Source organism: Narcine bancroftii, chromosome 11 (assembly GCF_036971445.1).
Source record: "Narcine bancroftii isolate sNarBan1 chromosome 11, sNarBan1.hap1, whole genome shotgun sequence".
Lineage (NCBI taxonomy): Eukaryota > Metazoa > Chordata > Chondrichthyes > Torpediniformes > Narcinidae > Narcine > Narcine bancroftii.
The window spans coordinates 58,494,069-58,566,157 of NC_091479.1; the positions used below are offsets into that span (position 1 = coordinate 58,494,069).

The following is a 72,089-nucleotide window of genomic DNA, read 5'->3' on the forward strand; positions in this document are numbered from 1 at the left end:
GAAACTGGGTCAAATACTGGACTTACAAACAGGTACAAAGAGACAGAGGGGGTGTTGGGGGGGGGAAGGGTCAATCACAATTTTTTAAGGTGGGGTGAATGTGCTGGTATGTCATGCATGATGTCATTACACCACTAGGTCACCAGCTGGCTCATGTGGTGACCTTGTATATAAGCCGGGGGGGGGGGGGGTATCCCTACCCCCTCATTCTGGCCTCGGCTTGTACAAAGACAAGACCAAAGCCTCAAACCCTAGCTGTATACCAGTCTATTAAAACTAGTGTTTTACCTGCACTCTGCCTTGTGTGGTTTGATACTCTTTGGCTTGGCTTCGCGGACAAAGATTTATGGAGGGGTAATGTCCACGACAGCTGCAGGCTCATTTGTGGCTGACAAGTCCGGAAAAATTGGTTGGTTGGGGTTGGGTGTTGGGTTTTTCCTCCTTTGTCTTTTGTCAGTGAGGTGGGCTCTGCGGTCTTCTTCAAAGGAGGTTGCTGCCCGCCGAACTGTGAGGAGCCAAGATGCACGGTTTGAGGTGATATCAGCCCACTGGCGGTGGTCAATGTGGCAGGCACCAAGAGATTTCTTTAGGCCTACTTATCCTACAGTGTACTCACCTACTTATCCCCACTCCCCACCAATGCTCAACTTCAGCAACCTGGCACTCTCTTAGACCTGCCGGAAATGCTGCAGGAACTCAGCAGGTCTCGCAGCTTCCACAGGAGGTAACGATATATTACCCATGTTTCACGTCTGAGCCCTTCCTCAAAGAGTGTCAAAAGCAGGGAAAGCCAGAATTAAAAGGCTGGGGTGAAGGGAAGAAAAGACATGGAGTGGGGGAGGAGTGTTATAAGGTGAGCAGTTGTTAAAGTGAAGCTGGGAGAGGTAACGGCCATACTGCAATCCACTGAAGAGGCACTGGGATTCTCTTCCAGGAAAAACAAGGACTGGTTTGACGAAAACAACCAGAAAATACAGGAGCTGCTGGCAAAGAAGCGATCTACCCACCAGGCTCACCTTGCAAAGCCTTCCTGGCCAGAGAAAAAAACAAGCCTTCCGTCTCGCATGCAGCCACCTTCAGCACAAACTCCGGGAGATCCAAAATGAGTGGTGGACTAGCCTCGCCAAACGAACCCAGCTTAGCGCCGACATTGGCGACTTCAGGGGTTTTATGAGACACTAAAGGCGGTGTACGGCCCCTCACCCCAAGTCCAAAGCCCTCTGCGCAGCTCAGATGGCGAAGTCCTCCTCCGCGACAAGATCTCCATCCTCAATCAATGGTCAGAACACTTCCAATCCCTTTTCAGTGCCAACCGCTCAGTCCAAGAATCCGCCATGCTCCAGCTCCCTCAACAACCCTTGAAGCTAGAGCTGGATGAGGTCCTTACCCGGGAAGAGACAATAAGGCAATTGAACAACTGAAAAGTGGCAAAGCAGCAGGTATGGATGGAATCCCCCCAGAGGTCTGGAAGGCTGGCGGCAAAACTCTGCATACCAAACTGCATGAGTTTTTCATGCTCTGCTGGGACCAAGGAAAGCTGCCTCAGGACCTTCGTGATGCCATCATCATCACCCTGCACAAAAACAAAGGCGAGAAATCAGACTGCTCAAACTACAGGGGAATCACGCTGCTCTCCATTGCAGGCAAAATCTTTGCTAGGATTCTCCTTAATAGACTAATACCTACTGTCGCCGAAAATGTCCTCCCAGAATCACAGTGTGGCTTTTGCGCAAACAGAGGAACTACTGACATGTTCTTTGCCCTCATACAGCTCCAAGAAAAGTGCAGAGAAAAAACAAAGGACTCTACATCACCTTTGTTGACCTCACCAAAGCCTTTGACACCGTGAGCAGGAAATGGCTTTGGCAAATACTAGAGCGCCTCGGATGCCCCCCCAAGTTCCTCAACATGGTTATCCAACTGCACGAAAACCAACAAGGTTGGGTCAGGTACAGCAATGAGCTCTCCGAACCCTTCTCCATTGACAAGGGCGTGAAGCAAGGCTGCGTTCTCGCACCAACCCTCTTTACACTCTTCTTCAGCATGATGCTGAAACAAGCCATGAAAGACCTCAACAATAAAGACGCTGTTTACATCCGGTACCGCATGGATGGCAGTCTCTTCAATCTGAGGCACCTACAAGCTCACACCAAGACACAAGAGCAACTTGTCCGTGAACTACTCTTTGCAGACGATGCCGCTTTAGTTGCCCATTCAGAGCCAGCTCTCCAGCGCATGTCGTCCTGTTTTGTGGAAACTGCCAAAATGTTTGGCCTGGAAGTCAGCCTGAAGAAAACTGAGGTCCTCCATCAGCCAGCGGGCACACTGAACTCAAAACTGTCAACCAGTTTACCTACCTCGCCTGCACCATTTCATCTGATGCAAGGATCGACAAAGAGATAGACAACAGACTCGCCAAGGCAAATAGCACCTTTGGAAGACTACACAAAAGAGTCTGGAAAAACAACCACTTGAAGAAACACACAAAGATCAGCATGTACAGAGCCGTTGTCATACCCATGCTCCTGTTCGTCTCTGAATCATGGGTCCTCTACCGGCATCACTTACAGCTCCTAGAACGCTTCCATCAGCGCTGTCTCCGCTCCATCCTCAACATTCATTGGAATGACTTCATCACCAACATCGAAGTACTCGAGCTGGCAGAGTCCGCAAGCATCGAATCCATGCTGCTGAAGACCCAACTGCGCTGGGTGGGTCACGTCTCCAGAATGGAGGACCATCGCCTTCCCAAGATCGTGTTATATGGCGAGCTCTCCACTGGCCACCATGACAGAGGTGCACCAAAGAAAAGGTACAAGGACTGTCTAAAGAAATCTCTTGGTGCCTGCCACATTGACCACCGCCAGTGGGCTGATATCGCCTCAAACCGTGCATCTTGGCGCCTCACAGTTTGGCGGGCAGCAACCTCCTTTGAAGAAGACCGCAGAGCCCACCTCACTGACAAAAGGCAAAGGAGAAAAAACCCAACACCCAACCCCAACCAACCATTTTTCCCCTGCAGCCGCTGCAACCGTGTCTGCCTGTCCCGCATCGGACTTGTCAGCCACAAACGAGCCTGCAGCTGACGTGGACATTTACCCCCTCCATAAATCTTCGTCGCGAAGCCAAGCCAAAGAAAGAAGAAAGTGTTTCCTACGTCTTCTTACGAAGCCATCACGCCAAGCCCCCCCCCCCTCTGATTGACAGCTCCCGCCGCCCCTCCTCCCGGACTGCGACTCCACTCAGATGACGACGTGCCCCAGTCAGGCGTGTGCTCTCGGAAACGGGCTGGTTGACGAGGAGGCCGCGGCCTGCGCCCTGTGGTGGAGGTGAAATTTGGTCCGGGTGGGCGGGCGGGTGGAGCGTCCTTCGTGCTCGCCCTTGTTGGAGCCGCGCTTCCCTGAGGTGTAGCCGGTGTTGCTACGGGAGCGGAGGTGATGGCGGCACCAGGTCCGGCCGGAGCATCGTCCCCCCACACTCGGGCTGCTGGAGGAAGGGAAGGGGTGAGGACAGGGACCGCGTCTCCTGTCACATGGGGAAGGAGAAGGGTCCCTGACTGCGCCGTAGGCAGCGAGTGTGTCCGGCCATAGCCCCTGCCAACCCCACCGGCCGCAGCCCCTGCTCTTCCCCCCCCCCCCCCGGACGCAGCCCCTTCTCCCCTCCCCCTGGCCGCACGGATGGGTGGGGGCAGCAGTCGGACTGACGGGGTGAGGGGTGGAAACAGGGGGCAGGGACGGGGGTCCCCCACCACAGGGCGGGACAGCTCGCTGGTGTCCTCGAGACACTCACGGATACCCTGGGCATCCTTTTGGGGCGAATATCCCTTCTCGGGGAAACAGCCCTACCCCTGGGGCTGCCATGAAGCCGGTGGTGCTCAGCCCCTGTGATCAGTGACTGGGGACTCTGGGGTCCAGGGCACAGACACGCATTTAGGTGGGGGTGGGGGATCCAGGACGGGGAGTTGCCTCCTTGGTGTCAGGGCCACGGATGTTTCACAGCAGGCTCAGGGTCCAGTATCCTGGACAGAGAGAAGGAACAGCTCGAGTTGGTGGTGCATAGTGGTACTGATGATATTGGCAGGAAGAGAGAATTTACAGCATCCAAAATTAGAAATGCAGTGTTGTCATTTCAGAATGCCATGAACCAGATTGAGATGGATAAATTATTTCCATTGGTGGGGGAAACATGGATAAAAGTCCATACCCTGTCCAGAGGGGTGTATCAATATTCAGCGTGGAAGTAATAAATGAGAACGTTTCAAACAGTCCTAACCCCACATTTGATGAGAACTCAGAATAATGACTGATCGTCACTCACGTTGTTTTAATTCTTTGCAATGAGGATGCTCATGTTAATTAAGTCCAGGCAGATGACAGTGCTCTGCGTCTTTAAGGAACGTGGGACAGGAATGTTGCACGGGGTCGACGTCAAGTTTGCCAGCCCAGTGACGTGGCGCTGCAGTCCATGAAGTGATTCCCAGGCATGCACAGTGCGCACCTCCCGATAAACAGCAGGTCTTCTGGGTCAGGCGCTTGTTGACAACTGAAAGCAATTCAGTGTCAGGTGCTGGGAGCAGAGCACAGCGCCCTGTCCCAGAATAGAGGGCTCTCATGGTTCTGGGGCTTGCAATGCCCAGCTAGAGGATGCTTCTCCCCCGGTCCCGGCCCTACTTCTAGCCTCGGAGTTGATTTAACCTGCTGCCTAGTTTTCCGGGACCCTCCATCGGGCTGAGCCTGCACTATGCACCCTGGGACGGGACTGCTTTAATTTATTCCTTGGTCACACCTTTTTGTCCCCACAGCGATGAACCCATTTCAGTGCTCCGACTGTGGGAAGAACTTTAAATGGTCAAGTGAGTTAACGAGACACAGGCGGGTCCACACTGGGGAGAGACCCTTCACCTGCCCCGAGTGCGAGAAGGGGTTCACCAGGTTGTCCAGCCTTGAGTTACACCAGCGGGTCCACTCCGGGGAGAGGCCTTTCACCTGCCCCAAGTGTGAGAAGGCCTTCATCAAGTTGTCCAGCCTTGAGAAACACTGGCGGGTCCACACTGGGGAGAGGCCCTTCACCTGCCATGAGTGCGGCAAGGGGTTCACCCAGATCACCAACCTGCTGACCCACCAGCGGGTCCACACTGGGGAGAGGCCATTCACCTGCCCCGAGTGCAAAAAGGCCTTCACCAGGTTGTCCACCCTTGAGACACATCGGCGAGTCCACACCGGGGAGAGGCCCTTCATCTGCCCTGTGTGCGGCAAGGGATTCACTCAGATCCCCAACCTGTTGACCCATCAGCGGGTACACACTGGGGAAAAGCCATTCGTTTGCCCTGAGTGTGAGAAGGCCTTCACCACATTGTCCAGCCTTGAAATACACAGGCGGATCCACACTGGGGAGAGGCCCTTCATCTGCCCCGAGTGCGGCAAGGGCTTCACCCAGATCTCCAGGCTGCGGATACACCAGCGGGTCCACACCGGGGAAAAACCATTCTCCTGCCCTGAGTGCGAGAAGACCTTCACCAACAGTTCCAACCTTGCGGTACATCGACAAATCCACACTGGCGAGAGGCCCTTCACCTGCCCTAAGTGTGGCAAAGGCTTCACTCTCCTCTCCGTCCTGCAGCAGCACCAGCGGGTCCACACTGGGGAAAAGTCATTCATCTGCCCTAAATGTGGCAAGGGGTTCGCCAGGCCCTACAACGTGCAGATTCACCAGCGGGTCCACACCGGGGAGAGGCCATTTGTCTGCCCCGAGTGCGGGGAGGGCTTCACCCAGATCTCACATTTGCAGAGGCACGAACGGGGCCACACTGGGGAAAAGCCGTTTGCCTGCCCTGAGTGCAAAAAGGCCTTCACCAGGTTGTCCACCCTTGAGACACACCGGCAGATGCATAAGGGGGAGATGCCCTTCGCCTGCTTTGAATGTGACGAGAAGTTCAGTGAGTCCAGGAAGTTGAGGAGACACCAGCTGGTCCATACCAGCAAGAAGCCTTTTGTCAGCCCCAAGTATGAGAAGGGCTTTATCCAGTCACACAAGCTCTTGGTCCACTCCGGGAGAGGCTATTTGTCTACCCCAAGTGTGGAAAGGGCTTCATCCAGTCCTCTCAGCGACTCACCCACCAGCGAATACACTCTGGGGAGCGACTGCTCGTTTGCCCTGAGTGTGGGAAGGGCTTCACCCATTCCTCTCAGTTGCTGACCCACCTGTGGGTACACTCCAGGGAGAAGCCATTCATTTGCCCCGAGTACAGAACGAGATTCGCTCATTCCTCCAACCCGCTGACCCACCGGTGGCTCCACTCCGTGGAGAGGCCATTCACCTCCTTCGAGTGAGGGAAGGCCTTCTCCCAGTCGGAAAAACCTGCTGAAACACCAACAAGTTCACCATAAAGCTTGCAGTGTGTGGACTATTGAAACATTACTCAGATTTCCAACTGGCAACTGCATGAGGTAGGTGCTCCTGCCAACTTTCAAACATTTCTTACTCAATCATCTTTAATCTTTAACCAAAGTAGCTTCAAACTTATCCCCTTCAATATTTAATATCATTGCTTTTGGAGGTGATGACTACCAGAGGAGCTAAAGCAGCAAAAACTGGTAAAGAAGATATAGGCTGCAGATAAATAAATAAAGACTACGGACTCTGTCTCAGACATGTTGAAAAAGCAATCAAAGAGGATAATGAAAAATAACTGCAAAGGTGAAAGAAAGTCAACGAGAGATTCATTCTGGGCGATTTCAACAATTGAAGAGTGTTTGGAAACTGTGGAGGGTGGTTTGAAGTCTTAATAACTGTATAGATAAACTAGAAACACGATGTGAAGTAATTTCTGCCACCAACTCCAGGTTCTTGGAGAGCAGGAGCAAACACCAAAACATTTGGATCCTGGGCTGAATAGAAGACATTGAAAAAGACCAGTTAACTGACTTTTCAAATTTATTCATGGAGGTGTTTGAAAGGGAGACTTTTGCTACTAAGTCCGAGCTTGACAGAGTTCATCGATCACTGGTTCCCAAGCCAACTTTGGAACATCGTTCACATTTGGTAATTCTTTCTTTTTATTATTACCCAGAAAAGTATTATTCATGAAGCTCGTTGGATCAGAAATTTGAAAAATTAGGGTCAACAAATTTGTGGAAGATTTTTGCCCTGAAGTTATGGAGATGCAGAAAGAATACAAAGAGGTTATGACTGAGCTGTACAAGAAAGGATTTAGACCCACTTTGTTGCTACCAGTTCATCTGCGGATCACCTGGAAAATGGTCATAAGAAATTTTTAAATTTGGAGGATGAAGCTTGTAAAGTTTTGGTTAATTCTGTTCCAACTGCAAGTTTAATAAGAACTAATAGTCTGTTTCTGAAGTTTTTTTTATCCTGAAGGGGGGGTCATTTTTTTAGTGGGGGAAGTCTGGCCACTCGAGTCAATTAAAAGGTTAATTAATTTAATAATTATGTGTTTATTTAATTTTAACTTGTTTAGTTTATTTTATCATTGATATTAAAGATTTAATAGATTGTATTAATCTTATTTTATTATTGTTGACAGTATTTGCCTATTTTGCTTGTTCACCGTAAGTGATATAATGTGTAGTTTATTATTTGACGGTGGGAAAGTAAGTTTGAGTAGTTAGTTTATTCTATGACTGTGGGAAAAATGCAATCAACATTGAAATAATGTTTGGCGCTTAATCGAGTTTTGGTCTGAAAACATTTTATAATAAGAAAATATAAGTTCTAGTGTTCATGTTAGTGAGTTTGGAAAGTTAAATGTAGATTTTTATAGTTTAAGGAGCCTTTTTAATTACTCATGATTTGATATTATTTTGAAGGTTCAAGTCGCTGCATAAGATTTTGTTCATTTTAGCTGATGGTGGGAATGAAATATTCTACTGTGCATGTGCATCCCCCTCCCCAAAAGAAAAAGAAAGGGAAAAAAAAACACCTGAATTTATTTATCATTCACTATTTCACCTGATGCATCAGTCGTTGAAAGTGGGTGTGCAGGTGCAGCAGGCGGTGAGGAGGGCGAATGATATGTTGGTGTTCATAGTGAGAGGATTTTGAGTATAGGAGTAGGGAGATCTTGCTGCAGCTGTACAGGGCCTTGGTGAGACCACACCTGGAGTATTGCGTGCAGTTTTGGTCGCCTTATCTGAGGAAAGATCCTTGCTTTGGAGGGGGTGCAGAGAAGATTCACTAGGCTGATACCGGGGATGGAGGGACTCGCATATGAAGATAGGTTGGATAGCCTAGCCTTGTATTCTCTTGAATTTAGAAGATTGAGGGGGGGATCTTATAGAAACATAAAATTCTTAAGGGTTTAGACAGACTAGATGCAGGAAGGTTGTTTTCAATGCTGGGAAAAACCAGGACCAGGGGCCATAGTTTAAGGATAAGAGATTTTTTTTTAGGACTGAGATGAGGAAAAATTTCTTCTCTCAGAGAGTAGTAAATGTGTGAAATTCTTTGCCACAGGAAGTAGTTGAGGCCGGTTCCCTGTCAATATTTAAGTGTAGGTTAGATTTGGCCCTTGTGGCCAAGGGGATTAGGGGGTATGGGAAGAAGGCAGGAACCGGGTACTGATCAGCCATGATCATGATGAATGGCGGTGTAGGCTTGAAGGGCCAAATGGCCTACTCCTATACCTTTTTTCTGCTTCTATGTTTCATTTATTCCTAACATTATTCTATCCTGTATATATTATTTGAGAGGAGTAGGTGTTGTGGACGATGTGGATAATCTCTTATTGACGAAATCCATATATGGTTTTTAAATCATATAAAAATTCTCAGGTTGATTCCTTAAATTATGTAATATTTTCCTTTTTTTTTAAATTATTTAACCTTTCAAATTACACACAAAGAAAAAAAATGAAATTACTATAATCCCTCCCCATAACATATAAAAACACACTAAATAAAAAATCTCCCAATCCCCCCTCCCCCCAAAAGCATAACAAAAATCAATATTCGATTGGTGTGCCAAACTTATTACAGTTAATTAATTTCTATAGCCATATGTTTCAAATATAATCCCCACATATCAATAAAAAATGAAGAATTATTTTTTGCATTATATATTAATTTTTCTAAATACAAACAAGACTGTAATTCATTATGCCATCTTTGCAAATTTAATTGTACATCATTCTTCCATGAAACAGCTATGCATTTTTTTGCTACTGCTAAAGCTAACTTTAAAAAAGCTAAATATGGTTTAGGCATTCTTAAATCGACAAGTGGAACCTTATCATAGCCCAATAAACATAACTTTGAATCTAATCGAATATCAATTTTAAACAAATCTCTCAAATTTTATAATTTCCTCCCAAAAATATTTAATTTTCTTACATGACCAAACTGAATGTACAAAAGTACCTTCTGTTCTCTACATCTAAAACATAAATCTGTTATACTAAATCCATATCTTTTCAATTTCTCAGGAGTTAAATATAATTAATGCAAAAAATTATAATTAACCACATTATATCTCACATTAATTAATTTTGTAACACTATCAACACACATTTGTGACCAATACAATATTTACATTTTTTTTCCCATTTCTCTTTAATTTTATACATATTTACTTTTTCCATTTCTTCCTGCAACAATCTATACATATCAGAAATAAAACCTTTTTCACTTTTATCTTCAATCAATAATTCAAATTTCATTTGACTTGGCAAATTTATACCATAACTCTTCTTTAAAAAGATCTCGAAATTGATAGTAAGCAAACGAAGAATTTGACACAATATCATATTTCTCTTGTAATCTATTAAATGAACAAAACTTCCCTGCTTCAAAACAATCTATAACATTAACTATTCCTTTATTTTTTCAATCCTTTAAATAAGGACTATTCAATGAAAAAGGAATTAATTTATTCTGACAGATTGGTGATTTTATTGAAATCATCCCTTTAAGCCCTATAATTACATTACGATTATACCAAATATTAATTATATGTTGTAAAACTGGCAAATCAAATTCTTGTAACAATAAAGGATTCCATTTATAAATAAAATGCTTAATATTACCTTCCAAAATCTGATCCATCACTATCTTTGCCCACCTAGTAGATTGTTCAGTGTCAAATAATCTATTAATAAATTTCAACTGTGCCACTTCATAATAATTATAAAAACAAGCAAGCCACCTAATTCATAACTCCGTCAATTTTTGAAAGGAAACTCTTGATAATTTACCCTTCCATAAAAATCACCTAATTGCCTTATTTATTTCCTTTAAGAACTTTTTCAGTACTATACATGGAATAGATTCGAAAAAATACTGTACTCGAGAATAAATATTCATCTTTATACAATTCACTCTCCCAATTAGCGTCAATTGTAAATCTTTCCATTTATCTAGATCAATTTTAATTTTATTTAATAAAGGTACATAATTTAAATTTTTAAAAAATGATAATTTTTATTTACAACTACTCCAAAATATTTAATTTTATTTGACCATCTTAAATTAGTAATATGTCTACAGTCTTTATAATCATCCTTCGTTAATGGTAAGATCTCACTCTTTTCCCAATTAACCTTCTATCCCGATAATTTACCATATTTATTCAATAAATCCTGTAATGACTTTAATGAAACCTTTGGATCAGTTAAGTATATCAAAACATCATCTGCAAATAAACTAAATTTATATTCATTTTCCTTCACTCTAATTCCTCTAATACCTAAATCTTGTCGAACCACCTGAGCCAAAGGTTCAATCACTAACGCAAATAAAGCAGGTGAAAGAGGGCAACCTTGTCTTGTAGAACAAGATAAAGGATTTTGAAATCTGACCATTCATTAACACGCTTGCTGTAGGTCCCATATATAAAGCCTTAACCCAACCTCTAAAAAAAATGGGCTAAAATTTCCATTCAACACGATCAAATGCCTTCTCAACATCAAAGAATACAACCATTGGTTGATTATTTTGTTGTTTTGCCACATTAATTAAGGAAATCAACTTAACTATATTGTCTGCTAAATACCTACCTTTAACAAAATCTACCTGATCAATATGAACCAGTTTTGATGAATAATTCACTAACCTATTTGCCAAGACTTTCACCGCCAATTTATAGTGAACATTTAATAATGATATCGATCTATATGATGATACTTTTAAAAGATCTCTATCCTTTTTTGGTATAACTGTAATCAATGCTCTTGAGAAATATTCTGGAAATACACCTGTTTCAGTTGATTGTTTCAAAACATCTTTATATAATGAAGTAATAAATCATTAAACTCTTTATAGAATTTCACCGTAAAACCATCTTCTCCAGGAGATTTGCCATTAAGCATCGAATGTAAAGCTTCCTTCAATTTTAATTCAGTAAATTCTTTACTTCTGCTTCATTCAACATTGGTAAATATAAATTATCTAAAAATAAATCAATTTGATCAATATCTTGACTGCCTTCTGATATATATAAATTTTCATAAAATGTAAAAAATTCATCAAGATCTTTTTGTTTATGTAATTTCTCCATTCTTCCTAATAGCATTAATTGTCATTGATACTTGCTGTTTTAAGTGCCATGCCAAAATCCTGTGTACTCCTTCTCCCAATTCATAATAACATTGCTTAGACCTCAGTATCATTTTCTCATATTTGTATGTTTGTAAATTATTATAACCTAATTTTAATTTCTTATCATCCTCTGTACATTTTTTCTGTAACTTTTTCTCCAAACCTTCAATTTCTTTCTAATTGATATGGTTTTTTTAAAAATTTGTTGTATAACTAATAATTAATCCTCTCACATATGCTTTTAAAGCATCACACAAAACAAACTTACTTTGAACTGAATTTTGATTCATTTGTAAATAAAAATTAATTTGATCTTGTATATTTAACAAAATCTGGTCTCTTGAATAACATTTCATTAAACCTCCATCAAAAAGCTGTCTCAACCAATTCAGTACCTAAACATCTAATTAACAATAATGAATGATCTGACAATAATCTACTTTTATATTCTGCAAAGTTAAATGTACCTTGTAAATAATCTTTTTCCGTTGGATTTAATTTTCTCCAAATTTCCACTAAATTCAAATCCTTCATCATTTCAAATAATTTTTTCATCATCTTCGACCTTTTAATGATTTTTGGAGATTTGTCCCAACAGTGGATCCAAACAACAGTTAAAATCCCCTCCTACCAATATGTTCCCATTTGAATGATTCAGATTATGTAATCTTTTTCAATGGTATACAGTTTTGAATTTCTGTATGCCATCTATCCAACGTTATAAAATTACCTGACTTCAATGTTACTGCCATACATTTCCGCGCCACCACTATTGCTACATTCAAAAATTTTCATTGATATTTGTCTAACTTCAATTTAGTCTCAGTGACATATAAATCACCAAGGAAAAATATTCTGGGATCTTTTGATATCTGTTTCTTCATAATTTGCCCCAATAATATATTTCCAAAATTATCCCACTTTTTCACAAGACTAAACTGCATACAATAAGGTTTCTTTGTAACATCTGAAATATTTGTCAGAACAATTTGAATTAAGTCCATATAATTTATACAGAGTAGTATAATTAGTGTAAACATATGTACCATTTGATACCTAACATTAATTGTATTGGTTTCACTCTCCTGGCACAATCTTGACCAGACTTCATCATGAATTTGTATATTTAAATCTTTTTCCCATCTTTATTTTTTGACTTGTATAGTTCCTTGTTCTGCAATGTGTCTTGTAATTGTAAATACATATTAGTAATACATTTCTCAATAAATGTATAGATATTAAATACTCAAATGGGCTCTGTTCCGAAAGTCTAAAATTCATGCCTAATTTCTTTTTAAAATATGATTTAAGCTGATGGTATGAAAATGTAATATTTATTTTGCATATTTTGTATTTCTCTTTCATTTGTTCAAAAGTCAAGAAAAAGATCCTGAGGAACAATCTTTTATCTTCTTTATCCCGTTATTGTCCCAGATATCAAAGAAAGGATTATTTTAAGGTTCAAGAAATAAGTGGATTCTACTTTAACATATTAGCTTTTTGGTGGTTCTTGATTCCTTTTTCTAAATGAATTCTATTCTGTATCTTGAATGAATGTTTCAAAATTGGTCCTCCTTTCAAAAGTTCCATGTTCCATTTACACAAAAAATGTTCTGAATTAATTTATCCTATGTTATTTATTTCAATGCTGCTTCTCCCCAATTTGATAACAGGAAGATAGAAATCTTAATTGAGCTGCTTTATAATAATTTTTAACATTCAGCAACTGTTATCCTCCCTGATCAAGTTTCCAAGTTAGTTTTTCAAAAGCTATCCTTAGCCTTTTATCACGCCAAATACATTTTCATACACTTTTATTTAATTCTTTAAAAATCTTAATTTGCTAGGGGAATGGGTAACGACTGAAATAAATATTGCAACTTTGAAAAATATTCATCTTTATACAATTTACCTTTCCTATTAAGATTATTTGTAAATCTTCTCATCTCTTTAAATCTTCATTAATTTTTTTGTAATGTTAGATAATTCAATTTAAGTAAATTATTTAAATTTCTATAAATATTAATTCCTAAATAGTTAATTGCTTTCTTTTGCCACTTAAACTTCATCACCTGCTTATAGTCCCCATCATTCATAGGCATCACTTCACTCTTTCCTACATTGACTTTATAACCTGATATTAAACCATATTCTGCCAATTGTACATTTATTTTCAATGATATATCTGGTTCTGTCAGATATAATATGACGTCATCTGCAAACAAGCTAATTTCATGTTCTCTATCTTCTATCGTAAAGCCCTTAATCTCATTATCTCTTCTTATCACTGCTGCCAATGGTTCTATAACGAATGCAAATAAAAAAGGTGATAATGGGCATCCTCGTCTAGATGACCTTTCTAATGGAAAAGGTTTATTTGTGACCACCTTAGCTTTTAGATGATTATACATCCAAAACATTCAATAAAAAGTCCAATTCTAGTTTATCAAATGTTTTTTTTTTCCCGCATCTAAAGCCACTGCTAATACTGGTATCTTTTCTTTCTGGGCTACATTTAATACACATATATTTAACTATTATTGTCCACTGATCGTCAATAAAGCCAATCTGATCCATATTTATTAATTTAGGTAAATATTTAGTTAATCTGTTAGCTAATAATTTGGATACAATTTTATAATTTATGTTTAATAATGATATTGGTCTATAAGAGGATGGTAATAAAGGATCTTTCCCTTTTTTGCAATAACTTGTTAATGCTGTTTTAAAAGATTTCTTCTGGAACCTTATTATTTGGCAAAGACATCAAAATATCATCTACTTCAACATCCATAAAGGAATTGGATAATTCCATTTTTTTCATTGACATTTAATTCAAGCAATATATCATCCTTTAAAGATTTGGACTGATATAATTGTTTATAAAAAATTCCTAAAAGCATCATTAATTTCTTGCCTTTTATATATAATTTGACCAGTTTCTCTTTTGTTGTTATTATTGTTCTTGATCATTGCTCCACTTTGAGTTGCCGTGCTAAAACTTTATGGGCTCTATCATCAAATTCATAATATTTCTGTTGTGTTTGCAGTACATCTTTTTCTACTTTATATGATTGTATTGTATTAAGTCTCAATTTTTTTGATTCCAATGATTTTCATTTCTCTTCATTTTTATGAACATGCAATTCCTTTTCTAAATACAATATATCTTTGTCTAATTGATCAACTTCTTTCATATACTCCTTTATTTTAGATGTGTAAATTATTATTTGTCCTCTCAAATAGGATTTCATAGAGTCCTATATAATAAATTTATTTGCTACTGAGTGTTCATTAATTTCTATTCACAAAAATCCTTCCTCTTTAAAAGTACTGTATTAAATCTCCATCTATAACCTACATTTTCTTCTTCCAATGCAATTGACATCACTAAAGGTGAATGATCCGATGATGTCTAAAAGAGTAAAAAGAATAGCTCCTATCATTAGGATGAATTTTCCTCCAACTATCAACAAGCCACATCTCATTCATTAAATCTGTCACAATTTTAACTACTTTATTTTTAACAATAGTTCCACCTGATCGATCTAGTTTTGAATCAAAAGTAAAATTAAAATTTCCATCCTTTATTATTTTCCCATGTGCACTTGATAATTGCATAAAAATATCTTGTATAAATTTCCCATCTTCTACATTTAGTGCCCATATATTCATTAATGTCCAAAAGTCTGATGAATAAATTTGAGAATTAATCATTACATATTTCCCTTCTTTATTTATAGTTGTATACAAAATATTAATTGGTAATTTTTTATTTATTAAAATAACTACTCCTCTGGCCTTGGAAGAAGCCAATGCTGATCCAACCCAGTCTCTTTTCAACTTCCCATGTTCTATTTCAGTCAAATGGGTTTCCTGCACAAAAAAGCTATATGTACTTCAATCTTTTTCATATAATTTAACAAATATTTTGCTTTATTGCATTATGAATTCTATTAATATTAATACTAATAAAATTCAATTTTCCTGCCATTAAGTACCAATATTAAATCTTCTGAACTTCATAACCCTTTATCAGATATTCTTACAGGCAAATTACATAATAAAATGGTTGTTTTTGCCAATGTGTACTGTCCTAACACCGATGATCTGGAATGATTCGAAATATTTTTATCAGCCATAACTGATTTAAGTCAATACTCACTGGTGGTGGGGAGTGGGGTGGGAAAGTACTTTAATTGTTGGTTAAATACTGTGCTAGATCGCTCTTCTAATCATGCTGTCTGATGTAAATCTGCAGCTGTAATTCATTTTTTAACAATTTTTTGTATTTCAGATGATTGGCATTTTTTGTATCCTAACAACAGAGAATATTCTTTTTTTAAAATGTACATTGTACCTGTACCTGGATTGATCATTTTTTAATAGATAATCAACTGATTTCATTGACTAAATCGTGAATATCAAGGAATAGTGATATCTGATCATGCTCTTGTTATTTTGTCTTTGAATTTTCCTGACATTCCTTTTACAAAGAGGCATTGTCATTGGAGCCATGCAGTACTCTAAAGAACAACACTCAAGTGTTTATTAGGGCTCAACCCTCACTTTTATAATCATTAAAGTTCCCACTTTCACCCTGATTACTAACATCACAGGCTGCATAACAAAGGCAGATTTCCTGCAAGCATGTACACCTTTGGGTGTCAATACCTTCTTCCCCGCGCGCTACCCCAGTCTGTTGGCTGTACAGTGGAACCAGTGCCATTTTAGGGTCGCTGGGCCTTTAGGCTGCTTTATCCATTCATTTGCAGATTCACTTTCTGGGGCCAGTGCCACTGGGCGGTCTGCTGGTTTTAAATTGCACTTGCTGCCCAGAGTAGTTCTGGCTGCCACATGAACCTTCCGCGCCCCCGCCCCCAGAACCAGTACAATTGTCTGTGGTGGCCGGATGCAGTGTCTTTGCAGGTTTCGGTGGTCTGCCTCTTATGTGTGGTGCTCGGGTGCAGGTGTGCCAGCTTCAACCTGTCCGTGAAGATCTCTGTCTTGCCTCTGATATCCAACTTGGTGGCCCCATTGTTGCGTATGACCCAGAAAGGACCTTCAAATGGTCTTTGTAGACAGACTCACAGTCCTGCAGGTCCTTTGGTATGTTGGTCCTCGTGGTGCAATGCTGAGTCGGGGCCAGGTTGCCGACTCTTTTCCTCAGTCTATGGAGAAGGGCTGGTGCATTGTCTTGTTGTCTGCCAGGGGATGGTGTGAATTCTCCTGAGATTACCAGTGGAGCTCTGTAAATGAGTTCGGCTGATGAGGCCCTTCTTGGTTGTGCATATCCACAGTAGTACACATGGCAGCTCGTCTGGCCATGAGCGCAGCCTTGAGGTGCTCGTGGAAGCTCTCTACCAGCCCATTTGACTGTGGGTGATAGGGCATTGTATGATGCAGCTGTGCACCCCACAGGCTGGCGAGATTGAACCACAGACTGGAGGTGAATTGGGTTCCCCGTGTGACAGATTATGATATGATTTTGGGAGATAAATTTGGGGCAGCTTCTTTTTAGTATACTAAAACAGATCTCATTTAATATACTAGAGCTCTGCTCAAGCCAGACAGGGCAGCTCCTGGGGACCTTTGCAAACACTTTGGGGAGTGCCCAAGAGACTTCACTAATGGATTGTTGTTTTGAAAAGCAACAGATGAAAGAACTTGGAGGAGCCACAGTCTGTCTGAGTGCTGCTTGCTGTTCTAAGAGGGTCATGTGGTTTTGCAAGCGGAGGGAGTCAAACAGGTTTTTCTCAGAGAGAGACACATCAGTTTTGCAGTGCTACAGTCAGCAGCAGCAGCTGGGACTGGAACAGGACAAGCTGGCAAGCTTGTGGAAAACTCCAGTTTGAAGACAGGTTGTGAGTTCAGCCTGGTCAAAGCCCTTGTGGTTCATACAAAAGGAGAGAATGTTTCACTTGAAATAAGAGAAACAAAAAGGAACTCTGTAGTGACCTGAAAGAAAGAAAACCCTGATGGGGCAAGTTTCTTTGGCAAGACACTGAAGTGGCTGATTAAAAGGAATCAATTGTGGGTGTCCAGCGAACAACAAATATCTTTCTGAAAACTGACAAGAACCTTCCTGAGGTTTATTTATCTTTTTTATTTTATTTTATTTACTATTTACCTTTCAAGCACCAAAACCTGGTGAACTTCATAAATGTTAAATTCTGTCCATAGTATAAGAATTGCCTGCAACCAGTAAACGTGGAGGAATGAGAAGAGAGATTGGGCTGTGAATCAAAGAACATTACATACACGTGCGCTTAGAATTAGAAGGGATTTAAGTTAGGTTATTTACATTAATAGTGATAAGTGTGATTCTGTTTTCATGTTTAAGGATAATTAAAAGCAACTTTTGCTTAAGTAACCATTTGTCTTGGTGAATATCTATTGCTGCTGGGTTTTGGGGACCTCTGGTCGCGTAACACCTGTCAAATGTGTTGGGTGAAGGCAGTCCAAACCATGCCACCCAGGACGCGATTAGGGCCCTGGCGCACAAGGTGGAAGTGTCTGCCTTCGGCCACCTAGTGAAACAATCGACCATCGTGAACAAGTGGTGGAAACTCTGAGATACTGGCAAGGGTCCCACCATGTCCTTGTGGACGTGGTCAAACCTTCGCTCGGAGGGCTTGAAGTGCTGTGGTGGGGTCTTGATATGCTGCTGTCCCTTGTCCATTTGGTATTCTGTGCACACCTTCATTCTTCATTACCTGCTGACCTTCAATAACCCATGCCACACGTATTTGCTGGCCACCAGCTGGACTCTGGTCCTGATGGATTGGTGCGCTAGATCGTGGATGGAGTTGAAAACTGGTAGTCTCCAAGCCGCTGGGACGATTGGTCTGACCTACCCGGTCAGTAGGAAGGTGAGCTTACCTGTGAGCTTACCTGCACCCTCTTAGATGGCCCGAAGTTGTAGTCCCATTATGGCTGTTCTGTACTGGGGCATCTCCTTGTCCTGCTGCGCCTCTGCCAATGCCACAAAGTCCACTCGTTTCGACACCACATGGATACTCTGCTGGGACAGTGCGTCAGCCACTACGTTGTCTTTTCCCGAGTCGTCCCTCACATCTGTGGTACACTCGGAAATATACCAGAGGTGATATTGTTGGCAGGCTAACCAGGGTTCTGAAATCTTGGCCAGGGAAAAAGGTCAGGGGTTTGTGATCTCTAAGGTTGTAAAAGTCCTGCCCTCGAGGAAGTACTTGAAGAGTCTAAATACAGCACCAGTAGCTCCCAGTCGAAAGTACTGTACTTTAGCTCTGGGGCATGCAGATATTTGCTGAAGAAAGCCAGCGGTCACCAACTTCCTTCGATCTGTTGCCCCAGGACTCCACCGATTGTCATTCCTGAAGCATCCACTGTCAGGACTGTTGGAGCATCTGCCCTGGGACGTACTAGGAGAGCGGCACCTGCCAGTGCTCTCTTGGCCTTCACAAAGACCTCGGCTGACTCTTCATCCCATGCAATGTCCTTTGCTTTGTCCGCTATCCAGGCGAAAAACGGCTGCATGATCCAGACAGCCACAATGTTTTACTTCTACCTTACTCTCAAATACTGATTTTTAAAAAATGTTATGGAAGAGCAAATTCAGTTTTTCTTCACTACAAGTTCATCTCCAACAATTTCTAACCTGATTATCTGGGACACTATGAAAGCATATCTGAGATGGCAAAAGTTTTCTTGCACAGCTGATATTAAGAAAACTAATAAGGAAAGATTAGATTTGATCAATCAGATTCAACAAATTGATTTATAATATGCATAAGGCTTTGGTGCATGAAAGGTAAATGGTTACCACTTGTCAGTTTTCAGAGAGAGATTTGTTGCTCCAGGACATCCACAACTGATTCCTTTTTAATCAGCCATTCCAGTGTCTTGCTGACAAAACTTGCCCCTTCAGGGTTCTCCAGATGATAACCTCTTTCTTTCAGGTCACCACTGAGTTCCTTGAAATATTAGAAAGCCAGTTCTCTTCTTGCATCAACCACAAGGGTTTTGACCAGGCCGTCTTCCAAATGGGCCTTTCCACAAGCTTGCCTGCTTGTCTTGTTCCACTCCCAGCTGCTGTTTCTGGCTGTATCACTGTACAAGAGATCTCCCTCTCCAAGAAAGCCTGTTTGACTCTGCTTGCAAAATCATATGATTATGTGAGAAACAGAAGTACCTTCACAGAAATTGCTCGAGACAAAAATTGAGAACAAAGAATATTTATTATACAACAATGCAAAGTTGGATGCTTTCCCCTTACCCTGGCAATACACACACATACACTGGGGCTCACCCAACTTTTATACAGTTTATTTCAGTATAGAAGGACCCTTCCCCTTATATTCTTCTGCCTCCTGGATGAGTTTGGCATTAGGCAATCCTGTCTGCCTACATGCTGTTTCTATGAACTTGGAGGACCAGGGGTATCCTGTCGGTGTCCCATCATGTCATTATCCTTATTCACACCTTCCTGACTCTCAGGGCTTACTAACTTCTTATATGCAGAACTTGCTAATTCTAAGGCTTTTACTAATTACATATGCGGAACTTGCTGATTCTGTCTAAAAGGCTAGAAGACCCTTATCTTATTCAGACTAACTTCCTACATTCTATTATCCTTATCCTATTCATACTGGCTTTCTTCATCTCTCATATTTTCATATTAGTTTTACTCATCTCTCACAATCCTCACTTTTCTTTTAGCTACGCTTCATGAATTCTCAACTGGAATGTAACTTGGTCTTTTTCCCAGCGAGTCAATAAACGAACGGCAGTCTCAGCATCATCAGACAGAATTTGGGAAACATACATCCTTTGGGTTATAGTGATCTGACGAGTCCGTTGAATTAAATACTGCACACAAGTCTTTAGGCAGGGGAGCACAATAATGGCCAGAATAGCGAGTCCAGCTGCTATAAGGGCTGTGGGTATCAGACTCCAGTTACCAATAAAAAGTCTAGTCCATCCCACACCGGACCAAGGTTGCCAAGTCTGAACCTGGGCATGGGAAGATTTTCGAACTCCTGAAGAAGTGTCTTTAACCGCCTGACCGTTGTGAGCATCGTCATTAACCAGTCTTTCACAAACGCTGCCTTCAGCAGCCAACGAGTAATCGAGAGCCATGCGGTTTTGTTGAACTGTGGCTCGTATCTGTCGTCTTTCTTCAGCCCATAAATTCAGGGCAATCGCTGTCTGTTCGGTGATGATCTCCAAGGCTACCTGGAGTCTGATTAAACAATTTAAATGCCAAGCAGCTGTGATGTTCTGGAGCAGCTTACGTCGTTTACAACTGGAACTCCCCTTACAGTGGTGGTGCTTAACATTCTGAATGTCTGTGTGACCCAAAGATGATTTACAGGAGACCAAGTTGGGGAGGGGGGTTTCTTGTCACTTAACCTGTGAGTTGCAGCTTGTGTGTGAAGATTAGCATAAATATCACTGAACCTGTGAGTTGCAGCCTGTCTGTGAACATTAGCATCTGTATTCACTCTATCTCTGCCACATGTATAATTCTGACTAACATTCTGTCTGTCATTGTCCCACCATCTTCTTTGTGCCATCTCTTTAAAACTCCTCTTTTTAATACCTGTAGAGGCCGAAATACAAATCAAATCTACTCCCCTAGGGCCGTTCTGTTCCCCTGGTCCATGTTGGGATCCTATATTAACCCATACCCCACTATGACTATACTCTATGCCTGCACCCTGTCAACATTCTAAAGTTAAAAAATTGTCACCTCTGCTGCCCCTGTTCCAGGAGGACTTAATACATTGTGAGCAATTTGGTGATTTCCCTAAAATTGGGAACCATCAAGTGAACATAACAACAAATCGTAAAAACATCATTACAGCACTTTTTCCCGGCATAGTGTAACTTTTACATCAGAAGGATGAGGGACTGCACGCCAGGTGGAGGGTAGATTATCAATGTCGTTAATCTGTGGTTCAGCAGCTCGTTTAATTCGTTGGATGTGGCTCCATCCCTTTTCTTTCGTTCGCACGGCAGTGACTGTAATCAAAAGTACACAGTAGGGGCCATCCCAGACAGGTTTTAGTTGGTGATCTTGCCATGCTTTTACGTATTCCCAATCACCAGGTTTAATAGAATGAATAGGATACTCCAGGGGTGCGGTTTGAGCTAATAAGCCCTTCTGTCATAAGTCATACAGAGAAGTAGAAAGTCCCTGTAAATATTTAGATATGTACTGGTCATTAGCCTCAGGGATAGGGGTATCAGTGTGGAATCCCATGTAAGGAAGCCCAAACATCATTTCATATGGTGAGACAGCAAGGTCCTTACGAGGAGCTGTGCCAGTCCTAATTAAAGCTAAGGGTAAGCATTTAATCCAGGAGAGGCCAGTTTCCTCATGAAGTCGAGTGAGCTGATTTTTCAAGGTCTGATTCATTCGTTCAACACGGCCTGAGCTCTGGGGGTGCCATGGGGTATGTAGCTGCCAATCTATTCCCAGTATTTTACACACACCCTGGAGTACCTGAGAGGTAAAATGTGTACCTCGATCTGAGTCAATGGTTTGAATCATACCATATTGTGGAATCACAGACTCCAGTAGTATCCTGATAATGGTGCTGGCACGATCATTAGGGGTCGGGAAAGCCTCAACCCATCGTGTGAAATTATCTACTATCACCAGGAGGTATTTGTAAACCCCTTTCTTAGGTAATGCCGTAAAATCAATTTGTATCCGTTGAAACGGGCGTACAGCTATATCGCGACCGCCAGGCATTACCTAGCGCATAACTCTTATTTACTCTTATTTACAGATTGGACAACCCTGAGTACTCTGCTTGGCTATAGTGTATATTCCCGAGCAATGAAAAGACCATACAAAAGTATCCACAAGTGCCTGTGTTCCCCAGTGTATCTGCTGGTGGAGCTGATCAATAATTTGCTGAACCAAGGCTTTGTTCAGCACTTGGCGTCCTTCTGCCGTCCACCACAACCCATCAACAGTTTGACGCATTCCCTGGTCCTTCATGTAAACCTCCTTTTCCCGTGAAAAGATGGGAGACTTTTGAACCTCATATGGGGTGGGCAGTAACAGCTGCATGTCTATTTTCTCCGTGAGCGCAGCCTGTTTGGCAGCTGCATCTTCCTGTCTGTTCCCCTGTGCTTCAGGACTGTCACCACTTTGATGGCTCCGTACATGAACTACTGCTATTTCCTCAGGTAATGTAAGAGCATCTAGAGATTGGACAATTAAGTTTTCATGGATCAACTTTTGTCCTTTCCCAGTTATCATTCCCCGCTCTTTCCAGATCTTCCCAAAGGTGTGCACTACACCAAAAGCGTACTTTGAGTCTGTGTAGATCGTGCTCACCTTGTTCTCTAGACCCTGGAGAGCTCTACAGAGGGCATACAATTCACAAGATTGTGCTGACCAATGACCGGGAAGGCGACCGGCTTCAATCACTACTCTTTCCTTCCCATCCACTACACTATACCTGCTATAGCGAGTGCCATCAATGCAACGGGAAGATCCATCAATAAACCACCTTTCACCCTCCTGTAAAAGCTCATCGCTTAAATCCTCTCTAATTTTGGTCTGTAAATCTAATACCTCTAAACATACATGCTCTAAATCATTTATGGTATTGTTAGAATTTGGAGAAACCAAGAAAGCTACTGGATTGTGTTCTTTATTCGTAATCAGGGTCAAATCATCCCTATCCATTAGGATTGCTTCATATTTAAAAATTCTCGAGTCTATGTCAGCCACCTTCCAGCACGTTGTAAGAGAATTTTGCGGACTGTGTGAGGGGTGTGAACTATCATCGGGGCACCAAACTTAAATCTTTCATCCTTCCTCAACTAAAATAGCAGTGGCTGCAATGGCTTGCACACATTCTGGCCAACCATGACAAACAGGGTCTAAAACTTTTGACAGAAAAGCAACTGGCTGTCGACAGCCTGCCCTCTCTTGTGTTAGTACTCCGGTGGCCACACCTCCTTTTGCATTGGTATATAGGTCAAATGGCTTATTTAGGTCGGGTAAAGCCAACACTGGGACACTAATAAAGCACTGTTTCACCAAGTTAAAATCTTTAATATCTTCCTCTGTCCAGACAACAGCTTCGCCCCCTAGAATCATGAGTTTATCATAGAGAAATCTGACCAGGCTAGAATAATTTTCAATCCAGATTCCACAATATCCCACTAAACCAAGGAATTTCCTAAGTTCTTGGGCATTCTTGGGAGGTGAGATCTATAGAATACCACATATCCTCTCTGGACTTATTTTCCTAGTCCCCTGACTCACCAGATGACCTAAGTATTTAACTTCTGATTGAACAAATTGTAATTTGGATTCGCTCACCCTGAGACCCTTATTCTCCAGAAAATTCAAAAGTTCAACAGTATACTGTTTAACTAATTCGTACGTTTTTCCCGTGATTAACAAATCATCAACATACTGTATCAACTGGCAATTCTCTCTCTGAGGGGCCTCGTCTAGTATTTGTTCTGAGACCTGGCCGAATAAATTTGGTGATTATGTCAAGCCCTGGGGAAGGACCGTCCACCGGTATTGATTCTTGCGTCCAGTAAAAGGATTTTCCCATTCAAAGGCAAACATGTCTCTGCTCTCCGTTGCTAACGGACAGGTCCAAAAAGCATCTTTGAGGGCAATCACACTAACCATTTACTATGGGGATCGATTTTACCCATTATCGTATAGGGATTAGGTACAACCGGGTGACGGATGAGAATAATTTTGTTCAGCTCCCTCAAGTCCTGCACTAATCGATAGGTACCGTCTGGTTTTTGGACAGGTAAAATTGGGGTATTAAAAGGTGACATACAAGGTTCGAGTATACCATCTTTCACCAACTGGTCAATTACTGGCTGCAGCCCCTTTCGGCCAGCCATAGGAATTGGGTACTGTTTTCATCTAATTACTTGCTCAGGATCTTTTAAAGTAACTTGCAGGGGAGGAATATCTAACACTCCTCTAATGCCTCTTTTTGCCCATACTCCAGGATTTATTAGTTCCCGATCCTCCTCGGTTAATACATACAATTGAACCCCGATACCTGATTCCAGTGGCCTGGTGCCAATAGCCAATTGGGTCTGTAAATCTCGTCCTAACAAACAAAACTCCAGCTTGGGGAACTAGTAAAATATCCTCTTATTATCTTTTCTCCCATTTGTATTCTTACATCCCTTAATACAGGGACCGTAAAATCTCTTCCTCCTACTCCCGAAATCATCACTGTTCCCTCTATCTTAACACCCTTAGGTGGTTGTAAAATACTTATCCGGGCTGCCCCAGAATCTACTAAAAAGGTCATCTTGTCACTGTGGGGTCCTATGCTTAAATTTACCAATGGTTCTCTGTGCAGCCCCACAGTGTGTATTGAGTGAGAACCATGACCCCCCCTAGTCATAATCTGCTTCCATCAGGGTGTAAGATCGCGTCTCCCTGGCTCGCATTGGGCATTCTCTCTTAAAATGTTCCTCCTTTTTACAATGGTAGCAAACTAATGCTCCTGTTTCCCAATTCCTACCGGGATTACCACGAGGTCCCAGGAATGGTCATCGTCCCCGGAATTCCCCTCTCCCCTTGCCCCTGCTCTGGTGTCTACTCTCCCACTCCCAGCGCTCCTCCCAACGTCCAGGAGCTGGCACACAGCCCCTACCCTTTCCTTGCTGCCCCTCCACGACTTCCTTGACTGCCTGCATCAAAATCTTAGCATTTCCTTTCTGTTTATCCTCAGACCTCTGGATGTATGCCCTCTGTGCGATCTGTAAAAGCTGTTCATGCCAATTCTCAGTCTTCTGCAATCTCCTTCTAATGTCTGGGGCTGAGTTTGTAACGAAGCCCGTTAATACCAATTGTTCACCCGCTGGGGATTCTATATCCAGACCCCCATATTGCTGTATGGCCGTACGCAATCTATTCAGAAATGCGGAGGGGGTCTCCTCAGGACATTGGGGAACCTCAAATGCTTTCTTAAAATTCTGTCCCTTTGGAACAGATTCCGTGATTCCTTTTATCAGATTAACCCTATATTCCTCCATTAATCTGCGACCATCATTAGTATTCTTATCCCAATTTGGTTTTGCCAGGGGGAATTTAAGTTCCCCAGGTATCGCCTCTGGTTCCCCTTGGTGTTCCCTATCCCAGACTCTAATCCCTGCCCAGTGAATCATTCCACGTTCATCCAAAGTGAACAGAGCCCTAAAGATCGATGTTAACTCATCCCATGTATATATATTTGGTCCCAAAAAATTGATCTAATTGTTTGGATCCTCTATCAGGGAGGTCATTTCTCCCTTAAAGTTACGCACCTCCATACTAGTCAGGGGCACATTTACAAACCCAAGACCCCCTCCCACAGGAACTTCCCGTAAAGGTCTCATCCAGTTATCCAGTTATCCTCTCCTTTATAATGTCTAGGTTCCTGCTCTCCGGGAAATGAATCAAATCGTTCTGCCCTTTCCTCCCGGAGGGTCTCACACTGTTCTGAATCCAAGTCTCCTCCCTCTCTTGTCAATTGAGGTGGTAATCTAGTACTTTGTGAATGGCTCATCATACCACCCCTACTTTCTTCTCCTTTCTTTAGCTGTGGGGGAGGAGGGGAAGGTGAAGAAGGGTAGAGCATAGGAGAGAGGGGAAAGATAGGAGCTGTCATAGGAGGAGCACAAGGTGGAGGAAGGGAATGTAATACATCCCATCCTTGTGTTTCAGGGACAAAAGGTTCCTCATCCTTCTTGTCCTTACATTCCTTTTCATTCAAAACCAGTTGATCAACCGATCCACTGAGCCAGCAGGCTGCATATTTTCTGCTCTCAATATTATCTCTGGTTTTGATAGAGCCAGATGTTCAATGCCTGACACATCCAGTCCTCATCGGATCCGAACTTTGGCCAATGTACTGAATTCCCTTTTATCGGGTTTTTAACCCATTCCAGACAGCAATACCTGACCATGGTCTGTTTGTCTTTCCCGCGGGTTTCCCCGCACCCCAATCAGATAGCATTAATCCTAACGGACTTTGCTTAGTTATCTGATCGTCCCGTCCTTCCTTAGGACTATTTCCCTTGCTACTCACACCTCCCATACTAACAGGTAAGTAAAATTCCACTTACCAGGATCCAGTAGCTATTCCTAGCGCGCTTCCTTAACGTCCTCCCTTCGTTTGTTCTCAATGCCTCTTGTCGGATATCACTCGCTTCATCCACTGAGCAGTCACCCGCCGTCCATGAGTCCAGCTGAATCAGCTGGGGTGCACCTACCCTCGTCGTTGGGCACTCTGTCAGTGGAGGGTGTGGGATCTCGGACGACCCCCCATTTGTGAGAAACAGAAGTACCTTCACAGAAATTGCTCGAGACAAAAATTGAGAACAAATAACATTTATTAAACAACAATGCAAAGTTGGGTGCTTTCCCCTTACCCTGGAAATACACACACACACGCACACACACTGGGGCTCACCCAACTTTTATACAGTTTATTTCAGTATAGATGTACCCTCCCCCTTACAGTCTCTGTCTCCTGGATGAGTTTGGCATTAGGCAATCCTGTCTGCCTATGTGCTGTTTTTGTTACTAACTTCTTGGATGCAGAACTTGCTAATTCTGTCTAAGGCTTTTACTAATTACATATGCAGAACTTGCTGATTCTGTCTAAAAGGCAGACCCTTATCTTATTCAGACTAACTTTACTTTTCTACATTCTATTATCTATCCTTATCCTATTCCTACTGGCTTTATTCATCTCTCATATTTTCATATTAGTTTTACTCATCTCTCACAATTATCTTAGAACAACTCCAGGCAATCTGCGGCTCCAACAAGTTCTTTCATCTGTTTCATTTTGTAAACAATAATCCATTAGAGAAGTTTCTTAGGCACTCTCCAAATCTCTTGTAAAAGGTTTGGAGCCAATATGTCTAGCATTATCAGAGCTCCAGTATTTCAAATAAAATCTGTTTTAAAGTGTTACCTACTATAACAAACCTTTCCCAATGCGTCTTCCAAAATCATATCTATATACTCTGTCACACTACTTAACCCATTGAACAGCAACCTTTGAAGAGCAAGAATCAAATCTACATCCATGGTGAAAAGTTTGGCAAGCTTTTGCCTTGCCAATTGAAAACAATGGGTACTAAGTGACTAATAAATAAGATTTGGTTGGATGATGGTACTGACCATTCTAAAATAAATGATACATTTAGAGAATTCTATACCAATTTGTATATTTCTGAACCTAATGATAGTGTTTCATTGTCGGATTTTATGGACCACCTTTATTTGCCCATGCTTTATCAGACTACTCGTACTTGGCTGGTAGCACCTACTTCTCAAGAGGAAATACTTTGTGCAATTTCCTCTTTTCAAACTTGTAAATCTACAGGACCTGATGGGCACACTGTGGAATTTTATAAATCCATTCCCAAATTGCTTGTACCCCAATTTATTTCTGTGCTTAATGACTCATTTAAACAATGGAATCTTGATCTGAGGATCAAGATTAAAAATCATTATTCTCATTTTAATGTACATTGTTTATCAAATATTTTATATTTACCTCACACTCCTGCCCCAAAATGTGTCCTTTCTTTAGATGCAGAGAAGATTTTGATTGGGTGGAATGGGGTTTCCTATTTACCATTTTGTAAAAAAATAATTTTGGATGATGTTTTATTAAATGGATTAAATTATTATATTTATGTCCTGTCTGAATTCTTACTAATTTACAGCAGTCAAAACCTTTTAATCTTTAATGGGGTACTTGTCAATTACTTTTTGACTTGGTATTAGAACCTTCAGCAATTTCTCTTTGTGAAAGTAGAGATTTTATAGGGATTCATTGGAACAGAATTGAACACAAGGTTTCTTTATATGCAGATGATTTTCTGATTTTTGTATTTAATCCAGATGTTAGCGTATTAACTTTGCTTTCTCATATTAGTCTGTTTTCTAGGTACTAAAGTTAAAACTTTTACCTTTAAATTATTCTAGACCAAATTCCTCTAAGTTTTCTTTTAAGATTGTGAAGGATCATTTTGCCTATCTCAGTATTACAATTATCAGGAGTTATAAATATCTTTTAAAGGAAATAATTTCTACTTTATTTAATCAGGTTAAATTACTGCTATTGAAATTATCACCTTTATCTATTTCCATGCATCAATTCTATTAAAAAGAACATTTTACCTATGTTTTTGTATCTTTTCCAATCTATACCGATTTTCACTCCCAAATCCTTTTTTGACTCACTTGATTCGCTTGCATCTTCCTACATGTGACAATGAGAACACTCCCGTTTAAATAAACCCCATCTTCAAAAGGCTAAAAGAGCTGATGGAATGGCAAATTTATCGCCTTTCACAGGTAGAAATGGAATTGAAGTTTACAAAAAATACTTCTATGTTGGCAGTTCTAGGATCTTTTTATCCTCTTTATTCTCACTTGACATGGAGAGTGAAGAAATTAAAACCGAGACTAAGGTCCTGAATTTAAATAAAGGGAATTATGATGGTATAAGACAGGAGTTGAGTAAGATTGATTGAGTGGTGTTTATGGGGTGGGGGGGAGAGTTGACGGTGGATAGACAATGGAAAGCATTCAAAGATCTAATGGAAGAATTTATACCGGTTTGGCATAAAAATAAACCAAAAAAGGTGACTCAACCGTGGATAACAAGGGAAATTAGAGACAGCATTAGGTCCAAAGAGAGAGCATATCAATTGGCCAAAAAAAGTACCAAATCTGAAGACTGGGAACAGTTCAAGATTCAGCAAAGGAGGACAAAGGACTTAATCAAGAAGGCAAAAATATATTACAAAAGTAAGCTTGTGACAAACATAAAAACCAACTGCAAAAGCTTTTATAAATCTTTTTTCTTTGGCTTGGCTTCGCGGACGAAGATTTATGGAGGGGGTAAAAGTCCACGTCAGCTGCAGGCTCGTTTGTGGCTGACAAGTCCGATGCGGGACAGGCAGACACGGTTGCAGCGGCTGCAGGGGAAAATTGGTTGGTTGGGGTTGGGTGTTGGGTTTTTCCTCCTTTGCCTTTTGTCAGTGACGTGAGCTCTGCGGTCTTCTTCAAAGGAGGTTGCTGCCCGCCAAACTGTGAGGCGCCAAGATGCACGGTTTGAGGCGATATCAGCCCACTGGCGGTGGTCAATGTGGCAGGCACCAAGAGATTTCTTTAGGCAAAATATGTCAAGAGGAAACGATTGGTGAAATCCAGAGTAGGTCCCTTGCAGTCAGAATCAGGGGAATATATAATGGGGAATAAGGAAATGGCAGACCAAAGGTGGGGTTGCATTGCTTGTCAGGGAAAATATTACAGCGGTGCCTAGGAAGGATAGATTAGAGGGCACATCCACGGAGGCTATTTGGGTGGAACTGAGGAGTAGGAAGGGAGAGGTTACACTTGTAGGGGTGTATTATAGACCACCCGGAGGGGACCGAGACATAGAGGAGGAAATCTGTAGGGAGATAGTAGATATTTGTAATAAGCACAGGGTTGTAATTATGGGAGATTTTAATTTTCCACATATAGATTGGGATACACATTCTGTGAAAGGACTGGATGGGTTAGAGTTTGTGAAATGTGTGCAAGATAGTTTTTTACAACAATATGTAGAGGTGCCGACCAGAGAAGGAGCAGTGTTAGATCTACTGTTGGAAAATGGGATGGGTCAAGTGACGGAGGTTAGTGTTGGCGAGCACTTCGGGTCCAGTGATCATAATGCCATCAGCTTCAATGTCATTATGGAAAGAGAGAAGTCAAGGCCAAGGGTTGAGGTTTTTGATTGGGGAAAAGTTAGATTTGAGGAGATGCGAAAGGACTTGCAGGGTGTGCATTGGGACAATTTGTTTTATGGGCAGGATGTAGTAGAGAGATGGAAGTCTTTTAAAGATCAGATTTTGAGAGTGCAAAAGCTTTATGTTCCTGTTAGGTTAAAAGGAGGGGCAAAAGGTTTGAGAGAGCCGTGGTTTTCAAGGAATATTGGAAACTTGGTTTGAAGCAAAAGGGAGGTGTACATTAGATATAAGAAGCATGGAGTTAAGGAGATGTTTGAAGGATACATTGAATGTGAGGAATCTTAAGAGAGGAATTAGGAAAGCTAAAAGAATGTACGAGGAAACTATGGCAAGCAGGGTGAAAACTAATCCAAAAGAGTTCTACAAATATGTTAATGGTAAAAGGAAAGCTAGAGACAAAATTGGTCCCTTAGAAAATCAGAGCGGAAAACTGTGTGTGGAGCCTAGAGAAATGGGGGAGATATTGAACAGTTTCTTTTCTTTGGTATTCACTAAGGAGAAGGATATTGGGAGATGTGAGATAAAAAAAAAGCAAATTGGGTAAATATGGGGAATATAGAGATTACAAAAGGTGTAGTTTTAGGGCTTTTGAAGAATATAAAGGTGGATAAGTCTCCGGGACCAGACGGGATCTTCCCCAGGACATTGAGAGAAGTGAAGGAGGAAATAGCAGAGGCTCTGGCGGTAATTTTCCAAATGTCATTAGATATAGGGATAGTGCCGGAGGATTGGTGCATTGCGCATGTGGTTCCGTTATTTAAAAAGGGTTCAAGGAGGAAGCCTGGCAACTATCGGCCTGTACGTTTGACGTCTGTGGTAGGTAAATTAATGGAGAAAATTCTTAGAGATAGTACTTATAAACATCTGGATAGACAGGGTCTGATCAGGAGCACTCAACATGGATTTGTGGGAGGAAGGTCATGTTTGACCAATCTGATTGATTTTTTTGAAGAGGTGACTAGGAATGTGGATGAGGGTAGCGCAGTGGATGTTGTCTATATGGACTTCAGTAAGGCCTTCGATAAGGTACCACATGGAAGGTTAGTTAGGAAGGTGCAGTCTTTAGGTATAAATTTTGAGATAGTTAAATGGATTGAACATTGGCTGAAAGGGAGAGGCCAGAGAGTGGTAGTAGATAATTGTCTGTCAGTTTGGAGGCCGGTGACCAGTGGTGTGCCTCAAGGATCTGTATTGGGCCCATTGTTGTTCGTTATATACATTAATGATCTAGATGATGGGGTGGTGAATTGGATTAGTAAATATGCAGACGATACTAAGATAAGTGGAATAGTGGATAATGAAGAAGGTTTTCAAGGATTGCAGAGGGATTTGGGCTGCTTAGAAAAGTGGGCTGAAAAATGGCAGATGGAATTTAATGCTGATAAGTGTGAGGTGCTTCATTTTGGTAAGAAGAATCAGAATAGGACATACGTGGTAAATGGGAGAGCATTGATGAATACAGAAGAGCAGAAAGATTTAGGAGTAATGGTACATCGTTCCCTGAAGGTAGAAACTCATGTGAATAGGGTGGTGAAGAAGGCTTTTAGTATGCTGGCCTTTATCAATCATTGCATGGAATATAGGAGTTGGGAGGTGATGTTGAGATTGTATAAGATGTAGGTGCGGCCTAATTTGGAGTTCTGTGTGCAGTTCTGGTCGCCTAATTATAGGAAGGATATAAACAGAGTGGAAAGAGTGCAGAGAAGGTTTACCAGAATGTTACCTGGGTTTAAGCATCTAGAGTATAGGGAGAGATTGGACAGATTAGGTCTTTATTCTTTGGAGCGTAGAAGGTTGAGAGGGAATTTGATAGAAGTATTTAAGATTATGAAAGGGATAGACAGAGTGGATGTGGATGGACTATTTCCGTTAAGAGGAGGAAAGATTAAAACAAGAGGACATGAGTTAAGAATTAAGGGGCAGAGGTTCAGAGGTAACATGAGGGGGAACTTCTTTACTCAGAGAGTGGTAGCCGTGTGGAATGAGCTTCCGGGAGAAATAGTGGCGGCGGAGTCAATTGTATTATTTAAGAAAAGGTTGGATGAGAAGAAGATGGAGAAGATGAGGAGAAGATGGATGAGAAGAAGATGAAGGGTTGTGGGCATTGTGCAGGGAGGTGGGACTAGAAAGGTGTGTTTGGTTTGGTGCGGACTAGAAGGGCCTAATGGCCTGTTTCCATGCTGTAATTGTTATATATGTTATGAGGATACAAATAACCTCCCAAGGATGTTGAGAAACATAGAGAGTGATGCAAGGGAAGAGCTGAAAGAAATCAGCATCTCTATGGACATGGTCTTGGGGAAATTGAAGGCCATTGAATCCCAAGGGCCTGATAATCTACATCCTAGGGTACTTAAAGATGTGGACATTCAGATAGCAGATGCTTTAAGAATTATTTTCCAGAACTCGATAGACTCAGGATCAGTACCCATGGATTGGAGGGTGGCTAATGTTGCCCCACTATTTAAAAAGTGGGGGGGGGGGTAGAGAAAAAGTGGGGAATTATAGGCTGGTGAGCCTTACATCAGTAGTGGGCAAAATGATGGAATCCATTATTAAGGATGTAATAGTGGAGCATATGACTAGCATAGAAGGGATCGGACAGAGACAACATGGATTTACAAAAGGTAAATCAGGCTTGACAAATCTATTGGAATTCTTTGAGATAGTGACAGGTAAAATAGATGGTGGAGAGCCAGTGGATATGGTGTACCTGGTTTTCCAAAAGGCCTTCGATAATGTCCCACATAAACGACTGGCATGCAAAATCAAGGCTCATGGGATTGGGGACAAGGTATTCATGTGGATTGAGAACTGGCTGGCAGATAGAAGACAGAGAGTTGGGATAAACGGCTCATTTTCTGAGTGGCAGGCAGTAACCAGTGGGGTGCCACAGGGATCTGTACTGGGACCCCAGCTGTTCACAATTTACATTAATGATCTAGATGAGGGGATTGGATGTAGTATCTCCAAATTTGCAGATGACACTAATCTAGGAGGGGTTGTGTGCACTGAAGAGAGGGTCAGGAAGTTCCAGTGTGATTTGGATAAATTGGGGGACTGGGCAGATACATGGCAAATGCACTACAATGTGAATAAATGTGAGGTTATCCACTTTTGTAATACAAACCGGAGGGCAGATTACTATTTGAATGGCAATAGATTGGGAGATGGGGAAGTGCAGAGAGACATAGAAACATAGAAGATAGTAGCAGGAATAGGTCATTCAACCCTTCGAGCCTGCTCCACCATTCAACGAGATCATGGCTGATCTTAAAGTTCAGTACCCCGTCCCTGCCTTCTCTCCGTAACCCCTAATTCCCTTATACTGAAGAAATATATCTAATTCCCTCTTAAATATATTTAATGAACCTGCCTCTACTGCCCTCTGTGGCAATGAATTCCACAGATTCAGCACCCTCTGGGTAAAGAAATTCCTCCTCATCTCATTCCTAAATGGTTTGCCTATTATCCTCAAACCATGGCCCCGGGTTCTGGATTTTCCCATCATTGGAAACATCCCATCTGCATCCATTCTGTCCAGTCCTGCCAGAATTTTATATGTCTCTATGAGATTCCCCTTTCAATCTTCTAAACTCCACCAAGTACAATCCCAATTTGCGCAATCTTTCCTCATAAGTCATTCCTGCCATTCCAGATATCAGCTTGGTGAATCGCCTCTGCACTCCATCCATTGCAAGAACATCCTTCCTTAGATAAGGTGACCAAAACTGCACACAATACTCCAGGTATTGGACCTCAGGGTTCTTGTGCACCAGTCACTAAAGGCGAGCATGCAGGTACAGCAGGCGGTTAAAAAAGCAAATGGTATGTTGGCCTTCATATCAAGAGGGTTTGAGTATAGGAATAAGGATACCTTACTGCAGCTGTACAGAGCCTTGATGAGACCACACCTGGAGTATTGTGTGCAATTTTGGTCACCTTATCTGAGAAAGGATGTTCTTGCAATGGAGGGGAAAGGAAATTCACCAGGCTGATACCTGCAATGGCAGGAATAACTTATGAGGAAAGATTGTGCAATTTGGGATTGTACTCGCTGGAGTTTAGAAGATTGAGAGGGGATCTCATAGAGACGTATAAAATTCTGGCAGGACTGGAGAGAATGGATGTGAAAGGGATGTTTCCAATGGTGGGGGAGTCCAGAACCCGGGGCCATGGTTCGAGGATAATAGGCAAACCATTTAGAACCGAGATGAGGAAGAATTTCTTTACACAGAGGGTGGTGAATCTGTGGAATTCATTGCCACAGAGAGCAGTAAAGGCAGGTTCATTTAATATATTTAAGAGGGAATTAGATATATTTCTTCAGTATAAGGGAATTAGGGGTTAGGGAGAGAAGGCAGGGACGGGGTACTGAACTTAAGATCAGCCATGATCCCATTGAATGGCAGAGCAGGCTCGAAGGGCCGAATGACCTACACCTGCACATTTCTTCTATGTTTCTATGTTTTTTTTTATATAAACTACCTGATAATCCGATAATCAGACAGAGTTTCAGAATATGGGTACAAATGTAAAGGTTTTTTGTTGAATAGAGACCTCCAGAGACTGCTTTCAAGACTGAAAGCAGAAAGGGTTCTCTCAGGTTAACTCGGTGTTCAATAAAGAGTGAACTGGATCAGTTCTCTGTGCTGTTTTCTTTGCATCGGGAAGTGGCAATTTCAAGACATTTGGCAAACCAACCAGGAGTCCAAGATTGAGGAATACTTGCTGGACTGACATCTAAAGACTAAAGAATGTGCCCACAGGACACTTTCCTGGTTTTTCTCTTAAGATGTTAGATCAATTGATCCCTCCCTATTTATAGCATAACTCTGATGGACTCCAGATGAACTACGAGTGTTGCATCCCAATCACAAAGAGGATAAGGATTTGAGGATTTGCCCGGTGAGGAGATAAAAGTACTGTCCAACATAACATATCCTAGTTCTGACACCCTGCCTTAGACTGGTTGTTAAGAGTGAAAATCCCCCACATGAAGAAGGTCGGGGCTCAGAAAAACAAAAGGACAATGGGACAAATGGGTGATAAGTCAGGAGTAAACACTCCTATGGGTAAAATATTGGAAATGAGTGATGTGGGGACCCTGGGATAACCAATGATTATTTATTTCTGAAGTAGGGTAGAAATTTAAATTGGACAACTCAGAAAAAGGTAGGAATTGAGCAGGAGGCCAGGAAAGGGCTGGCAGGTAAATTTATGGTTGAGTTAAAAAGGTAATGATATATCAGAAAAGGGACCGGTCCCATTTATGTTCCAATTACACGGAGCAGGAAGAGAAGTTATAACGGTAGTCATACAGCTGTGTGCAAAGCAACTAATGTGGAGAAAAGCATAAGAGCTGGAGAGATAATGGGAGCTACAGGGGAGGAAATGTTGGGGATCTCAATTACATGTCTGGAATCAAAGTGAAGTTGCTCATGATTGGCAGCTCCCACCCTGTCTGTGCAGTATATTTATTTAAGGCTGAAATTAAACTTTTCTCCACGTAAGATGTGTAATAAAATTTAAATTGAAATAAGGAACAGACCACCACCAACCACAGAATGTGAAACTGATTGAACATTTCAGATTAAAGAGATGATCATTATGATTAGAATGGTAACATGTTTCCTCAGGCGCCAAATGGTTAACAAGCAGAAGGTGAAAAAAATAAACCCCGGGGACCCGATGTCAGGCAGGGTGACCCTATTCTTGTAGAGTGATGAGAAGGAGCAATCAAAAGATTCCTTGAGGGTAAGACCACCCCATATATAACCCAGCAGCCACAGGGTAGAGACCTGTGTCTCACTAGTTACGATAAAGAAGAAGGTTTCAGATTTAGCTCATTTTGGAAAAAACCAAATTTGAAAGCTTGTCTCGCACTTTCATTGACAGTAGAAAGACTGCATGAGTGAGGAAGAAGGGGTTAAAGAGCTTGAACTGAAAGTTACCTGCAGTAATTTGAAACCTGCCTTCCAGAGAGCTTCAACCATGCAGCAATTTCATAAGTTGTAGGATTTTAAAAAGTAACAATGAAGAAATGGTGTTCCACTTCTGCAGTTTTTCCTGGTTCAAACTTGTACAGAAGGAGTAAAAACAAATCACTTGGAAGAAAGAATTATTTTTAAAAACTGCAACATTGTTTAAGACTAATTGAAACTGGTCTAATACCAGTAACAACCTAGAAGAGTGGCGATGAGAACTGAGATACCTTCAAAACCCAGAGAAAAATACATCCGACATTTAGGAGAAGCTCTCCTGATGTCGAATCCAATAGATGACTCAAAGCACTTTTGAGCCACTATGAACCTTTACCTTAGTGAATTCATCTGACTTTCTATGAGTGTATTACTGTTATTCGATGGCCTTTTTAAAACTGCCTTATGAAAAATGCAGAAACTATGTAATGAAGATGTCTGCCTTCTTTCATCCAGTTTTCCCAGGAATTTGAATTGTATGCCCTTGTCAGTGTCTACATGATAGGAAAGGAACACTTATGCCTGTACCAGAACTTTTTACCCCTTAGGAGTGCTTACACAGATGCTACAGTAAAAGCTGCTATTATAAACAGTCCCTTCACCATTTATTCAGAAAGTGATAAACTGCATGAATAGAATGGTCTTGCTGATATGGGGATGAAGCATAAGTTCAGGAAATCAAGTTATGTACCACCCTGCTGGACAATGTTTGTACCAAACGCAATTTCTTTTACTTGAACTACTAAATTATATATATGCAATAATGTAGATTGGCTAAGGAGGAGTGGGATAGGAGGGACACATCACTAATCTAAAAAGTAGGACATTCCAAAGGAAGGAATTATTATCTGCCTACAGCATGATCCTGGTAAAGAAATTGAATGCCTATCATTTGAGTGTATATGGATTGATATTTTAGAATTAAGTACGTAACTATAAGTATTGTCTTGTTATTGTTGATTTGCCTGTGTCCTTAAAGAACAAATTGACTAAGTTCTCAGCAGAAACTAGGTTGAATTGGATGAAGGATTTGGGGATTACAGTGGTTCCACTACTCCCGTTACCCCCAGGCAGCAGGAATAGTGGAATGTGCAAAAAACTACACTGGCCAAATTAACTGAGTAAATAGGGCTAAAACTGGCTAAAAAGTGCTACCCCTAGCAATGTTTTAAATGCGGATGACATCGCAGACTAGGTCAGGGGTATCTGCTGCAGAGATGGTCCATGGACAGACAATACGGACATCTTGGGGAGCAAAGCCTGCATGGCCAGTGGGGATGTATTTATTATCATTAGGTGAGGACATAAGCAAATATTTGAGAAATCTAACATTTTTTTTTGAGAGATGCATTCACAGGTAAAACAAACACACCTAAAGGAGGCTGATCCAGCAGATCGAAGTGGTGGACATCTTAATGTCGAACCTGAGAATTACATTCTGGTGAAAAATTGGATCGGGAGAAATTGGCAACTCACTGGAAAGGACAATTCCAGGTCCTGGTAATAACACTAACTACAGTATTGCTTGAAGGATAGCCTCACTATGTACTCCAAACAGACTTAAGGGAAAAGGGCCAGCTAAGACATTAAAACTTTTATTAAAATAGACTGAAAAGTGAGGCCCACGTACAACACAAGAACTTTATTGTTATACCTCTTGTTGCCCTGACATTTGAACTGAAGACTAGAGATGAGACCAAAAAGAGGAATTTTTGGTGAGAACATAATACCTTTTTAAATGTGCCTTACTTATATGTTGATAAGATGAATGTTTATAGCACCAATCAGAAGTTAGGGCTATTGGCTAATGAATCAGTTAAGTGGTTCAAAGCAGCTAAAGGAAGGTGTATAAAAAGCCAGCTACACTTATTTGATCAGATAGTATGACTAGAGGAGGTTACAACGCAATCACTTCTGAATTAACACAGCCAGCATATTTCTGTAATTACAGTTACCCCATGTGTTTTGATGGTCCGAGATGGGGATGTGGGATGGTAAAATTGAAAGATAATTTGCCTTGTATAGAAGAACACTGCTGGGAACATAATTATGAGATTAAGGAAGGACACTTCTCCAGCACTTGTTTAAGGAAGGTATGTTTGAATTTAACTCGAGAAACTCTGGTAGTTTGTGGGGATGCTGCGGGGAAAAACAATGGGAAATATAAAGGGTAGGAAAAATCACCCTTGATTTGCTTAGAGAGAGAGTGAGAGAGATCCCAGACATTGGTATAACAAATGTACTGAGACCCCAAGCGCATGTTATCAGTTCAAGAAAGCCTTTGTGTTACAAGAAACAGCCTCCCTGCCCTGTTTGCCAGTGGGACGTTAGGACTGTTTCCCTAAGATCTGACATTGGATGATGGCGAGTCCTCAGGTCCATATCCCTTGGAAGATAAGCTGGGGGTGGTGGCTGCCAAGAATCGCAATCTTCTCATCTGTGGCTTAACAGCATTGGGCAGTGGCAGGGTTGGAGGCCGTTAATTGAGAATTGGTAGAATCGAGGCTTTTTTCTCAACAAACCAGATGTGTGGTGGATTATCAGTTTGCTCCCCCGTGTGGTGTATACTCAATTAGAGGGAATACGTGCATTACAAAGGGTGCAGATGAATCTTCAGAGGTGATGCAAGTTAGAGAGTTTTAGACAGAGACCGAGGGGCAGATGGATGGCTTGCTTTGTTAACCTGAATATCTGGAGGGTCATGAGGGAGTCCTACATGCAATTGTGATGTTAGCTAATTAAAAATTATAAACCAAAAGACAAAAGTAAAAAATGTAGTATTAAAGTGAATTAAAATACAAAATGCAAAATGGAAGCCAGATGTCTAGATTGAGAAGAGGCTCCATGAATGATATGAGCTGCTATCAACAGATGGCTTTGGGATTCAGGCAAGGCAGATAAGAAATACATGACAAGTTCTCTGCTTAGGTTCCCTGGGTGATCTGGTTCGATTCAAAAGGGGGGATGATAAGGGAGAAGAAGAAAGACAGAAGAAATGTACTGAAAGGATATTAATTAGTTTATATGTTACAGGATTTTTTTCTTTAAAAGGATGAGAAGCCTTACTACCAATAATTGGAATTGTGAAAAATGCAGCATGGATTAATTATATTTATTATAACCAACAGAGATTTATTACTTATTCTAATGATGTATTGAGCGCCCTCGGAGAGCAGGTTGATGTGACCAGCAAAACGACATGGCAGAATCAACAGACTTTGGACTGGTTAATGGCTAAAGAAGGAGGTGTCTGCGTAATGTTTGGCAAAGCAATGTTGTACCTTTATTCCAAACACAGCTCCAGATGGTTGCTTTACCAGAGCTATAATGAACTTAAGAATCTGCGGAAAGAATTAAAGGAGAATGCTGGTGCTGACCACTGTTTCTTTAATTGGTTACATGCGAATTTTGGACTTTGGGGTTCATGGATGACTAAGTTTGTAATGATTGTCGTAGAGAGTTTTTTTTTATTTAGGTAAGCCCAGCCGCCCCTATGATGCTGCAAAAGATGGAATGGGGGTTAAGACTGAGCACTGGGAGGCGAAGGAGATACAGGCTCAGATAGAATTGGACCTTTGGGAAGCTGAGTGTTGGAGACTGGGGAATATAAATGACTATGTAAAATACGCAGTGAGGAAGTTGCCGATGGTGGGTTAGGGATGAGTGTGCAATGTCCCCTTTGTTGGGATATGCTGCTTATAAACCAATATGACTGCTTAGGAAGTTGTGAAATCACAAAAGGGAGGAATGAGGAAGGAAAGGGTTAACAACTAGAGATAGTGTAGCTAGGTTTTGCAGCATTCTAGTAAGGCGGGCAAGGCAATTCAAAAGCACCAATTAGCACAACGACTAACTATAGGAATTTACTCTGAACCAATCAACGAGCACGTCTGATAAGAGGCTGTCAATCTTGTGTAGCAATGGAATTTGTACTGAGCAGAAGCTGCATAGGGTAGGAATGTATTATGTAAACTTTTGATTGGGCCAAATGTAATCTGACCCATGTGTAAACTGAACAAAGGCAAGCGCTGTGAAACACAAGATCAGTCTCTCCCAGCCTTCATAGAGGCTTTGTGCAGATAACTCTCAATTCTGCAGAATAAAGGAAGTCTGACCAGACAAAAGTTTCGGTATTGTCATTTTGTAGAGTCCATGGAACGAACTGGAATCTGCACCCTGATGTGCCAAAAAGGATATCAGTGATTTACCATGATGTGGATGTAGGAGAAGCAAGACCCATTAAACAACACCCATACAGAATAAACATTCAAAGAGTAAAATCATGGATCAGGAAGTGATCTATATGTTGAGAAATGATATTATACACCTTCAAACTCAGATTGGAGTTCTTGTATTCTGGTACCGAAACCAGATGGAATTGTTAGGTTCAGTACAGAATACAGGAAGATTAATTCAGTCACTAAAACAGATGCTTATCCTATTCCAAGAATAGATGACTATTGATAAAATTGAGAAAGATAAATTTCTTACTGAGTTGGATTTGTTGAAGGGTTACTGGTGTGTGCCTTTAACTGAAAGAGGAAAGAATATTTCAGTTTTTATAACTCCATCTGGTTTATATGAGTATAGTGTGTTACCTTTTGGCATAAAAAATGCCCCTACAACCTTCCAAAGGATGATTAATTCGGAAATCTAAGGGTTGGCACATACAGATGCTTATATTGATGACTTGATCACAAAAAGTGACACATGGGAAGAACATCTATGGGAATTGGTCAAATTGCAAGATTATCCAAAGCAAACTTAACTGTTAATTTAACAAAAAGTCAATTTTCAAATACCACTGTAATATATTTGGGTCATGTAGTTGGTCATGGCAAAGTTGCACCTATTCAAACTAAGGTAAATGCAATTTCTAAGTTTCCTATTCCCAATGGCAAGAAAGCAATGAGAAGGTTTTTAGGTATGGCAGGATATTATAGGAAGTTTTGCAGAAACTTTGCTGAGGTTGCTCTTCCTTTAATCAACCTTTTGAAGAAAGGGGAGAAATTTGTGTGCACAAATGTTTGTCAGCTTTAGAAAATTTAAAGGAGATGCTGTGCCATTGCCCTAGTTTTGGCAAACTATTTTCTTTGGCAGTGGATGCTAATGAGGGAGAAGCAGGTGAAGTTTTATTGCAAAAACATAATGAAATTGACCATCCAGTTCCCTACTTTTCAAAAAAAATCAATGTTCATCAAAGGAACTATTCTACTATTGAAAAAGAACTGTTGTCTATCATATTTGCTCTGCAGAATTTTGATGCATATCTCGGTACCTCTCATGAACCAGTTGTGATATCTACTGATCACAATCCTCTGGTGTTTATGAATAAAATGAAGAATAAAAACAAGATTGTTAAACTGGAGTTTAATATTACGAATATAATCTGCAAATTATTCATATCAGAGGTTCAAATAATGTTATAGCAGATTGTTAATAAGTTAAAATTGATCATGTATAAAAATGCTCTCAACATTGTTACTTTATTGTAACATGTTACATATTGTAAATTGTTATCTCTTTAGTGATTTTAAAGACAGTTTAATTATAACTGAATTTTAATTCGAGTTAAAATTCCTTTAAAGGGGGAAGGTGTGACAGAGTATATAGAAATGCTTTTGGGAGATAAATTGGGAAAGGTTTGTTAGGGTAGGTCACATACAAACACTTTTAAACAGATCTTATTTGAAATACTAGAGACATTGTGGCTTCTCACACCTTTTTGCATGAGCTTTGAAGAGATTTCAGAGAGGCCACTGATGGGTTCTTGTTTACCTAATAGCAACAGATGAAAGAACATGAGTTGCTGTTGAAAGGAGTCATGTGGTTTTGCAAGCAGAGAGAGTCAAACAGACTCAGAGTGTGTGTGTGTGAGAGAGAGAGAGAGAGAGAGAGAGAGAGAGAGAGAGAGAGAGAGCAGTGTTTAGCAGCAGAAGTTGCTGAAACTGAAACAGAAGCTCCAGTGTGGATGATGGCCTACTAGTCTGAGTCCTTGTGGCTCATGCAAGAGGAGAAAAATGGCTGACTAATGTTTCACTTGGAATAAGAGAAACAGAAAGGAGCTATGTGGTGACATGAAAGAAAGAGGTTATCATCTGGAGTACCCTGACGGGACAAGTTTCGTCAGCAAGACACCGAGGTGACTGAAGGATGTGGATGTCCTGGAACAACACATCTCTCTCTGAAAACCTACAAGAACCTTCCTGAGTGGTAACCATTTATCTTTCGAGCATGAAAGCCTGGTGAACTGTATACATGTTAAATTCTGTGCACAGTATAATAATTGCCTACAACCAGTGAACTTGGAGGAATGAGACGTAAAATTGGACTGTGAACCAAAGAACTTTTCTGAACTTATATACACATTACACAAACGTGCGTTTAGAATTAGAAGGGGGTTAAGTAAGTTAATAATAGACAAGTCAAAGTTCATTTATATTTTCATGTTTAAAGATTATTAAAAGCAACTTTTTTAAGTAACCATTTGTCTTGGTGAATATCTATTGCTGCTGGGTTTTGGGGTCCTTTGGGGTCGTAACATTCCCAATTTTGAAATTCCTTTATTACTTTAATACATTTAAAAATAAATTATCTTTTGAAAAAGTTAATGAAGGATTCATTAATGGTGTTTTTAATGAAAGAAAATTTCCATCAATTTCTAATGTAGCCTTTTTTTAAACACTAAGCAAATGTTTTACAATTGGGGCATCTTTTATAGATCTTGATCTCATTTATAAATAAATTCTTCTGGTATAATTTATCCTATATTATCCTTCAATGTCTACCCAGGATGATTTAGTTGAAACAAACAGAAACTAAAATCGTCATTATTCTGCCATATTATTTTTTTAATTAGTAAGTTTTAAATCCCCTTGTTCATATTTCCTTTTCTAATGACTTTCTTACCATTTTCCCTTTCCAAAGAAATTTCCTAACTTGTTTATTTAAATCTTGAAAAAAATAATTGAGCTATAGATATAGGTAGTGTTTGAAATAATTATTGAATTCTTGTAAAAATATTCATTTTAATACAGTTAACTCTCCCAATTAACGTAATGGGTAAATTTACCTACCTCTTAAGATCTTCATCTATCTTTTAAAATATTGGAATGTAGTTTAATTTATATAATTATTTTTCAAATTATTATCAATACATATACCTAAATATTTAATATTATCTTGTGGTGGCTCACTCTCTTGTGGTGAACTGGCCCCACTTGTAACACCACATGGTGGGGCAGTCATGAGAAGATGGTGCTGTTGGGGGTTCCCCCTCTATTGTGTTTCCAGCCCAGCACACGCATGGGGCAGCAGTTACGATGTCATCACGCACGCGATGTCTGAGCTCAGGCTGCCCTTAAAGGGGAACGTGCTAGATTTGAATTAAACAGTCATTAATAACATCCCATTAGTAACATCCAATGTAGTAGCTTTTTGTTTCTTAGCGGTAGTTCATGCTACAATCTATCCATTTAAATTGAACTTTTTGTCAACATTGTGAATAATCTCCTTGTACCAATTCCATTACTTCACTTTTATCCCAATTTGTTTCATACCCTGAGATTTTCCCATATTGTAACAACTGGCTATAAAGCCCTGGCCTGGCAATGATAATTGTGGTTGAGTTAATCCATCGTCAGAAAACAAACTAATTTTATATTCAGTCTGGTTTATCTCAAATCCTTTCAACTGGCAATCATCTTGAATTTTTGGTGTGAGAGGTTCTATAGCTAGAGCAAACAAAGCTGGTGATAAAGGACATCCCTCTCTACTAGATCTAGTTAAATTAAAAGATTGAAATATCTGTCCATCTGTTATTGCCTTGGCTTTTGCATTTCTATATAGTGCCTTAATCCAATTTATAAAATTTACACCAAAACTAAATTTACTTAGAACCTTAAACAAATAATCCCATTTTAACTTCTGCATCTAAAGCTACTATAACACTTAGATCCTCTTTCTTCTGAGCTAAATGGTTTATACTTAATAAACTTATTATATTTTCCAGTTTGTCTATTTTTGACAAACCCCATTTGATCTATATTTATCAATTACTCATTAATCCTACTCGCTAATATTTTTGCTATAATTTTATAATCAACATTCAATAACTATAGGTCTATATGAAACTGGTTTTAATGGATCTCTATCTTTTTTAGGTATGTCAGTAATTATAGCCATAAAAAAAAGTTTATGGAAGACAAGGTTGTTCAAAAGCTTGTTCTACCACTTTCATAAATAATGGAATCAATAAATCTTTATATTCTTTATAAAATTCTATTGGGAACCAACCTTTCCTGGAGATTTATTGTTTTGTAAACTACAAAGTTTGTCATAAATCTTTTGTTCAGTAAAAGGACTATCCAAATCATCCTTACCTTCTTGAGTTAAGTTTGGTAATAACAATTGTGACAAATATTCATCTATAGCCACTTCATCATGCAACAATTCATAAAATTCCTTAAATACATAATTAATTTTTTACAATTTGTATGTCACTTCATTATTATTCTGTTGCATTGCATTTATTGTTCTAGAAGATTGTTCTGCTTTTAATTGCCAAGCTAACACTTTATGTGATAATTCCCCAATTTTATAAATTGGATTAAGGCACTATATAGAAATGCAAAAGCCAAAGCAATAACAGATGGACAAATATTTCAATCTTTTAATTTAACTAGATCTAGTAGAGAGGGATGTCCTTTATCACCAGCTTTGTTTGCTCTAGCTATAGAACCTCTCACACCAAAAATTCAAGATGATTGCCAGTTGAAAGGATTTGAGATAAACCAGACTGAACATAAAATTAGTTTGTTTTCTGACGATGGATTAACTCAACCACAATTATCATTGCCAGGCCAGGGCTTTATAGCCAGTTGTTACAATATGGGAAAATCTCAGGGTATGAAACAAATTGGGATAAAAGTGAAGTAATATTTCTGCTAAGACCGAAATATCATTTTCTATGTTCTGTATGTTAACATTGTATAATATTGTAGTTTTTTTTATTGACTAAACTTCTATATTGATCCTCAGAGGACGATTTTTGAATTTCCTTTTCCAATCGCGTTATTTTCTTTTCCAATTGATCTATATCCTTTATATATTCCTTTTTAAGTTTTGTAGAGTAACATCATTTGTCCTCTTAAATAAACTTTCAACGTATCCCAAATTATAAACATCTTCTGTTGAATGTTATATATGTTGTCTTATAAAAAAAACTCATCTTCTCAGTCATAAAGAATTTAATCTCCATCTATAAACTGAGTTGTTGTTTTTTCAGCAAATTCCAATTCAATCAACAGTAGAGAATGGTCACATAATACTGTTGTTTTATAAACAACATTCACATCTCTAGAATGATTTTGAGCAGAATGCAAAAAAAAAGTTAATTCTAGAATATGTATCAAACATTTTAGTGTAAAAAGGATGGATCCACAAACTTCCTCTCGCAAAGAATTCTGAGTTCTCATCGAATGTGGGGTTAGGACTGTTGGAAACGTTCTCGTTTATTCCTTCCACACTGAATAATGATGCTCCCCTCTGACAGCTCCCTCCGCCCCTCCTCCCGGGCAGCGGCCGCCCCGTCGCGTGATGGCGTTTCTTGGCCCAGTCGTGTACGCGCTGACGTCACAGGGCCTGCCAGCGTCCATGAGCGCCGTTCCCTCAGCAACGGGTTGATCCACGGAGGATGAGATTTACCCCGAGTGGTGGGAGGGGAGCAATCCGGGCCTTTGTTCGAGCTTCGCTGCGCTGAAGTGGAGCCGGAGTTGCCGAAGGGGTGAGTGCGGCCTTGGGGAGGAGGGCGAGCGACAGCAGGTTCGGCCGGGGCCTCGTCCCCCCACAGTGGGCCCGGTGAGGGAAGGGGCGGCGCGGGGAGGACAGGGACTGCGTCTCCTGTCACACGGGGAGGGAGAAGGGTCCCTGACAGCGCCTTGGGCAGCGAGTGTGTTTGGCTGCAGCCCGCGGCCGCACAGATGGGTGGGGCAGCAGTCGGACTGACGGTGGGGCGGGAGGGGAATACAGGGGGCAGTCAGACCAAGTGAGGGCGCGGCCGGAGGATCCACGGCAGTGATGGCATGGCACCTGCTCCCAGCTCCCCTAATACTCCCCCTCCCCCCAACGATTAGCCCTCTTCTGACGGTGACTCGGATTCAGATTATTGTCAGATGCAAACAGGAACCCTGAGATTCCTCCTTCCTGGCGCTGCAGAACCACCACCAAAAATTGGGGAATGACTCTTTAGTTAATGCAAGTAGTATTTACACTTTGGTAAATTCAGTAATGTTCATTGTTAATGTTAAGTCATAAGGTTTGAATGTTGGTGCTAGTCAGAGGACTTGGACACAATAATCTAACCTGAAACAAAATATTTTATTTTTTTTAGAGATCCAACGCTTCGGGCTCATGAGCCTGAACCACCGAAATACACCAATTAACTGACAAACCCCATGAGTTTTTTTTGTGAAGGCTGAAAGGGACCCACCCAGGTCACGGGAATAATTTACAAACTCCTTCCAGAAAACACAGGATCTGAACTCGGGTGCCTGGCGCTCTATTGGCGTGGTGCTAGTTACTCTGCTGGAGGAACTCAGCAGATTGAGCAGTGCCAGCGGAAGATAAAGAGAATTGCCAACGTTGCAGGCCAGCGCCTTTCTGACATCCCCCTCACCTCACGGTGATACAAAATATGGCCTGATATGTTCCAAAGAGGCACTGGGAAATAATCCTGGAATATATATTCCCCAATCAACATAAAAACAGTGACCCTTGTCATCATCGTTGATGGGATCTTTCTGTGCATTAATTGATGGTCATGTTTCCTCCATCATAACGGTCCAGCCATGGGAAATTGATTTGGGAGACACAGGGTCGAGAACAGCTTTGTTTTAAGACAATTGCTCAACACCTTTCATGGTGATGAAATCTCTTCATCCAAGAAAGTGCCCCATCAACATGTGAAAGAGAGTGCACAGGTGTGCAGGAAGTGACATCATGTGCCCGTGAGCTGCGACAAAACTCCCGAATCTTGTCAGGGGCTGAAGGTGGTTCAGCGCCAGGAGTGGAATCCTGGAACGGAAGGCTCCTGTGTTTCTGGGGCATGCAACACCCAGCTAGAGGACATTTCTCCCTGGGTCCCAGCCCTAATCCCAACCTTGGAGTTGATTTAACCCGCTGCCCTGCTCTCCAGGACACTCCATCAGGCTGAGCCTGCGCTGTGTGCCCTGGGACAGGGCTACATTGATTTATCCCCTGGTCACACTCTCTCATCCCCACAGCGATGAACCCATTTCATTGCTCTGACCGCGGGAAGAACTTTAAAAGTTCAAGTGAGTTAATGAAACACCACCAAGTCCACACGGGGGAGAGACCCTTCACCTGCCCTGAGTGTGGCAAGGGCTTCACCCATACCTCCAACCTGCTGACCCATCAGCGAGTCCACACTGGGGAGAGGCCCTTCACCTGCCCTGAGTGCAGCAAGGGCTTCACCCAGATATCCAACCTGCGGAGGCACCAGTGGGTCCACACTGGGGAGAGGCCATTCACCTGCCATGAGTGCGGAAAGATCTTCACCCAAACCTACCACCTGCTGTCCCACCAGCGGGTCCACACTGGGGAAAAGCTGTTTGTTTGCCCCAAGTGCGGGAAGGGTTTCACTCATACCTCCAGCCTGTTGAACCACCAACGGGTCCACACAGGTGAGAGGCCATTTGTTTGCCCCAAGTGCGGTAGGGGTTTCACTCGGACCTCCTACCTGCTGACCCATCAACGAGTCCACACTGGGGAAAAGCCATTTGCCTGCCCTGAGTGCAAGAAGACCTTCACCAACAGGTCCAACCTTGAGATACACCAGCGGGTCCACACGGGCGAGAGGCCCTTCACCTGCCCTGAGTGTGGGAAGGGCTTCACCCAGGCCTCCATCCTGCTGACGCACCAGCGGGGCCACACCGGGGAAAGGCCATTTGCCTGCCCTGAGTGCGAGAAGGCCTTCACCAACAGGTCCAGTCTTGAGATACACCGGCGCATCCACACAGGGGAGAGGCCTTTCACCTGCCCTGAGTGCGGCAAAGGCTTCACCCAGACCTCCAATCTGCTGGCCCATCGGCGGGTCCACACTGGGGAAAGGCCCTTCACCTGCCCCAAGTGTGGCAAGGGTTTCACCCAGACCTCCCACCTGCGGAAGCACCAGATGGTCCACACCGGCGAGAGGCCCTACACCTGCTTCAGCTGTGGCAAGAGCTTCACCCAGTCCTCCAACCTGCGGAGGCACAAGTGTGTCCACACTGGTGAGAGGCCCTTCAGCAGTGGCAAGGCTTCACCCACTCAGCCAGCCTGTTGAACCACCAGCAGGTCCACAATTGAGCTGGATTCTGATACTGATCTGAACTCACACCTCTGTCATTCTAATCAGGGCAGGACCATGTCCACCATCCCATCCCCATCCAGCTGATCTTAACAGCCCCCGTAACCATCCTGCAGTTTAATGTACTTGGCACATGCCAAATAAATGACTTGGATCTTGATCATCCGGTGTGTTGTCTGTTAAATAGCAAGGGCTGGACTTGGGATTTATTTAGGATTATTTGAATGGTTGTTCTGCTGTTGAGCCACAGAACAGCATCGAAACAGGTCATTTAGCTCATCTACTCTGTGCTGATCTATTATTCTGCCCAGTCGCATTGACTGTAAGGCAACTGATAGCTTCTCCCTCCTCTCCCTATTCTGGTGATGGAGGGGGCTGGTGGGATTCGGGATCAGGGAGCCTCACCATTTTGGGAGCAGTACCTGGGGTGGGGAGGGGGGTGGAGGTGTAAGAATCTGGCAGCCTTTGCCACAAGTGGGAATGGGTGTTTCATATACTGTCATTTGGAAACTCAAGGTGAATTAATGTTTTCCAAACCAAGGGGTATGGGGCATTGGCGGGCATTCGGAGTTGGGCCACAGATCATTCTTAATGGGTCATAAAGTTGGGCAGAAAACAGGCCTTTCAGCCCAGCTTCTTTGTGCTGTCCCCATTTGGCCCACATCCTTGTTACACTCTTTCGATCCATGTTCCTGAATATATGTCTTCTAAGTTCACCTGTTGTATTTGAAACTGCTGCTTGTTGTTGCAAAGAACACAGCACACTCTTTATTAGGCACCAAGTTAATCTGGGAGAACCCTTCCTGCTTTCAGCCTTGAAAGCTGTCTCCTGGGGTCTCCTCAAACAAAGGCACGTATCAACTTTTATATACTTGAGTAAACAGGTTGAACTAAAAGATTGCATCATTATTCTACATATGAGGAAAGTAACACCTCCTCCTCTATATCCCTGTACCAAGGTTGAATAACATTGTTTCAAAATGCAGAGTTACATTTATTTCACATTCAGCAATCCATTATCTGCACTGCCTGCATTCCAAAGCCATCTGCTGGTGCCTCCAAAAGGTTGTACCAGTCTGTAACACGCTCATGGTGAATCCTTAATCTTTCAAGCATCAGGCTTCAATTTTGTGTTCTAACTCACGTTAATACTTCTAAATTATTTTAATATTCACTTTAATACTACACACCTACCTCCACTACTTCCTCTTGTAACTCATTCCACATGCCCACCACCCTCTGTGTAAAGTTAAATATGGGAGTTTCCAGTTGCTGCAATTTCAGTGATACTGGAGGAGAAACTCAGCATGTCACACATCTATAGGTTAACCAGGTTTCGGGCCTGGGCTCTTCATCAAGGAATGGAGAAAAAGCAGACAGTCACCTGAATAAAAGAGGAGAGGAGGGAGGAAAGGCAGAGGAGCTCATGCTAACAGGAGAGAGGTCATAGGTGGATACAGGTGGGCAGAAAGAAGAGAAAAAAGCTGAGATTTGATTGGGAAGAGGTGTGGGGAGTTGGAAAAAAGGAGACGGGGAATAAGGAAAGAGTGAGGGACTTGGAGGGGTTTGATGGAAACTGGATGTCGATTTTAATCCCATCTGGTTGGAAAGTGTCCAGATGGAATATTAGAGGTTCCTTCAATTTGCAGGTAGCCTCAGTTTGGCACATGCCAAACATGTGGGTGTGGGAATTGGGTCTAGAATTGAAGTGGTTGCTCACTGGGAGAACCCAGTTATTTACAGCAGTCAGAACGAAGGTGCTCAGTGAAATAATCTTCCAGTCTTGTGTCCGATCTCTGATACAGAAGAGGCCGCATCAGGCACAATGTACCTCTGAGTCCTGGTGCCCCCCCTTGGGACGGTTGTAAATCTTTCCCCTCTTGCCTGAAATCTCTGCTTTCTAGTTTTAGACTCCCTTACCCTGGGGAGAAGATGATGACTGATGACTTTCTCCATGCCCTTGGTGATTTTTAAAAATCTCCATAAGGTCCTGCCTCCTTCCACTCCAGCCTCTCCTTACAATTCACAAGAATTTTGAATCCTTATTTTTTTGGTTCATTCAGCCTCGTTTGAGGCTATTTCTCTGCAGTCCTGCAGTTTTCCATTGAATTTCCTTTGGAAAGCAAGAGTGATGTCAAGGTTGGTGTAACAGTTAGCACTATGCCTTTACTGGGAGATCACTTTGTTGAGTACCTTCCCTCTATCCACTGAAACAGAGGGAACCTACCAGTTCCCAACCATGTCAATTCCATGCACCATCTCCACACTGACATGTCATTTGGTGGCCTCATTTACTGCCACACTGAGGCTACCTGCAAATGGGAGGAACACGCCTTTTATTCTGACTGCCCTGGTCTCCAACCAGACAAAATGAATATCGACTTCTCAAACTTCCTTTAACATCTTCTCCTGGAATCTCTCCCATCCCTCTGGCTCCCTTCCAGCTCCCCACCCACTTCTTGGCCGATCAGAGAGCTGCCCTTCTGTTATACCAGGGGTCTACAACCCACGGCTCTGGAGCCGCATGCGGCTCTTTCATCCCTCTGCCATGGCTCCCTGTGGTTTTGAAAAAATAATATGAATACAGTAAATGGCTATTTTATTTATTTTTTATTTAATTAGTTTTATCAATGTAATAATTATTATTTTGGAGATTAAGGTGATCTTGTAACATTAAAATAAAACGTGTTGTAATATTTTGTCGGATCAAAATTTGCAACACAGCACTGTAGTGGTTGATAGTGATACTGTCACCACCCGGCAAGTGACTTGTTTTGAACTTTCGATCCCCGTTTAGCATACCATGGATAAATCCAAAATAAGAAAAGTTTCTAATGAAAATAGAACATTTAATGCTTCATGGACAGATTCAGTTGGTTTAACTGCTGACAAACCTGGTTTACCTGTATGCTTAATATGTGGCGAGAAATTAGCAAACAACAAAAAAAATCAAATGTTGAAAGACATTTCCAGAATGAACACACAGCTTTTGGTGAAAAATACCCATCTGGAGATGAAAGAAAAAGAGCAGCTTCAGAACTGCTGCGGAAAGCTGATCAAAATAAAAATACTTTGAAGAAGTTTATGAAATCTACAAATTCAGGTGCTTCTGCTAGTTTTGTGGCAGCTTGTGAGATAGCCAGGCACGGGAAGCCATTCACAGATGGGGAAGATATAAAAGAATCGTTTATCAAGATATCAGAACATCTATTCTCAGACTTCAAAAACAAGGGTGAAATTGTTCGGAAAATCAGAGATAAGCCACTCTCTGCAAAGACGGTCAAGGACAGGACCATAAAAATGGCAACAAATATCACCAGTCAATTATTTAGGTACATTAATTCTGCTCCAGTGTACTCAATTGCCTGTGATGAATCAAAAGATGTAAATTATATTCAGCAAATAGCACTATTATGCAGATATGTGAACTCTGCTGGGCCACAGGAAGAAATCATTGAGTTGATACCACTTAAAGGCCAAACAGGGGGAGGACATCTGTGAGGCTGTATTAAATTGCTTAAAGACCAAAGAAATAAACACCACCTATTTGGTGTCAGTGACTACTTATACCAAGTATGACAGGAGCACAGAAGGGGTTTGTGACTTTACTTCAGAAGTTGCTAGATAGAAAACTGCTGACGTTTCCCTGCATTCTGCATCAAGAAGATTTGTGGGAAAAGCTGCACTTCATGGTGGATATGACAGTGCACCTTAACATGCTGACAAAAGTCTTCAGGGGAAAGGAGGCACAGCCCTGTAGATGCTGGAGGAGGTTTTGCCATTTGAGTGCAAGGTGACAGTGTTTGCTAGAGATATACCTGTACACTGTCTCACTTCCCCTCTTTGGGAGAGTTCAAAGAAGCACACAATCAGATCAATTACAAGCATTTACAGTGTGCAATCATTGCAATGCAAACTGTTTTTGGGAAAAGATTCTGTGAGTTCAGAGAGGAAAAATAACACTTTGTCCTTCCCTGTCACTTCCCTAAACATCAATGTATCCCTGTTGAATATGACTGCATTTACAGATGTAAGTCAACCTGATCTTGAGATTGAACTGGCTGATACAGCTGACAAAGACTTATGGATGTCTAAGTTCAGAAGCTTGACAGCTGATCTTGAAGATGTTGTTTGACAGAAGGCACAAATGGAGTGAAATTGAAAACCTCCCCAAACCGGACAAACTTGTGTTCGAAACATGGAATTCAATTCCCGACACTTGTATGAACATGAAAAAATATGCATTCAGAGTCCTGTCGACCTTTGGATCCACATACTTATGCGAGCAGGTTTTCTCCAGCGTGAAATACACGAAAAGCAAACTACTCATGCCTCACAGATGGCAGCATACAATCCTGCGTGAAGATCAAAGTGATCTCTTACAGCCCTGATATTGATCAGCTATGCAGTGAGGTTCAGGAGCAGAAGTCACATTAGCCAGGTGAAAGAAATCATTTAATGAGTTATTATTTTGCAAATATATATTTTTATATTGTACCCTAAGCTGATGTAGTTGTTTTATATTTAACTTGGCGGTTGACTGCGTACCTACGAGACTAAGGAAATCAACGGATGACGGCAACCTTCAGAATAAAATACAAACTGGCATTTTTTTTGTTTGTTCTTTTTAATTAAAGCAATTATTTTTTTTTAAATCCACAAAAAAGGGATGGACTCAAACAGGCCCACATTGTGTATTTTATTTAAAACTTATACAGTGTCTTTTTTTTTAAGAGTTCAAAAGAATTTGTTGTTTTGCTTGAAATAAAATGTCAGTGGTTTTCTGTTTGTATTTTCTTTATTTCATAAATGTAACAAATTATAGTCCTTATACACATAGCATAAGTGTAATGAAACTATATATGCCGCATTTTCTTCACTTTAGGGATCAAACTGGTTTTATGGTTCCAGATGGGGTATATTTGGTGGGAAATAGGCCCAAATGGCTCTTTTAATGCTGAAGTTTGCTGACCCCTGTGTTACACGGTTGCACACCACATGGACCAACTTGATCTTTATTCCCCTGAAGACAATCCCTGAGAACCACTCCAGGTTTCAAGCTATGGATTATGCTGGTGTGTGTCCCAAGTCAATTTCTCCATGGAGACTCTGGCTACCTTATTCCTCCAAAGAAACTGTGTGTGTGTGTGTGTGTGTGTGAGAGAGAGAGAATGTTCCCTGTTTACGCATGCCCAGGACTTATTTCTTCTTGAACATGTTCCCACCTTCACAGCCCTTTGTCCTCCCCATCATTTTTCAGCTTTTTCTTCTGCCCTTCCACCTGTACCCACCTGTTAGCCTGTTACCCCTCCCCCTCAGTTTTCATTTTCCCACACACCCTCCTACTTGCTTTACCATCTCTCTGGTCCCTTTCTTTCTCTTTTCCCTCCCCCCATCACCTTTCCTGTCCATCACCCACACCTCTCTTCCTCCATCTCCCTTTCCTCCAATCAGAATGCACATTTCTCAGCTCTTTGTCCCTTTACTTCCCCCCCCCCAAAAAAAATCATCTCTAGGCTCTTTTGCTACCTACCAGCCCATATGCCTTCCCCACCCAGACCAAATCTTAGGTAAAGGATTCCTTGTCAAGACGTCAACTGGTGATTTCATTCCACAGATGCTGCCGGACCCACTGAGTTCCTCCAGCATTTTGTGCCCTGCTTCAACTTTCCAGCCTCTGTGGGCTTCTCATTTGGCCTCCTTCTTCACTACTGAACCCCCAAGTTATTTTGAACATCTTTGATCAGAGGGTGGTTCACCCATGTGAGCTCAAGGCTCTTGGTGAAATCTCATCTGGAGATAATCCACCTCTTGACACTCCAGCTTCCCCTCATCCATTATCCTGGATTTCTGTGTCCACATTTTGGGAATTGGTGAGATAGTCCAAACCTAGGGTCCAGGTGTCAGTGCAGGCACAGACTGTACATGTACATGAAACTGTTTCTCTGGGGGGGGGGGGAGGGAGAGAGAGAGAGAGAGAGAGAGACTGACATACACTAACACACATGCATGACATTGAATTAGACATTGGCTTTGACTATTGTTTGAATAACAACAGTGGTTGGGGAAAAGATATGCTTTAGAAAATAGGTTCAAATGAAGAATCAGCAACTGAGGCAAGAAGTTGAAATCAAGAAACAGCATTGGAGGATGAAAAGTAATTTAAAAGAACACAAATGGCTAGTGAGGAACAAAATAGATTATTGAATAGAGAATAGAAAAGACGAGGACGTACGTGATGCTGAGAAGCACCACACACCCTATCGACTTCCACTGGATTAATTTTAAAATGTCAATATTAAGAAAAGTTTTCTTATAAAAATTACTCTAAAGTTGATTTAAAGTAATTAACAGAAGAAAAAAAGATGGTGTCTAAAAATGAAAAGACTCCAAAATCAACACCTACCAAAAAATTGGAAGAAAGGAAAAGGGAAGTCGAGCCTATCTTGTTGATAAAGCAGGCCACTGAAGTCCTGTCCGGATCTGCCGGTGAAGACCCTGGTGAGGAACCCTCTTCCGGAGCTGCCTTGGCAGAATCCTGCAAAGATTGCACCAGAGGAAAATCTAAAACTGCATCACGCATGCGTGAGAAGTCGGAGTCTCTCCTCTGCCTCAAACCTCCTTTGCCTCTTGTTTCTCCAACTCTGTATGCATTCTTCTTTCCTCTGCCTCAATTTTTAAAAAACTCATACTTTTCCAACACCAGCTGCTGCTTAATGGATTTACTCAGGAAAATTCTCTTAACTCCACCTCTTCAAACTTTCTCTCTTCTACATATTTCCTTATTACAATTTCCTTTATCTCCACCTTTCTCAGGGATAATTTTCCTTCAGCAAGTCCCAACTGTTGAGCAATATTCACCAACTCATCCTTTTTTTTTGCCTTCTGCAGCTATGGAGAAGATGGTGACTCCAAAAATCATTCAATATCCATCGCTGCTTTTACGCACACACCCACACCTCTGAATTAGCTTGCTAAAAGAAATGTAACCACCCAATTGAAATTTTAATGATTATAAAGCTTCAAGTTCTGTGCTGCCTTCTGTAGCACATACAATAATAAGCTCCCAATTTGGCTAAGCTTCAATTAGTTCCAAATGTGGTAAAATCCTGGATGAGCCCCCAATTTTGCCACAACCACGGGTATTGAGCAGCAATAGGTAATGAACTGGGCAGTGTTTATTTTTAAATAACTAATTTTATTTCTTACTCTTATACTCTACTCATAACTCTTCAGCTATCTTTAACACTAACTTATGTGTATGATATACCCAAACAATCACAGTCCAGGCCAAAATCTAGAAAGTTACTTCAAGTTCAGTCTTTCAAATTTAGGGTTGAAGTGAAGGCCTTTGAAATTTGATGCCTAGAATTAATGTTGAACTGATGGGGAGACTGGAGTTGTAACTGCTACAGACTCACAAATTCTCCACCTTTGAAGAAATGTCCATCCAGACAAGCTGTGGTTATAACCACAGCTTTGTGGCCTCCACAAAGTTTCCAAGACCCTGGAATGGTCCCTCCAAGAGACTTTCACTTTTAGTCACAACATGAAGCACTTTGCTTCCCAAAAGACACTCCTGACATGGGTCAATACACCGAAAAGGTGTATGCTTAGCTCAGAATTCAACATGAGCTGCTTCAAAAAGCTGTCAGCATGGTTCTCCCTTGTAAATGTATTGAATCTGGAACAGCCTTCCCCAAGTTCTAATGTATTGAATTGTCGCTTGACTGTGAGTTGTGTTGTGATAGTGCTTGTGTTAAATGTTAACTGTGACCATTCAGTGCCTCCTGTCTATACTATCCCTTAGTGTTAATCTGATTTTACTAAAATGGGAGCTCATAATAGTTTTCACAGAATTACAAAATCCAATAAACCAAGCCGTCCATATAGATATGCATATCTAAAGTCCTAACATCACACACCCCCTCTCTCACCCATCTCAGCAAATACATTCCTAATACATCTTCATTCCCAATCATGACCTCTATCAAAACCTGTAATGGAAAGAAATCACAATGGCAATGCTGATCAAAGAAAAACACTAAAAAGAAACTCAAAATAAAACTAAGGACCTGAAAAGAAAAGGGCAGGTGCGTCATCTGCACCAAGTCCCATTTCTGTAATTACACCTCGGGCTGTACTGTGATAATTTAACATTAGCCCTATTTAAAAAGGGGTGGTGGTTCAATCTATCTGAGAACTAATGTACTTCAAGTAAGGTTGCCATACTCCAATGTATATGTCATCTTTCCTCCATAGGTTATAGTGTGATTTTCTCCAGGGGAACGCAACTCTGCATTTCCATGTTCCATTGTGTCGTATTTAGCTGGGAAACCGCTATATACTTCCTGGCTATTGACAAGGTGACCTTCACAAACTAAATTTGGAATTTAGTCAATTTAAATGGCACTTCTCCAAGAGGAACAGCTCCAGATCCTGTGGAAAATCGACTCTTATTTTTTTTTAGACTATTCCCTAACTCTTCTCAAAAAGGTCTCACATTTGAGCTCAGCCAAGTAGAGTGGACGAAAGTTCCCACTTCCACACCACATCTAAAGCACATTTCCGGAATCTCAGACTTGGATCTGTGTCGTTTCAGAGGTGTAAGATACAACTGGTGCAGTACATTATACTGCACCAACCTCTATCTGCATTAACGATCCCTGTCACACTGTCCAGACACAAAACCTACCACCACTCTTCATTAATTGCTGTACCCAAGTCTGACTCCCATCTCTCCCTCAACTTTTGTAGGTCTGGTTTCAGACCCTCACTTTGGAATATGTAATACATTCTTAGAAATAAATTTATACACATTACCCTTTCAAATTAGAATCTCCTTTTCACTACATTCAGGCAGGGAAATTGCTGGTCTCAAATTTTCCCTCAAAAAAGATCTTATTGCAGATTGTAGAAGAATGTTCTGTGGACAAATGGCATAAGCAGCCCCACCTTTGTAACATTCCTCGATACACCTGATCCCACTCTGACACTAAATGTTCAGGATCTTATCCAAAGTCAAGGGTATTAAATTATTATGAGTCAGGGACATTTGGGGGACATCCCCACCTTCCATCCAATACCTTAGTTTACCCTTTTCCATGTCTGAAGTACATTTTCAGTTGGGTTTTCTTTAAGAGTAGTTTTACATCCATTTATTAATAAATTATTTGACTAGCTCCTCACCTAACGAATGCAACCCAATCTGCATCCATGCTGGGACCCCCTCTCCCTCAAATAGTGAGGTGATAAATCTTGCTTGGGATGGCCAATAATACTTTTTAATGTCAGGTAATTTTAAACCCCCCAATTTATAATCCCATGTTAACTTTTTCATGGAGATTCTATCCACTTTCCCATTCCACAGAAACTTCTTGGTGTACTCGTTAAGCTCCTTAAAAAATCCTGAGGCAATGAAATGGGTAATGATTGGAAAAGCTATTGGAGGCTTTACCTTTATTTTGACACAATTGACTCTGCCCATCAGTGTAATAGGCAGAGTCCTCCATCTGGCCAAGTCCTCCTCAATCTTCCAGACCAAAGGGATATAATTAAGCTTATACAAATTATGCAAGTCCTTATCTACTTTGACTCCCAAGTACTTTATGCCTTCCCTCAGCCACTCAAACTCAATGTTACATTGATACTGATCATAATCCCCATTTGACAGAGGCATAACCTCACTCTTATCCAAATTTACCTGGTGCAAGTAATTGTATTACACGAGCCTATATCTGGGGTTAACAGCTACCATCATGATGTCCCAACAGAAGTCGGACCAGCATCATTCAGGAATTGTTGTTCCTAGATCTGACTCGCATCTTTGCCTCAATTTATGGAGACCCAGTTTCGGGCTCTCGCTATTGAACAGGAGATACATAACCAAGATGAATTTACGTGTGATCCCCTTTCAAAATAGAGCCTCCATGTCACTACACAATGGCAGGGCCATCATTGGGCCTAACTTGTCCCTCAAAAAGATCTTAACTGAAGATAGCAGAAGAAGGTCTTATTTGATAGTTCAAACTTATTTTTTAATTGGTTGAATGATATGAGCTGCCTCTTTTCATAACAGTCCTTGACACACCTGATCCCTTTCTGGCACCAGATGTCCAGGATCTTATTACCCATGGTCATAGGAATTAATTTATTTTGGGTTAGGGGCATATTGAGGACAGCCCTATGTTTAACCTGATTATCTGGTTTATATTTTGCCACATTTGAATCAATTTGCTTTAACATAGAGCTTTTGTTTTTCTGGGTTATTAATTTAGTATCCCATTTATATATGATTTCTCCTACTATCTTCTCCCCTACCATGTGTCGGGTATTTTGTGCCCAGGAGAATATACCATCTTCCTCAAAGGATGATGTGATAAACCTTGATTGGGCCACCCAATAGTATTTTTTAAGTCTGGGAGCCTCATTCCTTCCAATCTGTAATCTCAAGTCAATTTCTCCATGGAGACTCTGGCTACCTTATTCCTCCAAAGAAACTGTTTGATACATCCATTAAGTGTCTTAAAAAACTCTGGAGCAATGGCATGGGGAAAGATTGAAAAAGGTATTGTAGCCTTGGCATCACATTCATTTTAATGCAATTAACCCTGCCCACCACCATTATGGGCAGGTTTGTTCATCTGTGTAGGTCCTCCTCAATTGTCCTAAGTGGGGGAGGTAATTCAGTTGATATAAATTTTGTAGATTTTTGTCTGCCCTTATCCCCAAATACTTAATCTCCTTGTGTGGACCTCTTGACCTTACTCTCTCATTGGTATTCCTAATCCCATTTTGTTAGTGGCATTACATCACTCTTATCATCATTCATTTTGTATCCTGAGATTTTACCATATAATCCTCCAGTATGGTCTGCAACTGGCTCTGTCAAATATATTAACACATATCTGCAAATAAGTTGATTCTTCCTGGCCCACTCTAAATCCCTTAATGCTGGGATCCCAGTGAATGGCTTCTGCTAACAGTTCAATGGCTCATATTAATAGAGATAGGGACAGTGGGGAGCTCTGCCTGCTAGACCTAGTCAGTGGGAAAGCTGAAGATATTTGTCTATTGGTAACAACCTTGGACTTGGGTTTATGGGTTAGGGCTTTGACCCAATCTATGAAACCCAAATTTTTCCAACACTTTAATCAAGAAGTCCCACTTTAGTCTATCAATGCGTCCACTGCCACGGCTATACTTGGATCCGCCCTTGACTGTGCCAGATGTATTATACTAAGTAATCTACTTATATTGTCTGCTGATTGCCTTTCCTACACAAACCCCACCAGATCTGGATTTATTGGCTCAGATTCTGCCAAAGCAAATCTATTTGCCAGAGTTTTGGCTTTATTTTATAATCCATATTTTGAAGTGAGATGGCTTATAAGAGGATGGCTTTACTGGGTCCCTATCCTTTTTCGGAATTACCATAGAAAAAATTTCCAGAAGAATATGGGTTCTGCCACCTGTTCCACCAAGTCCATGAACAATGGTTTCAACAGTTCTTTATATTCCATTTATATATAAAGTCCTTCATTGTTTCCTCTTTTATTGAATTCAGTCCCATTTGGATCTATGGAAAGAGGACAGTTTACTTCAAAGAAAAACTATTAAAAAAAATCTTGCTTGTGCTGATAGAGGGTGGAGGGGGGAGTCGATGAGGAGACCAATGGTGATTGGGGACTCGTTGATTAGAGTGGATAGGAGGTCTGTGAACGAGATCAAGGCTCCCAGAGAGTACGTTGTCTGTTATGTGCCAGGGGCAAGGATATCTCTGATCGAGTTCACAGCTTTCTGGAGGGAAAGGGTGAGCAGCTGGATGTATAGTCAATGTGGGGACCAATGACACAGAGAGGAGAAGGAATGAGGTCCTGAAGAGGAAATATGAGGAGTTAGGAAAGAAGTTAAAAAGCAGGACCTCAGGAGTTGTAATCTCAGGATTGCTGCCTGTGCCAAGTGTCAGGGAGGGTAAGAACAGGAAGTTGTGGCAGATGAATGTGTGGCTGAAGAGTTGGAGCCGGGTACAGGGGTTCAGATTTATGGATCATTGGGATCTCTTCTGGGGAAGGTATGACCTGTACAAATGGGACAGGCTGCCCCTGAACTGGAGGAGAACCAATATCCTGGTGGGTAGGTTTGCTAGATCTGTTGGGGAGGATTTAAACTGGTTTGGCAGCGGGGTGAGAATCAGAATGTGAGGGCAGAGATTAGGGTAGAAGGACAAAAGCATGGTCCTATGTGCCCTAAGTTGGTGAGGGACAGAACATAAAGGTAGCCAGGTGGAAGGTTTAAAATGTGTCTATTTCAATGCTAAGAGTATTAGGAATAAAGGGGATGAACTGAGAGTGTGGATCAGTATATGGAACCACAATGTTGTGGCCACTACAAAGACTTGGCTAGATTGGCTGATGCAGGTACCGGGGTTCAAGTGTTTTAAGGAATAGTATGGGAGGTAGAAGAGTAGGGGGAGGGGGTGGAGCTATATTACTGGTCAGGGGGATAGTTTCACAGCTGTAAAAAGGGAGGAGTGTCCACTGAGTCAATGTGTGTGGAAGTCAGAAATAGGAAGGGAGTTATCACAGTGCTGGGAGTAGTCTATAGGCCCCCAAATAGCCCTGGGGATACGGAGGAGCAGATAAGCAGGCAGATTTTGGAATGGTGCACGAAATACAGGGGTGTAGTTATGGGTGATTTCAACTCCCCTAATATTGACCGGCAGTTCCTGACTGCAAGAGGGATAGATAGGGTTAAATTAGTCAGGTGTGTTCAAGAAGGATTCCTGACATAGTATGTGGACCATCCGACTGGAGGAGAGGCCAGACTGGATCTGGTTCTGGGGAATGAACCTGGTCAGGTGGTGGACCTCTCGGTAGGGGAGCATTTTGGAGAGAGTGACCACAACTCCCTGAGCTTCAACATAGCTATGGAAAAGGATATAAACTAATGGTTTCCAAACTTTCTCAGGCTGCCGCCCTTTGGCTCCCAGGCCACATCTCTAGCACCCTCCCCCCCCTCCCCACATACAATGAACACTTATGAGGTCTACCATTTCAAACAACTAATCCAACACCACATACAAGCGTACATATTTAACATATTTAACAAAACTTTTCATAACCAATTTATTTACAATATGAAAGGGTAAATTTACATCTCACCTGTAACTGCATTGTCTTCACAGTTTTAATGGGATGGATGTGCTTGGTGCAGGATTAAGAACAAGCCTTCAATTCCCACATTTAATCATTTTCAGTTTGTTTCTTTGCTTGGAAAGAAGCTGGACAACTGCATTGAAGCCTCCCCCGACTAGATATGATGTTGGGAAGGCAATAAAGTACATCTTGACTCTGTTCCACAGAGCAGGCAGCGGTCAGAAATGTATTTTTGTAACCAAAAATCTTGATATGATTTTTTTGAACTTTGGCCTCAGCTCAATGTCATTTTGGAGTGAAATCAATTCTTCCTCCACGTTCCTGCTTCCTCATTGCTGATATCTAGAAATGGACTGATCACCCAGTCTGGTATTTTAAGCAAAGAAAATCCAGAAATCTGTCAGATGTGTCTCTATCCAGCTCATCACATATGCACAATACACTTGAAGTTCATCGTCTGGTATCCTCTTCTTCTCCAGTTCACAGAGGCTCGGAAATTGGAAGAGCTCACGACGGGCTATGTTACGTTTGAATAACTGTAACTTGGGACGGAAATGCAGAGAGGCCTGATTTGGTTTTGATAAGATTAACTTCATTTCCTTGCAGTTGCAAGGTAACTTCATTGAACTTTGTGAATACATCTGACAAGGAAACAACGTCACGCTTGGTATTTTATCACAGAGAACAGAATTGGAGACTTGGAAGAATTCCACAACTTCTTTAAAAAGTGAATATAAACGTCTCAGGCAGTTTCCCTTTTCTGTGTGCAAACATTCAAATCTTCCTCATTCTCAATGCAGAGCTGTCCAAACAGTCAGGAATTGAGAGCATGTGCCTTGATTTTATTTATGGCTGAGATTACAGCGCTTAGTGATTTGTGAAGTCGACCACTTGGGTATTTTGTGGCCAGATGTTGTCTGTAAACACACCAGGGACAGCTTCATTCAAGAAACCGAAGAAGCCACAATGACAACCTATCATCGATGGTGCCCCATCTGTTGCACAAGCAAGAATGTTGGTCAGTGGGATGTCTTTCTCTCTGAAAAATTCTGAACCACAAGAATACTGACTCGCCTTTTGTATCTCTTTCTTGTTGCCTTGCAAATAACCTCCTGAAACAAACTTTCATCTCTGACAAAATGAACAGAAGCAAGAAGCAAAGAATCATTGCCTGGCAAAGGGGACTTGTTGATTTGTAAGCCAAATGTGTTCTCCTAAGCATGTTGCACAATGTGCCATTTCATGTAAAACTGCACAGAACCTCCCTGACTGCTGGCAGAACAAGCTCTTCTCCAATTGCATGAGGCTCACCAGATCTCGCAATCAGAAATTAAATGATGCATGATGCACAAAAGCATCACTGGATTGTTATGAAGGGCTAGGAGAATTATTTCCAATGGTTCTCCATTTCTGCAAGTGTTCTCAAAGTGACTGAAAATATGTTAAGTGTTTGCTTTATCAAGGTATTTTCTTCCAATGCTGAAAAAGCCTGGAAGGTTTGAAAAGACCCTTTCACACAGAAGGCCCAAGGGTTTCTGTTGGCTATTTGGTGCTGATACAAATCCAGATTGCCCACTTTCTTTTGCTGTGCTGAGGTAAATATACCTCATTTGGCTCTGTGGAGTTATATGTTGAATAAAGCCTGTTGTACAGTCTTTTGGTTTTGTGTGTTTTGCTTCTGACCGACAGCGCACCACAAGTATGCATTAGGTGGACTTCCATTACCGCATTTTCATTATTATGAGGCTGTCCAATTAAAGTTCATTAATATCATGTTCAATACCAATCAACCTCTGATTTGAGCTAAAGTTGAGTTAATACAAATTTATTAATCAATTCATCTATAAATGGAACTCTTCTCTTCTACAAAATTATAATTTACCGGTACTGAGACATTCAGGAAGATTTGGTTTGATAGAAATCAGATTATAGGTACTAAAATATCATTCCTATATGTTTTGGAAACCACAACCTGATGAATAACTGCCCATTCCTCATTAGCAGGAAATCCTTTGGTCTCCACTCTCTAAAACACACCATCTTTAAGATAATATCCAATTGGCTCTTTCTCAATTTCCTCCTCAGATAAAACCTTATTTCTCACCTCAGCAAGATCAATGTCTGTTTTCTTATCCATTCCTTTCATTATAAAAAAAAATCCTTACTTTCAGGTTCAACATCAATAAAGGAACAGTTTCTGACAAATCCATGCCATTTCCGGAATCACTGCATAGGCCGGATAGATTTCAAAATCAGTTTTTACCACATCAATAACTGGCTTCTCTGTCAATTTCACCACAGGACCCACTTGACCTTTTGTCATCATTATCCAAAATCAATTAAACTTATCTATGGGTAAACTCTCTCGAATCCTGACAGTAGCCATCCCATTAATTATTTCTGACTTTAACAATATCCTATGCAAAGACACTGTCTCTGTTTTACCTCCCAAATTTTGGATTAAATTTATTTAACCCATGGGCGTCTCATAACCAAACCCCAAAACACTGTTCAACGCAAATGATTGGGCTGCCCCAATATCTTGAAGTATATACGCTGCCACTTGTAGTGCCCCTTCCTTTACCGAAACCAAACCCTTTTTTTTGAATTAAAAAAAATTTATACATTGTGACATTTTAAATATACAATATATTAAACTTTTTTTCTCACAAACACAAAAACAAAAACAAAACAGTCCCTCCCTCCCTCTTCCCCTTCCATACATACAGATCCTTTCACCATCAGAGCTTACATATATTTTAAATATATAGAATACATTTGGGAAACTACATTTTTGTATGTTTAATAGTTACTTTTATAACCCTATTTATTCCCCTATGTGGTCCAGATTTGGTTGCCAGACCTTTAAAAATGTCATATTTATTCTTTAAGGTATGCAGCTACTCATTTCCACAGTCCATAATACTATAAGTAGAGGGGAGATGGACTTCCAAGTGATCGTGATACATTTTTTTGTTACCACGAGTGCTATTTTTATAAATGATATTTGATATTTGGTCAATTTATCACTTCTTTTCATGAAATTACCTAATAGATATAGCTCTGGGATTCCTATGAAGGTCACTCCTGTTATCCTAGCTAATTTTACTGTGATTTCTTGCCAAAATGGCTTCCCTTTCATGCACAACCACATAGCATGTTCCTGTCTCAGTCCTACACATCTGAAATACATCTCTGTAATTATAGCTTTTGTGGGGTAGGATATAATTGGTGTAAAAAAATTACACTGAACTAATCCATGTCTTGCATTTAAAATTGATTTTGTGCTGTCCTTACACTGATCTGACCAGTTTATTTCTGAAACCACCACACCAAAGTCCCACTCCTATCTTTCCGTTCACCTCTGCATCCCTCTCTGCACTTTCGCTCTGGAGATCAGAGTATATTTTTGTTATAAATTTAGGTGTATTCCCCAACCAGACCATTCATTCCATTTCACTAATTTTGGGTGGGGTCAACGTTGGTCCCCATCTTTCGCTTAAGATTGACCTAAGCTGGAGAAAACAGAAAAAGGTCCCATTGGTCACTATGTATTTGTGCTTTAATTGTTCAAAAGACACGAGTTCCTTCCATGTAACAGTCTTAATAGATTTATACCTTTTTCTTATTAAAATTTAATATTCAAAGGCAATAACACATTTTTATACAATTGTGCTTTTATTGATATCCCTTTTTTTCATATACATTCATTATTTTCTTGCCACATTCTAATCATATGTATTATAATGGGTTATCGGTCTTTTTCTTCAGTGATTTGAAACTTGATTTCTAGATAAAGTCCTTTGCCTCCCCCTCCTCCATTGAGTACATTCCCATTTGAACTCAAGACGGGGGGTTGTCTTCAGTGAAGAAAGCTATGAGAATTCTAGCCTGTGCAGCTAGGTAATATTTTTTTTAAGCTGGAAGTCATCCCAGACCAAAAACAATTCTTGGTGCCTTTTCATTCCAAAGGGACTGTTTAATATAATTGTTTAGTAGCTTTAAAAAGTTTTTTAGGTGATGGAAGAGGCAACGATTGAAAAATGTTTTGCAGTCTTGGCATGACTTTCATTTTCCCTTCAAAGTAATTGGTGAGTCTCTCCTTTTCTGTCTGTCTTTTTCTATCATCTCAAGAAGAGGAACGAGTGATGGTGAACCCATATTCTGCAGCCATTTCTCGGAATTTGCACGATGTAAATTGGGTCCCATTGTCACATATCACTTGTTCGGATCTCCCCTGTTCTGTGAAGAGCGCAGGTGCTGCAGCAGTGATGGTCAATGCTTTCAGGTCCTTCACTTTGCTGATGAAGGGGAATTTGGAGTAGTAGCAGCACACAATCAGATACCATTCTTGGCTTTCTGTCAACAGGTCTGCTCCCACTGTATGTCATGGCCTGGCGGGTATTTCCGCGGGTATCATCTCTTCTCTTTGTTGTGTATTTCTGTACTTCTGGCATGCTGTACATGTAGCCAACATGTTTTCAATGTCCTTGTACATGCTTATCCAGTAAACTGCTGACTTTGCTATAAGTTTGCATTTCTCCATTCCCATGAGGCCTTGGTGTATTTTCTGGAGAATTTATTTTTTCATTGTCTCTGATATTATCAGCTGAGACCCTGCCAGCAGTACACCATTCTCCAGGGATATGTTGTCCCTGATAGACCAATACTGATGTATTGTAGTCTGGACCTGTTTTATCCTTTCTGGCCTTCCCTGTATCACCTGTTGCGAGAGCAGCTACAGCTCTTCATCCTTTGTGGTTTCTTCTTTAATCTGGTTTAGTTTGTTACTGGCTACCCTGACAAGGTGATGTATCTTGATCTCCATGTCTTTCATTTCATATTTTTCATTTGGGGAAAGATGTGACAAACCATCAGCAAGTACCATTTCCTTCTCTGGCCTATACTTCAAGGTAAAGTCGAAACATTAGAGCCAGAGGAGTAGCCTCTGTAGTCTGGCTGGTGCCTTGCTTAGGTTTTTTTTTGGATGTGTTCCAGCAGGCGATGATCACTCTCTACCACAAACTGTCTTCCATAGAGGAATTTATAGAACTTTTCACATCCATACACGACTCCAACAACTCCCTTTCAATATTGGCATATTGGGTCTCTGCTGTTGTCAGGGCTTTTGAGGCAAAAGCTATCAAATTTCCTTCCTGCCCCAATGCTGCCCCGAGGCCTCTGGTGGAAGGGTCTACTTGTAATGTGACATTTTTTTCTGTCATAGAGCTCAGTTCTATTTCTCTGCAGACCACTTAAACTTGTCGAAATCTCGCTGATGTGATGATGACTACTGAAACTCCACATCATCTTTCATCAACTCTCTGAGGTTGGCTGAGTGGTCTGATGTGTGGGGTGTAGGAACTCATATTGGACCAGGCAGAGAAAGCTTCTTAGTTCCTTTATGTCCTTCAGGTGTTCCATTTCAGCAATGACTGTTACCTTTTCTGGGCTTGGCCTGACCCTTGCATCCCTTGTAGATCACATTTATCTTTTACTGGAAGACTTCTTGGCTCACGTTTAGGCCAAAATGTAGGCGTAGGAACTTGTTTCAGCTGAATGGAGTGTTGAATGTTGTGAGCATTGTCAATTCTTCATCCAGCTTCACATTCCAATACCCATTTTTGGCATCTAGCTGACTGAAGATTTTGGATCCCACTAGTTCAGAAGTGATGTCTTCCAGCATTGGTATTGGATAGTGCCCTCTTTTGATTGCTTGGTTTAAGTCTTTGGGGTCCAGACATATTCTTAGGCAGCCATTCAGTTTTTCTTTTACTACTATAAAATATACCCAGTCAGTTGACTCCACTACTTTTGCTATTACTAATTTTTCTTCCAACTCCTGCTTTTGCCTTTGTTTCAGCTCTATTGGCACCTTCCATGGAGCATGGATTATTGGTTTGTATTTTGGGTGTATAGTAATGTGGTATTCAAAGTTCCCAAAGCACACGACTGTGTCGTCAAAGCATTCAGGTACATATCCATGAGCTCGGCCTTGTTTGTGATCGGAGGGTGTTGTTCAAGTGGGCTGTCGCTATTAATCCTCTTGGACATTTTCTTCTCCCTGATCTCATTGTTTACAGAGAATGTGCATATGATGCTCTTTCCTTTATGCTTGCCTTTTATTTGGACTTTTCCTAGTTGTTTAATCACGGGGCCACCATAAGCTGTGAGCGTGACATTTGCACCTTCTAGTGTGCCTTCCCCCGGGAACATCTGGTGGTACAATCTAAGTGGGAGGACATTGCTTTGTGATCCAGTATCCAACTTTATTTTCATGTTGAATATTGTTGGTTTGTCTCCGATCTTTCTTTTTACTTGGATCGTGGTGTGCAATTCATTTTTTTCTCCCTTCCCTTTCTTAGATGTCTCATGGAGACATGTCTCATGTTTCGATGCCAAGCAACAGTGAGTTGGAGTCACTGCTGTCACTTCCCTCGACGTGGTGTAATTTCCTTCTGTATTCTTGGTTTCTTTCTCTTTTCATGTCAGACCTACACATCTTTTCCCAATGATTGACCTTCCCACAGGTCCTGCACTTCGAATCATGCGCGGGGCATTTCTTGCGGTCATTGAAGGGGTGTATTCTGCCGCACCTCCTGCAGTTCTCGAATGTTTGTGACTTTCTCTGCATGCACTTTATGGCATCGACCCTTCTATCTCTGTGCTGAGTGTTGGCTTGCACGGAGAGGGATTGCATTTGCCTCCTAGTAGCCTCGAAGGCCCAACTTGCATCTACAGCATCTGCTAGTTTCAAGCTGTCTTTTTCTATGAGAGCTTTCTGCCCTTCAGGATGAGCCGTTCTCCAGATTAGTTGGTCGACTACTCCCTCCTCTATTCCTCAGAACTTGCATTTTGCTGCCATATTCTTTATCCTTGTGAGGAAATTATCTCATCAGGCTTTTGTTTTAATCCCTGGAACTCGTATCCCTTCATTCTATGGTTGGATTTCAGTTCCAGATGAGAGGAATTTTTTTCTAATATCCTTTCTGGGTCATTTTCTTCCTCTTCAGTCAGCTCCCAGCTATTAAACAGGTCTAGTCCTTGTTCCCCCATCCAAAGAGGGATGTAACTAACCTTTTCCTCTGTGTGACTTCCTTGAGGAAACTTTTGAATGCCAAGTTGCACTTCTGCTTGAACTTTTTAAAAGCCTCTATGATGTCATCAGCTTCCCAGCCCATGACTGGGTGTAATGTTGCTGCTGCAGCCAGCTTCTTCTCCAGCACTGGTAGTCAGGTAATGCCACTTTTTCTTTGTTTCCTTCTCTTCGTGTTTATTTTGGTTTATAGGGATTTTTCTTTTATATGGTGTGGGTTTGTATCAACCCCACTGCTGCCACCATGTTGTGTCCTCGTTGTACCATCGGAGGTCTTAACAAACACTAAGTAGACTTGTAAGTTTAAAAGCACAATTCTTTACTCATATTAGGTTACTGGTCATGTATTGATACATTGTCGCATTGAGTTTGCTCATCCTTCAAGTGTGATGTGGATCTTACAGTCTTGCAGTGTTCATGCTCCAGCATAAAATAATCCCAAGTTTCCTCTGTATATAACAGATATATTTCCCCTTTACAAAACACACACACATCCCTAGCTCTGATGGTGATATTGACAATAGTACCCGGAAGCCCATAGGTTCTTCTTCTTCTGAAGAAGAAAGCCCTCCCTTTGGCACCATCTTTTAAAATCGTTCCTAGCCCGGCACCATCTTCCCCCCCCACCCCTCACCCTCCATTTTGAATTCCAACATTGCTACTTTCCTTACCACTTTCTATCTTTTCAGGGCTCTCCATATAAACCAAATTGTTTTTCTTTTAACAGAGAAAACAAGACAGCTCAGTCCTATTAGTATGAAGAAAAAGATAGGTCTTTCCGTTAGCTCCATTTTGAAATGGTCTTTTCAACCCTTTCAGCTGGCGACTTTAATCTTTTCATAACTTTCTTAAAAATTCTTTGATTTTTGAAAATTCATTGATTACCTTCTGAGACATCCACTGTCAACATTGCTGGATAAATCATTGAATTGTGGTGGTGCACATCACTGACGGCAGGTGAACCAGCTCCGCATGTTATGGTGGCAGAAATGGAGCAGCCGCATCAAGGTAGCGCTGCAGGTGTTGTCTTTTCCGCCAGCCACGTCAGGTCCACATGTGTGTGGGGCAACGTCATGACGTGGTTTCTGGTGCGAGGGCGGGACTTACCCATGGCCTTATAAGGTGTAGCACAGGACATTTCAATAAACAACTGGAGTGCAGATGAGCCCACTGAATACTGGACTCATTCTTTCAACTCAGTTTACCTGCTGCTAAAGAATATTTAAAGTTTTTATTTTGAAAATGTCTCTTTACCTTGTCAAATTCCTTTCTTTGTTTGACCAAGGCAGGGCTGAAGTCCTGGAAAAACTTTACTTTTACATTGTCCACCACTAATTGGCCATTATTATTTTTTGAATATTCATATGCTTGCTCCCAAGATCACATCTCTCTCCCAATAACTTAAAAGTCTGACCAGGTCTGGTTGTGGTTGCTGTTCACTGGTTCTTCTGGGTCTGAGGTCTAGGAAGCCCTTCCAATTTGTAGCTTTATATTGAACTTATTTTTGTCCCAGCATTTGTGGTTATAACCAAGTAGAATGTAAGAAAGAACCTACATCCTTATGGCAACTAAAACATAAATCTGAAGTAATAAAATTATATCTCCTTAATTTTTCCAGGGTTGAATATAATTCATGAATAAAATTACAATAAACTAATCGATACATTTGTAGCAGGCATACAGCACCACAGTCAGTTCACAGACTTATCTGACACATCATGGGCTAGCAATGCTGGGTGCCAAAGTACAGTGAGTGGATCAAATGAAGCCCCGACCTAAAGAGTTGGGGCACTAATGGCTCATAGCTTTAACCTGCTGGTCCTATGGACCAGCAGCTGTTGACTAACGAGTTCATTAACAGGCAGAGAATAAAAAGTCTGTGTATGTCTGCAATAAACCAATCTTGAGTTGACTACCTTTGTGTGTGCTTGCCTTTATTTAGTAGTATCTACTACACCTTACATTTATAATTTTAGTCATACTATCCTAACATAAATTCATCCATTCATCCTGAGGAATAAGTAAGCCTAAATCTTTCTCCCATTTCCATCTAGATTTATGTATATCTGGCTTAAGCATTTTATTCTGTAATGAAGTGTATATCTCAGATATAAATCCCTTCTTACCACCCTCAGTAAGTAAAATTTCAAACTTAGATCGTCTAGGTAACCGTAAAGTACACCCAAAATTATCCAACAATAAAGTTTTAATTAGATAATAAGAAAAAAGAATATTTGAAGATATATCATATTTCTCTTTCATTCTTTGAAAATAAATAAAATATCCTTCTGCATAACAATCTTGCACCAATTTAATGCCCTCTTGATCCCATAACTTCAAAATCTGATTATTAAGTTTAAAGGACAAAAGCTTATTTTGATACAAAGTTTTACCTGAAGTCTTACCTTGAGTACCTATAACTTCATTCTTTTTATACCATAAATTCATTAAATGTTTAAAAGCAGGTAAATTATAATTACCTATAAATGAACTGATCCATCCTCTTCTCACCAGTCTGAGATAATTCAATATTAGCCCACATCAAAGGTTTATCTATTTCAACATCCTATTAATACATTTCAATTGTGCTGCATCATAATAATTTTGAAAATTAGGGAGTTGCAAACCTCCTAATTTATATATCCAAGTTAATTTTTGTAAAGATACCCTTAACATTTTATCCATCCATAAAAAATTCCTCACCAAAGCATTTAAATCCTTAAAATATTTTTGAGGAATCTTATAGGGAATAGATTGAAATAAATACTGAATTAGAAGAAAAATATTTATTTTAATACAATTAATGTAATCAATAAATCTTTCCATCAATTCAAATCAAGTTTAATTTTAGACAATAACGGCAAATAATTTAATTCATATAAATTATTATAATCACATTCCACCTTAAAACCTAAATACTTATTCTGATCCAACCATTTGAATTTCACAATATGGCTACAAGAAGAATAATCCATTTGAGCTAATGACATAACTTGTGTTGTGCTTGTGTGAAATGTTAAATGTCAACTGTGACCATTCAATCCCTCCTGTCTGTGATCATTTTATTAAAATGGGAGCTCATAATAGTCATCTTTCATTTCAATATCAAGGAATGTATTTACTCTTCTTTGGAGATTGGGG

General features: G+C 41.1%; 1 protein-coding gene across 1 annotated transcript; it reads left to right on the plus strand.

Moving 5' to 3' along the window:
* The first annotated feature begins 3,243 nt into the window (after nucleotides 1-3,243).
* LOC138745780 (zinc finger protein 585A-like) lies at nucleotides 3,244-48,855 on the plus strand. The gene is made up of 3 exons (XM_069903076.1): nucleotides 3,244-3,329; nucleotides 4,802-5,648; nucleotides 47,702-48,855. The coding sequence occupies exons 2-3, from the start codon at nucleotides 4,804-4,806 to the stop codon at nucleotides 48,669-48,671; spliced, it is 1,815 nt and encodes a 604-aa protein (XP_069759177.1). The 5' UTR covers nucleotides 3,244-3,329; nucleotides 4,802-4,803; the 3' UTR covers nucleotides 48,672-48,855.
* The last annotated feature ends 23,234 nt before the right edge of the window (nucleotides 48,856-72,089 follow it).

What these genes read in the sequence shown, in the direction of transcription:
- LOC138745780 (XM_069903076.1), top strand. Translation starts at nt 4,804, where the DNA reads ATGAACCCATTTCAGTGCTCCGACTGTGGGAAGAACTTTAAATGGTCA. An exon ending in CGGGTCCACACTGGGGAAAA is followed by an intron (nt 5,649 to 47,701) that starts GTCATTCATCTG and finishes CACGGGGGAGAG; the next exon opens with ACCCTTCACCTGCCCTGAGT.